Source organism: Gracilinanus agilis, chromosome 2, assembly GCF_016433145.1.
Source record: "Gracilinanus agilis isolate LMUSP501 chromosome 2, AgileGrace, whole genome shotgun sequence".
NCBI lineage: Eukaryota > Metazoa > Chordata > Mammalia > Didelphimorphia > Didelphidae > Gracilinanus > Gracilinanus agilis.
Genome location: NC_058131.1, coordinates 706,573,474 through 706,645,562, shown reverse-complemented (window position 1 = coordinate 706,645,562; position 72,089 = coordinate 706,573,474).

The window sequence follows — 72,089 nt, the reverse complement described above, 5'->3', positions numbered from 1 at the left end:
TGCAGAGTGAAATAAACAGAACCGAAATAACACTGTACACAGTAACAGCAACGTCGTGTAATGATCAAGGGTGAAAGACTTAGCTACTCTCAGAGATACAATGATCTGGGACAATTCTAAAAGACTTAACAAAGAATGTTCTCCACCTCCAGAGAAAAAGCTAATGGAGTCAGAATGCAGAGCAGAGCAGACTACTGTTCACAATAGTTTGTTCTTTGTTTATTTGGGGGTTTAAATTTTAGATGAATGTCCTCTTATTACAATAACCAATATGGAAGTATGTTTTGCATATTAATACATGAATAATTCAGATCAAATTGCTGCCATCTCCAAGAGGAGAGAGGGAAGAGAGGGAGGGAGACATTTTGGATCTTATAATTTCAGAAAATATATATTGAAAATGATTATTACATGTAATTTGGAAAAGAAAATATCTTTAAATAAAAAGGGAAAAAAAAAGAAGACCCAACTAGATGAGAAATTCCAATCTAGGGCATAATAGAAGAAAAATCTACTTCCAAAAAAAGTGCTAGACTTGGAGTCAGAAAGCCATGTTTGAATTCCTGTCTCACTCATTAGCTGCATGGTCTTGGCTAATAATAACAACTAGTCTTTATACAACACTTTTGCAAAGTATTTTACAAATGTCACATCATTTGAACCTAACAACTTCTATTAGTTTCAAAGTTCCTTGAAGGTAATGTCTGATTTTTGTCTCTTTTTGTCTCCCCAGTCCTTAGTACAATGGCTGGCCCATTGTAGGTACTTAATAAATGTTTTTTAACTGACTGTGAAGTAGGTTCTATTATTGACTCCCTTTTACAGAAGGAAACTGAGGCAAGGTAAAATGACTTATCTAGGGGCACATAGTTACTCTGAAGTAGGATTTGAGCTGAGGTTTTCCTGATTCCAAACTCTACATGCCATCCATTGTACTCTCTAGTTACCTGCCAAGTCTCTTTACCCTTCTAGGTCTTGGTTTCTTCATTTGTAAAATGAAGGAGTTACAGTAGATACCTATAAGATCTCTTTCATCTCTAACCTTTTTATGGCTTCTGCTCCTTAAGGAGAGATTATGTAAAGAGTTCCTAATTCAGAGTTAGAAAGACCTGAATTCAAATCCTGCCTCTGACACTCACTAGTGATGTGTGGACCTGGGCAGACCATTTTATCTCTGTAAGACTCAGTTTTCTCATCTGTAAAATGAGTATGATGATATCTATTATTAGATATATATTACCTTACATGCTTGTAGTGAGAACAAATGTAATCATGTGTGTGAAGCTTTTGGATAAACTAAAGTATTATGTAAGTAGTGGTTATTATTATTCAAAATTATGCTGTATCCTACAGGGATTTCTTCATTAGGTACTTGGTCTTATCAGACTCATCTCCTCAGTTCCATTTTTTAAAGGATCCTTTATAATCCTTGCATAACATGTGAAAACGGTCAGGTACATAATCCAAACAAGTTAGTTCCATTCTTTTTTTTTTTTTTAATCCTTACCTTTGGTCTTAGAATTAATACTAGGATTAGTTCCAAAGTAGAAGAATGTTAAGGGCTAGGCAATGTGGGTTAAGTGACTTGCCCGGGGTCATATAGCTAGGAAGTATCTGAGGCCAAATTTGAACCCAGGATCTCCTGTCTCCTGGTCTGGATCTCAATCCACCAAACCACCTAGTTGCTCCCAGATTAGTTCCATTCTTGTTGTATCAGTCATGCCTGACTTTTTGTGACTCCATTGGGGTTTTCTTTGCAGAGATACTGGAGTGTTTCACCATTTCCTTCTCCAATTTATTTTACAGATAAAGAAACAGAGGCAAACAGGGTTAAGTGACTTTCCCAGGCTTTCATAGCTAGTAAGTAACTTAGGCCAGATTTGAACTCAGGAAGAGGAATCTCCCTTGACTCCAGGTCTGGAATTCTATTCAGTATACCACCTAGCTGCTACTGGTTCCATTCTTTGCAATAACAAAAAGATTTTAATAGTTTCATGGGCAGATCTTACCATTTCTCCTCTGTTTATTGTCTATTTCCCAGTATCGTGTATCAATAATACTCTCACGATAAACTGGCTTAGTTGGATCTCATGTAGAGAATCCGGCAAACTCATTTTCTTCTCAATTGATCTTTGCTTTTATGTGTAATAATACTGCTCATAATCCTCCACTGTATTCTCTCCATGATACAGAACAAATAATTAGATTCTAAAACACTGTTTTCCGTGTGTCTCTGCTCAACAAGTATAGCAAGTGTTTGCTGAATGAGGTGGTTTCTGATCTCTTGTGACTTTTTGGGGCTACTCTTTTACAGTGGTTCCATGTCTGTAGGAAAAGTAACAATCTGTGTCAATGTAGTTTCCTAATCTGATTTGAGAATACTAATCACTTGTTCATTAAGTCAGACTGAAGTGATTGTAGCTGCCTAAAATTTCTTCTTCTCATCTTTTTCTTTTCCTTTAGTTTGGTCTTCTTTTGGTTGATGGTCTACTATACATAGTCTTAGAAATAGTGATCCACTGATAACAATTTATTTGCTCCTGTTAAGAATACTCAGTTTGATTTTTGTTACATAATTGGCATTTGCCATATCCAGAACCTTTAACTCTTTTCTTAAAGAAAGCATTCAATATACTCTGTTTCTCCTTCCCAGCATTAGCTGCTATGCTGATATCACCAAATACATAAAAAATAAATGAGTGTGTATCTCTATCTTTCAATCCATCTATCTATCTATCTATCATCTATCTATCTATCATCTATCTATCTATCTATCTATCTATCTATCTATCTATCTATCTATCTATCTATCTATCTATCTATCTATCTATCTATCTATCTTATTTATCTATCTATCTTATCTATCCATCTATCTATCCTCCATCTATCTATCTATCTGTCTATCTATCTATCCATCCATCTCTCTCTCTGTCTCTCTGTCTCTGTCTTTCTCTTCATCCATCCATCTGTATGGATCTTTTCAAGCTCTTCATAGAATTTCTCTATCTCTTTATCCTCCATAATCAATGTTAGTGGATAAGCCATCACTTTCTCTGGTGTTCTTCTGTTCATCATGACTCAGCGTCTCATGAAATAATGCTTCTTATTAAGTTTGGATAGATAATAAAACCAATTCCACAAGTTCTTCTCTTTGTCTCTCTTAGAACACATTCCTCACCAGAACTATATCTATCCATTTGGGAGGGATGGGGCAGGTAGAGAGTGACATGCTCAGATATGCTCTTTGGGGAGATTAATTTGATGGCTAAGTGGAGGATGTATTGCAACAGGGAAAGATTTCAGCATGGAAACCCAACAAAAGGCAATAATCCAAATAGGTGCTAAGGACTTGTGGCAGGGTAGAGACTCCTTAGGGGTATGCTAATAAATATTTTACCTGAGTGTTTTTGATGTCCAAGTTCTAAGCTTTCTATAGAGCCTCCTTCAACCACCTTCATGGCTATTGGAATAAATTGTTCTCGTTTGCCCATTCAGCTGGGGGACATTTTCACATGCTTTCTGTAGACACCCCTCTAACTTACTATAGGGTTAATATGTATTAGTTCCCCCCTTATGCTGAGATAGTTTTACTGGAATGTGCCTGTTGGACATGTTACAGCTTCTTAGAACCACTTTGGAGCACCCAGATTAGGGGGGAAGTGAAAGGAAGTCAGAAATAAAAAATGCCAAGGTCATCTGCTGCATCCCAGGTCAGCTCCAGATGCCCTGACTTGTGACTTGCCACAGTACTTTGATGACTCTGGAAGAGAGAGTGAGGCTGATGACTTTGTGCAACTCTGTCTCACTTAAATCCAATATCAAAACATCACTCTGTGATGTTGTTGATCCTCTTAAAAAACAAAGAACAAACAACAAAGTAAATGTTTAACAACTGGCTTTCTGAAAAACAAAAAACATATGCATTGACACAGTTTTCAGTCAAATCTGCATTATTAATGTTTTCTCCATCTTCTTCAGTTTGGATTATTAGCAAAGCAAGAAATCAAGCCCTGATTTGTAGTTAGCTGATTTCTGAAGTTTAAATGTATACACTGAAAATTTACCACTTGGCTCTCCCAGCTCCAAGATGGTACACCCCTGAGCTTTGTGAGTAGAGAGATGTATATAAGATTGAACATTTTCCCCCAGACTGTATCTCAATATAACTTTCATTTATTTATTTGTTTGTTTGTTTGTTTGTTTATTTGTTAAACCCTTAACTTCTGTCTTGGAGTCAATACTGTGCATTGGCTCCAAGGCTGTTGAGATTTATTTATCATTTTTGATAAGGACTGCTTAGTTGATAAGAAAGTAAGGACATGGGAGACGATCTTGACTGTTAACTCATAGCTGCTTCTCCGAAGTGCCATTGAGTCACAAGTTTATTATATATGAAAATTCAAACTTCCTTTCACCCAAAAGCGCAGAGAGAGTTTTACAGCTTGTAGACATTGTAATTAGTTTAGACAACACACAGAAACCTCGGAAACTTCAAGGTCAGATAAGTCTGAGAATACTTTTCTCAGGGCAAAATGCCCCTGCTAAACTAAAGTTTCAGCCTTGGGTTGCCAAGCAGCTGCATTTCTGACCAAAGGGGAAGAATGTTAACCTCTTGACTACCGGTTTGCTAAGAGCTTAAAGCTTTTCAATAAGAAAAGGCGTGGATCAGAAAAGGAGTCAAAAGAGGAGTCTCAGATTTTTATCTATTTGAGATTGTTTCTCTTATTGGCTTCCCACACAAGGCAGAAGAGTGGTAAGGGCTAGGTAATGGGGATCAAGTGACTTGCCCAGGGTCACACAGCTGGGAAGTGTCTGAGGCTGGATTTGAACCTAGGACCTCCTGTCTGTAGGCCTGGCTCTCAATCCACTGAGCCACCCAACTGCCCCCTCAATATAACTTTTAATAGTAAATTGTCTGACATTTTGCATTGATGTCCTCTCCCTCCCTTTCCTTTCCCCTCGTCCAGATGGCAGATAATGTGATAGAGGTTATTGATGTGCTGTCATGCAATACATATTTCCATGTTTGAGTGAGAAATTTTGCGAAGACAGAAATGACTAGACTTAGTGGTGAGTGTGCGGGAAGAGTTGAGGATGATGAATTTGGGAGCCTGGATGACTGGGAGGATACTGATGCCTTTGATAGTAATAGGGAGGTCAGGAAGGGGCAATGAAGTTGGGAAAAAGATAAGTTCTATTATGGGCTTGTTGAACTTGAGATGTCTGTGGGACATTTTGGCAGCCAATGGCTTAGTGGATAGGGTTCTAGGCCTGGAGTTAGGAAGTCCTGAGTTCAAATCCAGTCTCAGGCACTTGTGGGTTGAATTACCTTGGTTAAATCATTTTGCCCTACTTGCCTCAGTTTCCTCATTTATAAAGTGAGAAGGAAATGGCAAACAGCTCTAGTATCTTTGCCAAGGCTTTTATGAGTTGGACATAACTGGAAAGATTCAACAACAATAATGGGACATTCAGTTTGAAATGTTTAGTAGCCATTGGAGATGTGAGACTAGAGATCAGGAGCGAGGAGGAGAGAGAGTTTAGGGTTAGATAAAGACATCTCTGAATTATTCAAACATGTGTGAGCTTATTGGATCATCCACTGAGATAATATATAGAGAGAAAAGAAGAGGACACACGCCAGTGCCTTAGGGGACACTCACAGCCATCCCCCAACTAATAAATGGTCAAAATATTTGAAAAGGCAATTTTTGGATAAAGAATTCAAAACTATATATAGGCATATAAAAATGCTCCAAATCATTACTGATTTAAGAAATGCAAATCAAAACAACTCTGAGATATCACTTCACACTTCTTTGATTGGCTAAATGACAAAAGGGCAAAATGATAAATGTTGGAGATGTGGAAAAATGGAGACACTAATACACTGTTGGTGGAACTGTGAACTTATCCAACCATTTTGTAGAACAATCTGGAACTAAGCCCAGAGAGTTCTAAAACTGCATATACCCTTAGACCTTGAAATATCACTGTTGGATCCATTTCCCAAGGAGATCAGTGAAAAAGGAAAAGAACCTATAAATACTTAGCAGCTCTCTTTGTGGTGGCAAAGAAGTAGAAATTGAGGGGGGGGGGGATACAACAATTGGGGAATGGCTGAAGAGGTTGAGGCTTGTGATTCTGATTGAATGCTTCTGTGCCATAAAATATAATAAGCAGGTTAATTTAAAAAAACATGAAAAGACCTCCATGAAATTATGAAAAGCAAAATGAGTAGAACCAAGAGAATATCACATACAACAACAAAAATATTGTTTGAAGAGCAATTTGGGAATGTTTACCTTCAGAGAAAGAAGTGATAAATAGAAACACAAGAGATATAGTTTATATATACTTCTTTTTTTTTTAAATCAAATTATGCCTTCCCTGGTGTGGGAAGGGGAGGGAGGGAGGGAGATGCCTGGGAATTTTGGCATATGACAAACAATCTCTCTTTTTTTTTAAGGGACACATAGTTAGGAGACATAATACGGATGATGGCAATGGAAGAAGGGAAACTGAGAAGGAATATTCAGACAAGTAGGAGGAGAACCAGAAGGCATCATGGTCAGAAAAACCTGGAGAGGAAAGAGTGTCCAGGAGAAGGAGACCAATGGTACCAAAGACTAGAGAAGATGGAGATTGAGAAATGGCCATTAAATTTGGCAGTTAAGAAATCATTAGTAACTTTGGTGATTTAACTAGAACACTGTATTCAGAGTCAGGAAGACCTGGGTCCAAATCCTATTCCCTCTGGAATGGTCACTTCACTTGTCCTCCTCAGTTTACAGTTATGAAATGGTGATACTAATAGCACTCATCTCACAGAGTTTCGGTGAGAATCAAATGAAGTATCATTCGTAAAATGCTTTCACAATAGTACATGCTTAATAGATGTTTATTCTTAATCAGTGTTTGTTCCCTTCTTCTTGTTTCCCTTGTGAGGACTTATTTACTCAGCCGGGAATTTGTTGCAGTGTGCATGGGTAGAGGAGATTTCCACATTGAGACTTTCTTCCCCATGCAGACCAAACTATAGATCTCCATGCATCGTCATCATCATCATCATCATAACAACAAAAACAATAACAAAAACAACAACAATAGTTCACATTGGAAAAGTGCACTTTCCTTCTAATCCAGGGAGTAAATGCTATTAGAGAATATAATTACTTTCAGAAGCTCATAGGTTTAGGACTGGAAGGGACCTCAAAGGTCGCCCAGCCTAGCCCCCTCATTTTATACACGAGGAATTGACGTCTGTAAAGGTTATGAAACTTGCCTAAATAAGAGGAAAGTTTGAAGCAGGGCTCTTTCCTCTGCATCATTCTCTTTTCCAAAGAGGTTAAATCCTCGACCACAAGGAGGGATCTCCAGCCACGTACCAGTGCCCTTTCATCGGAGCCCAAGTCAAGAACGGGATCAAAGGAGCAAGTCTCTGCTCTAAGTTCTCCCACCCCAACTCAACTCCATTTCTGCCCTTTGCAGATACTGTCGGATTGGAGTGTTTGTGCTCTACGAGGATAAGGAATATTTTTTTTTTGAATCATACAGAATATTTGTTGAAAGAATAAATTATCCCTTAAAGGTTACCTTTAATGAAATACAGCAAGTTCTTTAATTTGGAATGGTCAGAGAATGTGCTGTTCTCTTTTTAAATACTCTGGCTCATCCCTTTAATATAGTATAATCTTAATCATTTCTCAGAAAATAGATTAATGTAAATTTCTTTGGGAGGATGCTGACCTGTGATGTCATAGACAAGGGAACTCCTGGTGTGGAAATTCCCTTCATGGACGCCGATTAACCATTCATCATCTTGGACTGAGACTCGTCCATAAGGTCATACAAGTTTGGTCTTGAAGAAGCAAGTCTTGAACTCAAATCTGCCTTTCCCCAAGGCCAGTTCCCCAATCCACCAGGCCAGGAAGACTCTCATAAAAAGTTTTATAATTCTCTAAAATGATTTTGAATGCAAATGAATGTTTTCACAATACTTAACAATCTTTGATGTCTCCAAGTTGCCAGCAGTACCAGTGGTAAAGCTAAAAGAAAAATGGTGCTAATGGTTTTAATGGTGACTTCTAGCTAAGAGGATCAAAGTTAATGAGCTTTTATGGAGATCATCCTGTCCAAAGCTTCTATTTCACAGATGAAAAAACTGAGGATCAAAGGGATTGAGCAAAGTGCCAAAGGTCACACCGGGAGTAAACAGCTGAACAGGGAGTTGAACTCAGGTCTTCTAGCTTCCAGAACTTCTAGGTGGTACAGTCAATAGAGTGTCAGATCTGGAGTCAGGAAGACTCATTTTCCTGAGTTCAAATCCAACCCTAGACACTAGTTGTGTGACCCTGGGAAAGTCACTTCCCCCAGTTTTTCTGTTTCTCATCTTTAAAATGAGCTGGAAAAGGAAATGGCAAAACTCTTTAGTATCTCTGCCAAAAAAAACCAAAACAAACAAACAAAAACAACCAAAACTCAAATGGGGTCACGAAGAAGAGTCAGATACAAACAATAATAATCTCTAATTCCTACTGGCTCTTTGGGGATTTGGAATGGTAAATATCTTTACTTTCTCTTGGCCTTTTCATTTCCCACATTCCTCTGAAGCAGGTAGACCAAACCATGCAAATTATCCCAGAGTTAAGCTAGGGAAAGCATTGGATATTTCTGTGGGGGAGGCGGAGAGTTGGTTGTTTTCTAGGAAAAACACCTGAAACAAGAGTGGGGCCAGGAGATAAGATTTGAGACCGTTAAAGAAGCCTTGTTTCCTGTCGTTGCCTGGAGAGATCAAGTAGAGTTGTCCTCAGTCAAACATTTGGGGGTTAGAGCTGCGAGACCCTAAGTTCTAGGACAGTGCTTGGTCTGAGACGCCATATTTCTGTCATTGACCATATCGTCATGGCATTTTTTTTTTAGCCCTCACCTTCCATCTTAGAATCAATACTACGTATTGGTTCCAAGGCAGAAAAGCATTAAGGGTTGGGCAATGGGGGTTAAGTGACTTGCCCAAGGTCACAGCAGCATCACAAGATTTAGAGTTTCACATCAGAATGATCCTCAAGACCGTGAAATCTCAGCTGCTGCCCACCATTTAAAAATGACCATTTTAAGAACGAGATGGTAAACACAGGAATCCGTTTCTGTTTCCTCCTCAAAGTCACTCCCAAGATTTTGGTTCGCTCCAAAAGCTAAACAAAGCAGTTCCCCTGCAGGGCTGATGAGACCCTTGGAACAGAAATCCCTTGAGCTGGTCACTAAAGAGAAAGGTCCAAATGAAAAAGCCATTGACTTGGTGACCCTAGAGGGGAGGGCTCAGAACTTGGACGCATCCTTCTGAGCACTTTACAGCCTGGACTCTCACTTATCAGCCACATTTGCTCCTTCCCATCTGGCTGGTGAGTTTGGAGGGGGTGGCAGCAGTGATGGAGGTGAAATGTGGGTGGCTCCATAACCCCTGGGAGAGTGCCCATCACTCAGAACATCTGACGCCTCTGCTGAAGCAGGCTTTGTGCAGTGTTCCCTGTCTCTGGGGCCCCCTGGGGCCCCTGGCTCTACGTGTATCCTTGGGGCACCTCTGGGAGCCTGCAAAAATATTTAGGTTGAATGAGTCTGTCTGGCAGGCTTCATATGGAGGAAAGGCAGAAGATCAGGGGAGACAAATTCCCCAAGAAAATGGTGACTCACTCGGAGCGGATTTAAGTGGCATCTGGTTTCATTCATCTTTGTTTCTTCTCCTGGATCCTATTCAAAGGCACTTCCTTCCAGCTGCAGCCCTTAATGGGACAATGGGAAGGCAAGACTCCACACACACACAGAAAGTGGGTTTGAGGAGGGACTTGAAGGAGGAAATCCAGCTCGGCAGGGGAGGCTGGGAAATTGCACCCAGATGGGAGGGAAGAGAGAATGTACAACACCCATCCAGGCTGGGGAATCAGTCTAGAAGATACTCAGGGAGAAGTGGAAGGAATGTTTAAGACGGCCCGAGGAATTGGGACTGGTGCCCATGAGTCCTTGGCAGCTAGGTTACCTGGGCGAATCACTTGGAGCCCTCAATTTTCTTATCTGTAAAATGGGGTGGAGTCTGTGATATATTCCAGGGCTATTACCGGGAAAGTGTTTAGTAAATCTTAAATCACAATATAAGTATGAGGTTATGATTTAAAAAAATACTTTCCATTTATTATCACTATAATTGATTATATAGGGCAGAAGCAGGCATCTTCTTTGAACTTTAGCTCTTCCCTGCTGCCTAGTACATGGTGGTGCTATACACAGAAGGCTCTTTTTTTCCCCTTAAATGCTTACCTTCCATCTTAGAATCAATACTGGTTCCAAGGCAGAAGAGTGGTAAAGGCTAGGTAATGAGGGTTAAGTGACTTGCCCAGGGTCATATAGCTAGGAAGTATCAGAGATCAGATTTAAATCTAGGACCTCTTATCTCTAGACTTGGCTCTCTATCCACTGGGCTACCCAGCTGTCCCCACAGTAGGCTTTTAATAAGAACCAGTCTCATTTCTTTTCCTCATCTAATTCATGCTCTACACAGCTGCCAAGGGAAGGTCTGCTCATGTCACTCCCCTGATCAATAAACTCCAATGGCTCCCTAGCACCCTAGGATCAAATGTAAACTCTTCTATTTAACAGTGAAAATTCCTCCCAAGAGAATAACAAACTAGCCTTTTTATATATTACTTTTCTTTACTCCCTCTAGGGTCCAGCTGAACTGGCCTTCTTTCTATTCCTTCCATGTAGGTCTCCATCCCCCACATCTGTGCTTTTGTACTGGTTATGGTCCCTGTTTCAAATTTAATCCTTTCTCACCAGTGCCTCTTACAATCCATACTTTCCTTCAAAGTTCTACTTAGATACTATATTCTACAGAAGGCCTTTCATGACTCCCACTTATTAGTGCTCTCCTAGCCAAATGTCTTGCATTGGTTTGGAAGATATTTTTATATACTTACGTTTATGTATACGATTTCCCCATAAACAATGTCAACTGCTTGATGTCTAGAACTAATTTTTTTTTTGGGATCTCTAGGACCTGTTGTAGTACCTGGCACATGTAGGAGCTTAATACACGTTTCTCAATTACTTGAATGATATCTAATGCTGGGGATCAGCCTAGACAATTACCTAATCCCACTAAAAGTAAGTGATGAGATGCTACAACTAGGGAGAAATATATCCAGCTTATTCACTAGGTGTGAACAAGACCAGGACATGTCTGATGAATCAATCTATCATTGGTTTTTAGAGTAAAAGTGGGGAAAGTCCTTGATTAATCTGATATTTTGAGAGCCAATGGATGAACCAAAATGACAATGCCTAGGAAGCACCCTTGGATTGTTTGAGAATATTTGTTTAAAGGCTGTGTATTATCTATAAAGTATGAGATCATTTTGGCCTCAAGAGACTTGAGTGGGTGGCAAATCCTTTCAATCTAAGCTCCTGAAAAGGAATTTCTGATGGTGAAGTGGGGAGAACATCCTAATCTTGGGCTCAGCCTTGGTCTCCTTCTCTCCTTCCTATGCCATGGCTGGAGAAAGAGCTCATGAATTTTAGTGAACTCGAGGATTTTGACTTTGTCATTGTCATCCTTGAAGCATCACCAGCAGAGTAGCAGCTGCTGGCACTCTATACATCGAGAATGATAGCTTCAACATAACACAAGGAGCCAGAAAAGTCACTCTACCACATGCAAGGAGAGCATCTTGAGAACTGCAGCAAAAAAAAAACCAAAAACAAAAACAAAAAAACCTTAGCCCTTTGCCTTATTTTTCAGCCCACTTTCCATAGACTATGTATATATTGTTGATAGTGTGTCACAGTCTTGGGGGACAGGGTTTTACACTGTTTTTACTATAACACTAAAGTAAATTCTTCTTATGAAAAGTTAATTAAGTTTGGCTGACTAATTGATACCAACTGATAATCTGGGGAAACACACCAATGGGGGCTCATGAACTATAGAATCAGAAAACCACTTTGCTGTTCTACAAGGCTACCCCATAGAGATTTCACGTATTAATAGCTGGTGGTAGCTTAACAGTCACCCTGGAGATCTGGGTTCCAATCCTGGTTCTCACATAGTAAGACTTGGAGGAGTTCCTTAATTTCTCTGATTCTTTATTTCCTGATCTATAAAATGTACTCCCTTTGACATAGAGTGTTCAGAGTAGAGCACTTTCTAAAACTATAAAGTAGTATATGAATAGCAGGTAGTATTGTATCTATTTTTCATCAGTCAGTCCTTTTGGTTAAGGGTCTAGATGTGCTCCAAAGCTTCTGCCCTTCTCATTTAGAAAGCAAACAAAAACATATTCAGCGGATCTGAGACTTTATCAACATGAGTAATAATAATAATAATAATAAACATTCACATAACACTTTATAGTTGGAACAGTGCTTTACATATATTATCTCATTTGAGTACTCAGGCCAGGAGGCACATCTCCATCCATCCTTGCCCTTGTCCCTCCTCTCGTATCCTTTCACAGGTCTTCCACTGGAGCTCTGCTTAGCATATAGGGGAGTATTTTAGTTAATGGAGCCTACTGACTGTCCTCTAGTCTAGTCATCCACTGTTCTCATCTCTCATTACCAGTCCATGTTTTGTCTTAATCACATCTCTGGTGACATTCTTTTTTCCCCTGCACATCCCAGCACAGTTCTTTACTGTGAGTTGTGAGTTAGTCTATTCACACTCCCACTGAACTCTCTATTGCCCTTTGGGTAAACTTCAAGTTGAACCCTTATATTTTGCATTTTATTTAAAAATTTAATGAAATTTGAATTTTTAGTGAATAGAAATCAATTTTATCTCACTTCCACCTCTCTTTCCCCCTTGGAAAAAGAAAAGAAAAACAAAACCCTTGTATCAAATATGTATAGTCAAGCAGGACAGATTCTGGCATTGGCCTTGTCCAAAAAAATATCTCATTGTGTACTCTGAGTCCATTGGCTCTCTGTCTGGAGGTCTAGTCTTCTCAGCCATCCTCTGCAGTCTTGTTCCATTTCAATCCTTCAGAGACCTAGTAGTCTGTGACTCACAGCTAGACAACATCATGGGAAGAATTTGGTGGAGGGGGGCAGGGAGAGGTCAGTGAGGACCTGTGATTTCTCTCCTCCGTGGAAACTCCCTCTTCTGACACATCTCAGAAACTTGTCTGGGACATAGTTTTGTGGACTATGGGAAGCTCAGTCAGTCTGTAAGCATTTATCAAATACTTCTTATGTTCCAGGAACTCTAGTAAGCTCTAGGAATTTTAATAAAGGCAAAAAACAGTCCCTTCCCTCAGGAAGCTTACATTCTAATGCAAATAATTGTTGTTATTGTTGTTGTTTCTTCTACCTTTTCGAAGAGTTCTAATAACATTGCAGGGTGATGTCTCGACTTGTGCATGGATTGAATTTGAGGGAGGTAATGCTGCTCTCTCTCTCTAGTCATCCAAGTCCAGTGGCAAGACAAAAGTCAAGATGACTGGGGATGGCCTGGGATGTAGTAGATGACCTTGGTGTCTTCAATGTCTGATGAAGGTCTAAGCACTCCACATCTGCTTCAGCCTCCTTTATGACTTTGGAACACATGGATCTCCTCTTTCGAGATCTCTTTATCATCTCTGATAATCTGATAAAGATGGCTTAGTTGATAAGGAAATAATGGGACATGGGAGTTGTCTTTTAGTTCACGCTTCCAGCTCTCTCTTGAAGCATGGAGTTTATTATATATATTTCAAGACTCATTTCACACAAAAGAACCCCCCCCAAAACTTTGCAGATGCGCAGAAGTTACAAATTATGTCATATCAAAACACAAAAGGTCTCATTGGCTTCAGAATAGAACAAGGCCAAGGCTGAATTCTGACTGGGTTCTTATCAGAAAGGGGTTGAATTGCCCCTGCTAAGGTTTTGGTGTTGGCTGTACCAGGCAGCTGCATTCCTGGCCAAAGGGGAAGAGTGTTAACCTTTTAAATTCAGGTTTGTTAGGAACTTAAAGCTTTTCAATAAGGCCACAATACTTTTCAACAAGAAACCACAAGGATCAGAAAAGGGGTCAAAAGGGGAGTCTCGGATTTTTTTCTATTCTCTTATTGGCTTCCCACACTCCTCTATCTATTTCACTAGATACCTCCCAAACTCATCAATAAGTGTGTGGCTCAGTGGCACAACCTAGGTTAGCCCATCTGCCAAGATGCTTCACTGGAGTGTGGTCACTGTGCATGCTGCAGCTTCATGGAGTCACGAGTACTGTTGGAAACCAAGGGTAGATGAGCAGCCCTGAAAAGGGTTCCTCAAGCCCTACGCTAGAGGTGCTGGTCCTGCTTGAACACCCACACTCCCCTCTGCAAATAATTCTGTATGTACAAGAGGACATGAGATACAATCTCCAAAGTCAAGTATGAGCAGCTAGGGAGATTGGGAAGGTGGGATTCCATGTTAGCCTTTTTTTTAAAAAAAACCCTTACCTTTCATCTTAGAAGGTAGAAGAGTGGTTAAGGGCTAGGCAATGAGGGTTAAGTGACTTGCCCAGGGTCACACAGCTAGGAAGTGCTTAAGGCCAGATTTGAACCCAGGACCTCCAATCTCTAGGTCTGCTCTCAATCCATTGAGCCACCCAGCTGCTCCTGATTCCATGTTGGTCTTAAAGGAAGCAAGGAGATCCTTCAGGTAATGAGGAATAAAGAGAGCATTCTAGGCTGGGGTGGTTCTGCCAAAGAAAATGCTCAGAGGTGGGAGACGACCAGCAAAGTCAATGTGACTAGTCTGTAAAGCATGTGGAGAAGAGCAAATTGTTAGAAGGCTGAGGAGGGAAGGACAGGTTATGTGTCCTTATCAGACAGGTTGTTTATATCTGAAAGAAAACTTGAGTCTGGGCCTTCATTATCCACTGTATCAGACTGTGTGGCAGGAGAAGAATATTCATGCTAAAAAGCTAGGTCTTCATATGTGGGGAATCTTGGGGGCCTTAAGAAAACCATTCCATTTTCCAGAGCCCTCCAGCCTCTTCTTCTCTTGTTCAATGCTGGGTCTACATTATTATCTATTTGCAATATTTATCCAAGAGAAATAGAAGAATCACCTGGCTTTAAATATCTATAAATGTTTTTTAAAAGAAGAAAGAAAGAAGTGAAGAAAGAAAGAAAAGAAAAAGTCTTACCCACCATAATAAACCAAAACAAAACAAAACCAAGCAAACATAAGCAGTATAAAAACCAAGCCTGCAGTAAATTGTTTTCTTAGGGTCACAGTGAGTTCCCACCTGCAAGGTTCCCCAATCGCAGCAAATGCCAGCAGGGCAGCTCACTGCCCACCATCCTTTGTCACACTCTTTATGGTTATAATTTCCTGGCTAATTGATGGTCACCTCACCTCCGTGGCAAAGTATAGAAATTATACTTAAAGCACAGCACCAGCCAACCTCTGCCCTTGTTTGTTTGGGCTCATAATTGCCTTCTCTGTTCCTTTTCCCACTCAAGTGGAGTTTTCATAATTACCCAAACAACTGAAACGAGCGTCCCACCAAGCCTTTGAAATGGCTCAAAGGCCCCTGATGCAGCTAGTTATCTGCACAGTGCCGGAAGAAGACTGGGACCAATCGGCCCAGCTTTGGAAGCTCGGAGGAAGTTGGCTTCTCAGAGTGGTTTGACTTGTCACTGTGTCCTCAGCAATTTCTGAACTTCCAGCTTGCTAATAACCACTAATCAAGCAGGAGCCTGAAGAGCTGTTGAGAAATGTATGGGAGAGTCGCAGGGAGACCTCGAAGGATGGTAAATAAAGATTTGAGAGTTCCAAGTTCCTCTGGGGAGATTGCAGGATGCAAGAAGAATACCACCTTCTCCTCACCGTGCACAGATGGGTATCTTTTATACACACACACTTGTATTCCATCTCGTTAAGAGTCACGAGGGGACAGAATCTTCCCTCCATCACTGTTACAAAATGATCCACTTTAGGGAGACGAGTACTGCCACTCCTTAGTTGTGTGTTCCCATGGAGAGTCATTCAAGAGCGTTGGGGCAAATGCTTGGGAGCCAGTTCTTTGAAAGGGAATAACTCCAGGCTTTAAGGAAGAGAACCTGGCTCTGGCGTTTAATAGCTGTGTGACCTTGGGCAAATCATGGGCTTTTCCTTTTCACACCCATGAGATTGCATGGATGGAATGGCCTCTAAGGTCCCTTCTGTCTCTAAATCTGATTGCATAATGTATTAATTAGAATTTTGTATCTTTGGACTTTATCTCCCAGCATCCCCTTTCCCTTCTTCCTCACATTTGCGTTGTTAAGTTGTTTGTATATATATTCTGTAACTCCTCCCTCTTGCTCTCTTTTTTCACGTATGCATGGCTGGGAAGGCAGGCTTTACTCTAGCTTTTATTTCAAGTTGTTACTAGTAAATCTTATTAAATATAATACTTGGAGATATTGTATATTAATTTTAATTCTTACAATAAGACATATAGGAGGAGGGTGAAACACTGAGAAACCTGGATGCCAGGGGACATAATACTTGGTCAGAAAACCAAAAACTTGAAATATTTCAATGCGTGTTTGGGAACTCTCTGCTCTGTTTCTTGTTTCTTTCCTTTAAAATGAGAAAGTGAGACCGAGACAGACAGACACAGAAAGAAGGGTGCAGAGGAGAGCAGAGGTAGCCAGAAGAGAAGCAGGACTCCTCTTGCCTAGAGGAAGTGACACAGATTTTAATAAGGCCATTGAGAAGCTGGAAAGTGTCCAGAAGAGGGCAATCAGGTTGGTTAAGGGCTTGAAAATCATGTCATGTGAGAAGGAACTGAAGGTTCTAGGAATGCCGAGGCTGATTAAAAACTTGACGCAATTCCTCCCCATGTCCACCCCTGATATGCCTATGAGAGAAGGTACGTAAAGGGATCAGAGAATGATTCCTGAGGAGGTGCTGTTTGAATTGACCTTTAAGTCTGGACCAATGAGTTATCTGTGTAGGGAACTTTCCTCATGGAAGTTCCTTCCAGAGAAGCAGATTGCCAACTCTGAAAGACTCAAGAGTATGTTGCCTGGGGCACTGAGGTTAAATGACTTGCCCATGATCACACAGCAAGTCTACACTTCTGACATGAAAGAACAGTGAGGTTTTCAATAAGAGGACCCTAATATTTTTCCAGTGCTGCTTCCTCTTCCTCCTTCCTCCTTCTTTCCCATCTCAGCTCAGCTCTCATCTTCTCCACCTCCCATCTTGACCCACTGCTGTCCATGGTTCTAGCAGGAACCTTCAGAAGCATTCAGGTTTACTTTCTTTCTAGGGGTTCTAGTCCTCATTACTCTGTTGACCTTCTTCAGGAATAAAAGCATCACTTTAGTTTGAATTTTGATTGTAAACATGACTCCCTCCTGATTCTTAAATCTCAGGATCTCAGCAGCATCAACAAGATCTCTGTTCCAGAGGAGACATGATTTGCTAGAAAGATACTAGAAATTTGCAGGTGTTAAATGAGTCACCGGGGAGTCCTCATCTTTCCACAAGTGCCATATCAATAACAAAAGAATGAAAATTACCGATAAGTTCATGCTCAATAATAGTCAGCCCTTGCTTTCAGAGCTCTGTGGGAAAAGTTTGATCCTCATTTCCAGCCCTGGAAGTGGCTTGTGCCTCAGCTATGGACCACTCCAGGGCTCCCTGATTAGACAGGCTTTTATACTCCTGGTATAAGAAATATTCAGAGAGAGAGAGGAGTTGTGTCTAGCTGACTCCAAAATATTTCCAGTTCAACAAGCATTTATTAGGTATTTCCTGTGTGCCAGGCACTATACAGGAAATGGAGATTGGAATACCTGCTTTCAGGAAAGTTATAGTTTACTGGGGGAAACAACATATAAATAAATGTGAAATATAGACAAAATGAGCCCCAAATTATTTCAGCAGAATGATAGGAGAGGTCAGAAAGGCTATCTTTTAGAAAGTAGTCATTTAGTTGTGCTTGGAGGTAACTTGAGGTTTTATGAGGTAGAGATGAGGAGGCAGTGTTCCAGGCAATGGAGGAGGATCTATGTAGAGGCTTGGAGGTGGGAAATGGAGGCTCTTGTTTATGGGATTAGGATAGACCTGTGTGTTTGAAATGGAAAGTGCAGGAGAAAGAACAATGAGGAATCTGTTTGGAAAGCCAGATTGGAGCTAGGTTGTGGTTGGCCGCTTTAATACCGGAAGGAGGAATGTATCTTCTTCTAGAGACAATAGGGAATCACTGAAGCCCTTTGAGTAGGGGAGTTCTGTGAGCAGAACTGGGCTCTTGAGAAATACCAGCTTGGCAACCATTTGGAGGCAGTTAGATGCAGAAATGGATAGAGCACTGAGCCTGAAATCTGGAAATCCTGAGTTCAAATCTAGTATCAGACACTTCCTAGATACATGACCCTGGAAAAGTCATTTAATTGCAATTTGCCTCAGTTTCCTCATCTGCAAAATGGGGATAATGCTAACACCTATCTCTAAAGATTGTTGTGAGGATCAAATGAGTAATATTTGTAAAATGTACTTAGTACAGTATGAGGTGGCGCAGTGGATAGAGTGCCAGACTTGGAGTCAGGAAAATTCATCTTCATGAGTTCAAATCCAGCCTCAGACATTTTCTAGCTGTATGACCTTGGGCAAGTCATTTAAACCTTCAGTTTCCTCATCTGTCAAATGAGCCGGAGAAGGAAATAGCAAACCGCTCTAGGATCTTTGCCAAGAAAGTCCCAAATGGGATCATGAAAGGTTGGACATGAGACAATAATATCTATAGACAGTGCCTTGTGTAGCAAGTGCATAATAAATGTATTGAATGGCTGAGATGTCTCCCCCTTTGCCTCATGGGGAAGAGCTACAGTTGTCACCATTGCTCATATCTTCTGGCATTATCTGCTTTTTTTCCTGTCTCAAAGTTTCTTGGTGATCTCTGTGCCTGGAATGTTTGTTCCTGGGAATCACCAGGTCATCTATCTGATATATTTCTTGAGTTTCTGGGAAGGAGCCAAGAGAAGTACTGTGAACCCTCAGAAAGGGACCTGGTCCTTGAATGTCAGCAGAAACTCTGACACTAGGCTTATGGGGAATTATATTCATTCTACAAGCAACTAGGAAGCTCCTCAAGGGCAAGAACTATGTTTCACACATCAACAGCTAACAGAATGTCTTTTATATAATAATGTCCATTTTTCTTTTCTTTCTAAAAAATATTAGTTTATCTATCTATTTATTTTGTTACATTTTCACTTCTGAGCTATTCACATAATAATATTAAAAGGAACAGTGCAGCTTAGGGCTTAGACTCAAAACTTGGAGTCAGGAAGACCTAGGTTCAAATCCTGCCACTGACCTGAATTCCTTGTATGATCCTAGACAAGCGATCACATTTCTCTGCCCCTCAATTACTCTATTTGTCAAATGATCATAATAATATCAATGATATTCACCTCGTGGAGCTGGGAAGTTTAAATAAAACTATGTTTGTACTTTTACTTTGTAAACTTTGAAATGCAATTTCAAAAATTCATTAAATAATGACAATGACAATGATAATAACAGGATCCTAGCCTCCTCCATTCATTGCCTCATAATTATGTGGAGAAGACCCCGGGTTCAGATTATCGTAGTTTTAGAGTTGGAAAGCATCACTGAGGTAACTGAGTCCAGCCTCCTTATTGTCTAACTGGAAATTTCCCAGTTGAAGGAAGTGAGGTCTGAAGAGATTTGCTAACTTGTCCAAGGTCTCAGCTTGGTTCTGAAAGACCAGGCAGCAGAACATGAAGCAGAGTTTGCAGGGTGGTCCTTCTGAGCTGGATGGGCTTCCTGACGAGGGCTGGAGAGATGTCTGTCATCTGATGTCCAGCCTATTCGCGGCAGAGAAAGGTCATCACCAGTCTGGGCTGCCATGTTTTAGGAAGAACATTGACAAACTGGAGCATCTTGAAATACATTCAATATTATTCCACTTGAAGATCAGTTAAGAGAAATTGGTACCACACTTGATCTTAACCAAAAGGCTAGGAAGTGATGAGAGGATTGGGATGATGTTTAACCTGGAGGAATAATGATGATGGTGATGATGATGACTATAACTAGCCATCATATAGAACTTATGAAGGGTTTTACATCATTTAACTCATTTCAGCTCACCATAATTCTGTGAGGTAGGTTCTATTATTGTCTCCATTTTATAGATTAAGAAATTGAGGCAGAGAATGCTTTCTTCTAAACCCTGTGAAAAAAAATGATTCCAAGTATTGTAATCCCCATCTCACAGATGAGGAAATGAAACTTAGAGACACTGTGACTTTTCTGCAATTACAAAGCCTCTAAGCAGCAGGAGTTTTATCATTTTAACAGTTATCCCACTCTCCTCTATAATTACACTCCCACTTGGTTTCAGTGAGTATATAAATACGGCTTAAGCCTTCATCCAGTGTCTATCCTACCAAAAGAAAATATAGGAGGAGCCATGAATCAGAGAGCAAGGTATTTAAGTAATGCACAGGGGAACAATCTATAGAGAAGGAAAAGTCACGTAGTAGTAGGGGGTTATTCTCTGCCCCCAGACACCAAAAGGGGCGTGACAAGGAAGAGCCTGATCAATTTAACAATGGAAAAGATGAGGACTCTGTTGTCATCCTGAGATGACTGATGGCATTCTGATGTTTCCTTGATGCAGTGTGGGGAGCACTCTTGACTTTGGACACTTTCAGGTCAAGCCATGGTCTTTTGAGGATGACTGATGGAATCATGGTCAGGGGATTTGAACCACACTTTGAGCTTGAAGAATGGAGAACTGGAGATAGCTAAATAGAGAATCAGAGTTACTGAGCTGAGCAGGGACCTGTGTTTCTGGAGAGGGGAAAGCCTGTTTATTTATATAACTTTACCCAGAGAAGTCTCTAAAACTAGGGGTTGTGCTGGGGCAGGCTCTGACCACTGTCATCTCTCATGCCAAATAGTTTAACTCTTCAGAAAAGGGAGCTTCCTCTCTCCAAGGTACTCAAGTCCTCTCAGTTCTGTCAGGATCTCTCATGTAAGAAAACCTATCTCTTCTCTTCTGTAGCCTTGAGGCCAAGGCTCAAGCTCAAGTCTACATTCACTATGACTCAATCAAACATTTCTAAGAAGGTATCAATGGGTCAATAGCACCAGATTAAAGTACTCCAGATATTCCTTCAAGAAGACATTTTCAATATCATCTTAGTGTATAGTAAACATCATTACCTTCCGTAGGGAGACTTTACCTTTTAATGTCAAACGAACTGATCGGTCTTGTTTCTTGTCATCTCTATCTCCATACCTTCCCTTCCTCTCTACTCAAAGAGCAACTACCTTATGCCAGACCCTTTTCACTTTGACTTTTATAAAAGGCTCCAACTAAGTTTTTTCCTTTAACTCTCTCCTCACACCAAACGACATTCCATAGGTCTGATAATATCAGCTCCTGACTCAACAAACTTCAGTATCTCCCAATGGCCTCTTCTAAGATTTATAACCTGGGGTCTGGGAAATTGTTTTTTTAACTTTATTTTGTCCCCAAAGTCCTAGCACAGCTTTAAACTATTACATGATCCATTAAAGCTTAAAATTGAGTTAAGAGTTTGAGGACACCTTGTATTTTGATAATTATATTTTGATGTAATTGGTTTTTTTGGTAATTTAAGATATTTTATTTTATATATTTAAAAGAATACACCAAGAAAGGGTGCACAAGATTTACCAATGTGTCAAAGGGCTCCATTACACACAACCAGTTAAGAACTGTTTAGATCAGAACGCCCAAACATACTTTACGCTACAGTCATACTGGTTTACTCACTGTTGCACATACACTCACTCACACACAAACATAGACACATGCACACAGATACACACTGCCCTATTTCCCATCTCTGTGTTTTTTGTGTTTGTTTTCCCCAGTCCCAGAACATACTTCCTCCTTAACTCTACCTCTTGGACTCTCTGGCTTCCTTCAACATTGAGCTCAATGCCACCTTCTTCATGAAACCTTTCTTGACCTTTCCAGCTCCTAGTGTCTTTCCCTTCAAAGTTACCCTGTATCTGCTCTATTTTACCTATTTCCTACACACCTATTGTCTCTGCATTTGAATGTAAACTTCTTAAAGGCAGACGCTTCTTAACTTTTGCCATTACATTTCCACTGCTTAGCACTGGAATATAGTGGATGTTTATTTAAAAAATGTTTGATTAATTGACTAATATCCTTTATGCACAAAAGAATGTCTTCTCCCCTTGACTTACATGCTGGTAGTGAGGAAGACAAATCCCCAGAACACTCATGCCCTGAGATGAAGGATTTTAGGAATCCTCTTGACTTGCATCATTTTGGTGCTGTTGAGTCATTTAAGCAATCATTCACAGAGCTGAGTATACAACCAGAGTATTCTTGTGAAGTCTTGCCATCTAGCTCTTTCCAAATGTCATTTCCCTGCTCAGAAACTCCACTGGCTTTCTATTATATCTAGGATAAGAAGATGATAAGATATTTGGTTATTAAACCCCTTCCTAATCTGATTCCAGTCTACCTGCCCAAACCTAGGGCACTGGGCTCCCCTACCTGCATTGTTTCAGCCAAACTGGTCTGCTTGCTGTTCTCCACACATAAAATTACATTTCCTTTCTCTTTGGACAGGTCTTGTCTCTCATGCCTAGAACTCACTCTTTCTTCACTTCCATATTTTTTAAGGTGTTTTATTTTCACAATTACATGAAATATCAATTTTTCAACCTATATTTTCTGAAGTTATAAGATCCAAATCATCTTCCTCCCTCCCTTCTCTCCCCTTTCTCAGAAATGGTAAGCCATTTGATCTGGATTGTACATGTATTATTATACAAAACATATTTCCCTAATGGTCAATGTTATAAGAGAATACTCATATAAAACAAACAAAAAAAACCTCAAATCAAAACATAAATAAACTAATGTAAAAATATTCTGCTTTGATTTAGATCTGAATCCAACAGTTCTTTCTCTGGAACTTCAGAATTGTCCCAGATCATTGTATTGCTGAAAGCAGTTAAGTCTATCACAGCTGATCATCGTACAATATTACTATTACTGTGCACACTATTCTCCTGGTTCTGCTTATTTTGCTCTGCATCAGTTCCTGCAGATCTTTCCAGCTTTTCCTGAAATGATCCTTCTTATCATTTCTTATAGCACAAGAGTATTCCATTGCCATCATATACCAGGATTTGTTCAGTCATGCCCAAATGGATGGACATCATCTCCATTTCCAATTCTTTACCATCACAAAAAGAACAGCTGTAAATAATTTCTGTACAAGTAGGTCCTTCCTCCCTTTTTATGATCTCTTTGGGATACAGACCTAGTAGTTCACCTCCTTATCTTAGAATCTTTAGCTTTGTTCAAATCTCATCTTGAATGCCGTCCTCCATGAGGCTTATAAAATGAAATAAAAGTTGTAATGTATTTTGCAAACCTTAAATTATTATATAATGGCCAGCTATTACTATTATTATTTACCTCTTCCTCCCCACAAACCCTGCTGGTTGCTAGTGTGCCCTCTCCTCAACAATCTGTATCTTACTTTAATTATATTTTGTATGTATTTATGTGCACACATGTTGTTTCTCCTGATAGAGTAGATGCTTCTTGAGGGCTGTGAATGTTTTGCTTTTGTGTTCACACATGTAAGTCCTTCATTAATTCTTGTTTGTGAATGAATGATTGCGTGACGGTTTCGAGTGGCCCTCCAAAATCCTCTGATGAGAGTGACCCTATCTAAGAGGCTGAATATAATCTTGTCAGGATGAGGGCCTGATTTGAAAGTTTCTTAGATTCTCTCAAAATTCGAGACAGGATTTTGTTGAGACTGAGAGAGAGACTTGATTTATGAAAATTGCTAGGCAAGGAATATATCCATTCATTTTTTACACTGAAATTGCCTCTTTTAATGGGGAGGACCCCAAATTTGAATGTTTTGTCAAGATTGAAATGATCTGCTCGTCATTAATGTTGCCAACATTTATTTAATAAAATCAAATCAGAATAGCATTTAATTTAGACTTAATAGGATAGTTAATGAATGTTAACTAACTATCAATTGATTACTAAAAGGGAGGGAACTGAGGTGTGACAAATATGTTGAAAGATAAATCTTGTTGCTGTGTCATTAACTCAAAATTACATAAGCAATAAATGTCTAATTAGATTCTTAGTAGTAATGAGTTGTAAGCATTTATTGAGATTCGGCAAGATGGATGTTATAGACAAAAGGATCACAGCTTATTAACTCTTCCATTTCTGTACTCTACTGGTCTTTGTAGATGAATAAATCCTTCCCTTCTCCAAGCATTTATTAAGTAGGGTACCTACTCTGAAAGAGGCAGCAGAGTACAGAGGGTATCAGGTTGACCTCAGAATCAAGGAGACCTGTTTTCAAATCTGGACTTTGATGCACACTGGCTGTACGAACCTGAGAGTCACATTTATGTTAGTGGTTTAAGTAATAGAGAATGGAGTCTTATCCACAATGGGAAAATATTTTATAAGAAAGGAAATGGAAGTTTTCAACAGAATTTGAGGTGGGATGCTGTGTAGAGCTGGCCTACACATCAACAGGGGCTTGAAAAGCCTGGCAACGTTGGCGAATAAGAAAGGAAACTGAGAACAATCCGGTACCAACAAGTCAGCCCAGAACTGTTCCACTAGCCTTTGAGCTGTGTTTTATTTTTATAATTTTTTCTTGAAGACCAATTTTTTCTACAAGGTTGGCATGAAATAATACATATTACGATTTAAGTCTAAACAGCTTAGATTTCAAGATGACACAGGAGTTGGCATGAATAATACATTTTTTCATGTAGATTACTTTTTAGTCTAAACAGCATTCAGAGGTTACCAAGACCTAATTTTATCCAAATATTATTTCAGTGACAATCTTTTATTATTCAACATATTTCAAAAGGTAGGGTAAAGTGTGAACTTCTAAAACTATAGGGTTATTTTCAATGAAGTAATAAAGTATTTTAAGTAATATATTAAGTGATAAAGTATTTTAAATTGCCATCCTCTGTTCTCCAAATTTTTCAGAAATCAGGAGAGATTAGAAGCAGTTTCTATCATTTTGAATGCTGCTTTTGCTGAGGGTATGAAATATTGCTGGTTAATTATAAAGAGATTAGAGAATTTCTTTAAGGGGGTTTCTATATCTAAACTACAAAACTTGGGGCTTTCCTAGAGATATTGATTACAATAATTCCAGTAATAAAAAGTGTTGGTCAGAAGGGAGTCACACAGGGAGGTCTGATTGGGGTTTCCATCCTTCCTATGGCCTGTTTTTCAGATCACAAGATCCATGCATGACTCTGTCATTATGCATGGATTCAATGGACCCTTGTCCCCTCTGTGGCCCTCAGCAGGATACAATAAGTGCTAGATTTATATTCTGAGGACCTAGGTTCAAACAACAACTTTGCCATCGTAGGAGCTTGAGTGAGTCATTTCCCCCCTTTCTGGACCTTAGTTTCCTCATGTGTAAATTGAGATGATGTGACTGATGACCTCTGAGGTCTCTTGATTTATAATGGTGGGGACCTATGTATGACCTGTGACTGCAAATGATCAATTTGTTCCTTGCTGCTGACCAGCGTGGATGGTTATTAGAAAGTTGGTAAATCAAGGAGAAGGCTGTGGACATCCCTGGCTTTAAGGTTTGCAGAGTGTTTTTTGTCTAGCCATCATGTGAGATAAGCTGTATAAGCATTTGTGTTACATGCTTATTGTCTGGGAGCACTGAGAGAGGGACTTTTCCAGAGGCACACAGCCAGGATATGGCAGAAAGAGACTAGAAGCCAAGTTTTCCTGACTCTGAGACTGGCTCATTCTTCACATTACCTCTCTTAACTAAGTATGGTCTTACTGTCCCCATTCTACAGATGAGGATGCTGAATCTTCAAGAGCTCATGCTCCTTACCCAGAGTCACATAGCTGGTGTTAGAGCTCATTATGTTGATTGGAGTGCCTAAGCCAAAACCTTTTCAAAAAATATGGTCTTTACCATATTGTTATTGTATAACTTATTCTCCTGGATCTTTTCCTGCCACTGAACTATGTCATGCACGTCGTCCCAAGTTTCTCTAAAACTCTCCTCCTTGTTATTTTTTATAGCATAGTAGTTTTCGAACCCATTTATGTATTATGATTTGTTCAGCCATTCACCACTTGATGGATACTCTCTCAGTTTCCAATTCTTTGCTACTGCAAAAAGAGCCACTGCAAATAGCCCACATTTTTTGTATACATGGGTCCTTTCCTCCCCCCTTTTTTTCTCTTTGAGTGCATAAACCTAGTAGTGGTATTCCTGGATCATAAGGTATACAGACCTTAATAACCTTTCAATCATTGTTCCAAGTTATTTCCCAACCAGGACTCGGGGTGATGCCTTTTTTAGATCTTTGTGGAGGAGATTCAGGGAAGAACTCATCAAAACTTTTTCTTGCTTCTCTGAAATCTTGACTTTGCCCTACCAATGGTTTCTTGTTAGATTCAATAAGCTGTTCTCAGTCCTCTTCCTTGAAATCTCTACTCCATTTGATACTATTGATCATTCTCTCCTGTATACTGTCACCTCTCTGAGTGTTGGCCCAAAGTAGGTGCTTAATAAATGTTTATTAACTGGACTTATTCATGACATTACTCTTTCCCCTTTCCTACTTCTCTAACTGCTCCTCCTTAGTCTTTTCTCTTTTGTTGAATCATCATTCATATCATGGCCACCAAGGGGGAGTATACTCCAAATTAAAGACAGTTAAGTGATTTGCACAAAGTCCCACAGCTGGTAAGAATCTGAATCCAGATCCAAGTTCAGGTCTTCCTGACTCCAGTCCCAGCACTCTACTCCCTAAGCCATCTAACTATACTTCATAATTACTTGATGGTAGATTGATTGACTGACTGACTGACTGGATCTTTTTCTCATTTCCATGTTCTTTTTCTTGACCTCAACAGTCCTTGTGATTCAGTCTATCATTTCTATGTGATGATTCCTAGATCTAAGTATCCACCCACATTTCCTGAGATCCAGTCCTATATCACTGATTATTTCCTGAATATCTCCATGGGCATCTCAAACACTGCATGTATAAGCTATAATTCTTTCTCTGTTCCCCACCTCTCCACAAACACCAACCCAGACCCTCTTGCCATCCTTCCCTTTTCTGATGAGGGCACCACCATCCTTCTTGTCCTGGGTCACAATCTAGAATCATCCTCAACTCCTTATTCTCTCTTACCTGCTGTATTCAATCAGTTGCTAAGACCTATCAGTTCTACCTCTACATCCCTTTCTTCACACTCCTATGACTACCATTCTATTTCAAATTCTCATCACTTTCCTGAGTATTGCAAAAAAAATGTTCAAATTGATTTCCCTCTTTATTCTCTCTCTATTCAATATTTACTTCAAGCATCTAATAAATTAATATTCTTTTTTTGGTCTTTGAATAAATAGTAAGTATCAGTTCCAAGACAAAAGAGCAGTAAGGACTAGTCAATTGGAGTTAAATGACTTGCCCAGGGTCACATAACTAGGAAGAGTTTGTGGCCAAAATTTTTTTAAACCCTTACCTTCTGTCTTGGAGTCAATACTGTGTATTGGCTCCAAGGCAGAAGAGTGGTAAGGGTAGGCAATGGGGGTCAAGTGACTTGCCCAAGGTCACACAGCTGGGAAGTGGCTGAGGCCAGATTTGAACCCAGGGCCTCCTGTCTCTAGGCCTGACTCTCATTCCACTGAGCTACCCAACTGCCCCCTCTGTGGCCAAATTTGAACCCGGACCTCCCATCTCTAGCCCTGGATCTCTATCCACTGAGCCACTGAGGTGACCCACAAATTAATATCCTGAAAGCACAGTTCTGATCCTGTCACTTCCCTCCAAAAATTTCAATGGTTCTCTATTTTCTCTAGGATCAAATAAAAACTCCTCCTTGTCTAAAGTTCCCCAAAATCTTGATCTAGCCTGCCTTTATAGGCTGATGATGCATTATTCCCTTTCATGTAATCTGACTGGAAGGTCTGGATTGCAATCAGGATACAAATTAGCCTGCTTGCTGTCCCTCATATATAGTATACCACCTCCTCCCTCCACCTTTTGGCATAAGCTACCCACCATGTGCCCCTTTTTTTATTTAACCTCTACCCTGAGAATCCCCGTCTTTCTTCAAATCTCACCTAGAGAGCTCCTTTTACAAAGATCTTTCCTGGTAACCATAGTCGTTGGCCCCCTCTACTTTTGCTTTGCCTTCATTTTATATATTTTTCATTTAATTATCTGTGTCCATGTTGCTTCCTCTCTCCCCCAATAGAAGGTAAGCCATCTGAGGGCAGGATCTGTTTCATTTTATAGCACCTTATGCCATGCCTAGCACATAGTAGGTGCTTAATAAAACCTTATGGATCAATTGTTTGATACATAGTTTAGCTTTGGACAAGCTAGCTGTAACTCAGTCCTTGAAATATGTGTGTCTTTATGTGTATCCAGATATGCATTTGAGTCTTAACTTTTAGTTACCATTATGAGGAAATGAGCATTTTTATATTACTTTTTAAAACCACCAAAGTATGCTTTTAAAGATATTAACACAGATAGAACCATCTAAAGGAATTTAAAGAGTGCAAAGAAAAAAATTATATATATATATACAAAATATATGTGTGTATGTGTAGTATACAATACACACACACACACACACACACACACACACACACACAGGCTTCTAGTAAATATTTACAACTATTTCCCATAACATCTGAAGGTAAGGCAAGGCATCAGTCTCTTTTTTCCATTGTCAAATAATGGGTTGGATTAAATGTACTCCAAGGTTCTTTGTTGTTCTGATTCTCTGTGGCTTGTGTTCTATCTTCCCTTCCAGCCTTGATATTCCAGGATCTGGACTCTAAAGCCCCTTATAGCTGTCACTCTAGGTTCTAGATTTTAGCATCCCTTCTCCTCCGTGCTATGTTCTATGGTCCTTCTGAGTTCTGACATTCTCTGTTCTAAAGCCCCTTCCGTCGCTGGGATTCTTAGATCCCAGACACCTTTAAAGTTTATGGGACAGACATGATTTGGGATTCCCTTGCAGGTTGTCTTCAAATCCAGCAGATGGCACAAGAAAAATGTCTTACCCTCTCTGAAGCAATTTTGGATTTGTCCAGAGAGGTAAGAGTTCAGGGAGGCTGAGACACGGAGCCTAATCATGATAAAAGTGCCCGCTCTGTCCTGAGTTCTGTCTCACATTAAAAGATGACAACTTCTGCCACTTTAGAGAAGGGAGCGTGACACTGCCCTTTTCTGGACCCAGACTCCATTTGTTCAGGGATCAAGGAGCAGAAATAATCTTTTGAGATCCTGAACAGTGAATCCATCTCATAGCATCCTCAGGAACTCAGTCAAAGCTATCTGTTTCAAAATTTAAGTTACAGAAGAGTTGCTGACTTGTGTTGATGGAGGGAGTTTTTAGCCTTGGAGCTCTCTACAGAGATGAAATCACAAATTTGGACCCCAAAACAGTTCTTCTATGGCATGATTAGGGAAGATTCATTTTTCAAATGTAGAATTCCTACTTTGATCCCTGCAATGCCTTTACCAAGAATGGTATATTTGTTATTTCCTCAGTGAACCATATTTATTTAATTTTTAAAAAGAGGGCTGGGAGTGATCTATTGGGAACAGTAATTTTTCTGGTTTCACAATCTACACTATTTATGAGGGAGCTTCACTTTTGAAACCTATTAGAGTCTGGTCCAGGCCAGCTTGCCTCTTCCCCTCCCAGGAGGTGATTACCATCCCTCCCAAATAGCAATCCAAGGCCAATGTCGGATGTGGTCAAAGGAGAAGTTGCAGCCCTATTCTCTAAACTAGCCCCCTTAATTGCTTCCACCACTTCCTTTCTGAGGCTGTGGGCTCCCGAGTTCAACTAGATCCTGTGGTTAATGAAAGCCTGGCCCCTTCTCTATGAAGCCAATTGGGACCCAAGAGTCTCCCCTGACTGGACTCCAGCATGACCACTTGGGAGCTTCCTGGATCCAAGTTCAAGTTTATTCATTTACTATTCAATTAAGAATTATCTGTGACATATTGTGCTTTCTTTGGTGACCCAAGTCAAAGGACTTTAGATTTGGGTCTAAGGGGGACTCTACAAATCATCAAGTCTAAATCCTTCATTTTATAGATGAGGAAACTGACACAAAGAACCTAGATGACTTGCGCAAGTTTAAAGGTACTAATTATCAAAGGAATGATTTGAATTCAGATCCTTTGACGCTGGGTAAATGTCAGAAGAAGGAAAGTTTGTCTTTTTTGATCCACCTTCCAAGAATGATGACACTTGAGAACTGAAATTGAGTTTAATTCAACAAGTATTTATGTATGTATTTATTAAAAACTCACATCTTCTTGATCAATGATACATGTAAAACCCAGTTGAATTGCTTGTCAGCTATGGGAGGGAGGGAAAGAACGTGAATCTTGTAACCATGGAAAAATATTCTAAATTAACTAAATAAAAACCTCCTACCTTCTGTCTTAGAATCAATACTAAATATTGGTTCCAAAGCATTCTGATGAGTCTGAATAGGTGGGTCCCCATATCTGGAGCACAATTAATCCTGGTTTCTTCCAATTAGAAATCTGTGATTTTCACACCTAACTCTTAGAATCAGTCAATAAATCTACCAGCATTTATTAAGCACCAACTATAAGCCAGGTACATAAGCCCTGGGGATACCATTACAAAAAAAAGAAAAAAAATCCTATTCTCAAAGAACTTCTATCATAATGGAGGAACCCCTTACTTCCTTCAAAGCATAGTTCATTTGGTACTTACTAGATAAGGCCTTTCTTTATCCATCCACCCGCCATGCTAGTGATGCCTCCATCTTGAAATTTTCTTGCCTAGTCATATATGCTTATATTTGATATCTGTTTGTTGGATTGAATCAAGTTGAATTTTAAGAGTTTTCCCTATTCTTTTCACCCCTGTATATTGCCTTATGACTTTTTTGAGTTGTAGTGACTAAAAAAAGTCATCCTTTCATGGCCCATTTGGAGGTGAGTTTCTCCAAACGTAGCCAGACTGATTCTCAGGGAACAAACGGCATCTCAATGGACCACCTAATAGAAAGGAACATTACACAAATTTATTAGATTTGTTTTGGAGATGTTGGACAGAGGGAGGGTCACTAGATAAATCAATAACAAGAATCAATAAATCTCCCTTATCATATATAAAATCCTCAATCAAATACCAAATGCAAAAATTGCTTGACATTCAAAACTCTTCATAACCTAGCTCCTCCTCCCCTTCCAGTCATCTTATACTTTACTCCCCAATACATACTCTTTGATTCAGTGACAGTGGCCTCCTAGTGGTTCCATAAACAAGATGTTCCATCTCCCAGCTCCAGGCATTCTTTCTCACTGTCCCACTATCCCTCCTCATCTCTGCTTTCCTTGGCTTTCTTTAAATCTCAATTAAATTTTCATCTTTTTACAGGAAGTCTTTGCCAACCCCTCTTAATTCTGGTGCCTTCCCTCTGTTAATTATTCCCTATCTATCTTGTATTTAGTTTGTACATATTCTCCCTTAAATCCAGGGCAGGGTCCTCTCTTTGTATTCCCAGTATTTATCAGTGTCTAACACATTGAAGAACCTTAAGAAACAGTTAATAACTGGATTGGTTGGCTACACTGGGTACCTGGGAGGGAGACACAGGAGGAAGAGAAGGAATATTTCTCTTTGGAAAACACTTTCTAATCCTTTCCAGCTCTGAGTCTGATTTGAATCAAGGCAAAGGAGATGATGGGTCTTTTTAATAGAAGAATGATGTATAATGGCATATATGAAGAAACCAATAAAGAGACCAGGCTGACTAGAACTCTGTTCATATAGAGCAGTGATTTCCAAAGTGGGCGCTGCCACCCCCTTGTGGGTGCTGTAGCAATCCAGGAGTAGGGGTGATGGCCACAGGTGCATTTATCTTTCCTGTTAATTGCTATTAAAATTAAAAAAAATAATTTCCAGGGGGCTAAGTAATATTTTTTCTGGAAAGGGGGTGGTAGGCCAAAAAAGTTTGGGAACCACTGATATAGAGGAACCAAGGGAGATGGAGTTGGAGTCAAGTTGCAAAGATAAACTAGTGAAATAGTTTAGACATTTCCTTCTCTATAGTATCAAAATCTCTCTCCTCTTCTCATCTCACCATAGGTTCATAAATTGTAGTTCATCAGATAATAGATTTTAAATTGGTAGGGATTTTAGAGGCCATTGAATCTAATCTCATCATTTTATGGATGAGAAAAATGAGGCTGACAATGCTCAACCAACTTGTCTAGGGTCATGGAGATAATAAACACCTGAGGTGGGGTTTGAACTCCTGTCTTCCTTAGTCCAAATTAGATGCTCTACCTGCTACTCCATCCTGCCTTTCTGGGTTGTTCAGTGAGCCCTTCACTGTCTTATTTTCCTTTTTGCCTAGCATTTATTCTTTTCTTTTCTTCAACTATTTATTAAGCATATATCACATTTTAGTCACTATGTTAAGTCCTGGGCAGGGAGAACCTTTATTTGTCCAGTGAGCTTGCTCTCCTTTCAATAGTGTTTGAGGTACCAAGTGAACTCATCTTCACTAAGTTTCTACTCAAACTCCTTCCCAGGACTTGAGGAGACCCTGGATTCTTGAAGGCTATGACAGCCAATGGAGCTTGGAAATAAGTTGGCATAGCAGAATAATTAAAGAACTGATGACTTTTTGTCAAGAGACTGGAATGGTCTAGTCCTGACTTTGCTCCTACTTGTGGATCTTGTGATTCAGTGGGGCTGTGCTGGACCTGGAGTCAGAGGACCTGAGTTCATGTCCTATTTCTCTACCTGTGTAACCTAATCAAGTCACTTCTTTCTCCCTGGGCCTCATCTTCCTCATCTATAATATGGGGGTATTGGACCAGACCTCCTCTAAGGTTCTAAAATTCCAGCTCTAAAATTCATGTCTTCACCTTTAGTTTGAGCTGCTTCAGCTCCATGTTGAAGGAGTTTTACTCTAATGATCTCTGAGACCATTTCTGGCTCTGAAATCTTAATTTTTCAAGTGACAGTAATAGAGCTTCCTGAGAGGGATGTACAGAAGCTACAATTGTACATTACCCAGAGGCATATATATTACAACCAACGAGGTTGTCTGAGGGTAATGATAAAAACAACACAAAATACGGTAGCGTTTCTGGGATTTACAAGGGAGCTTTAGAAATCTTTTTCCCCATGTATACATTAATTGCCAACTTCTTTTTGCGTTATTTCCCAGATTTCTTTACAGCCAAATCTGAAAACCATAAATTAATCATCTGCATTAGGCAATAAACCAGCAGGTTCTGCTGAGCCTGGGCCAAGGAGTTCACTTCTCCTAAAGGAGGAAGATTTGAAAGCAGCTGCAGTGAGCTAGTACACTGCAGTATGTTGATGGATGAAGCCTGGAAGCCTAACTTTTTCTTTATTCATCCTTCGGGGAAAGTTCAGCCAGTCCTGGGAGAGCCATTTGGAAAGAGGATTGTAAGCGTGTCAGGTGTCTGTGGGAGTCTCTTCTCTTCCTTAGCCAAAATTCAGATCAGAAACCAACAGGAAAGACCAATTTGGGAGCCACTGAGATACAGCCAGCCCAATCCTCTCTAACTTTGGCCACTTAATTACAAAGGTACAAGTATTTACCATGAATTAATTACCATTGTATAGGGAGGTGATGTTCAGAAAGTTCCCTTTCCACTGAGGAAAGCTCTCCTGTCTTGAAGGATTGTGATAACAGGAGTCTGTCTTTGCATTCTTCTCTTTCTCCTTACCCCTCTAATATCCATTGATAGATACCATGTGGAGGAAATTGTATGGTTTAAAATTCAATACAATTAGAATAAAATCTTACTATACATTCAGCACCAACTGTAAAAGTTATCTCCTCCCTCCCTCCTTTCCTCCCTCCCTCCCTCCCTCCCTCCCTTCCTTCCTTCTTTCTTCCTTCTGTCTGTCTTTCCTTTCTTCCTTCTTTCTATTTCTTCTTTCCTTCATTTCTTTCTCTCCCTCCTTCTTTCCCTCTTTTCTCCCTCTCTCTTTCTTTCCTCCCTTCTTTCTCTCCTTGCCTTCCCTCCTCTTTCTTTGTTATCTACTTTCTATTCTTTCTTTCTTTCTTTCTTTCTTTCTTTCTTTCTTTCTTTCTTTCTTTCTTTCTTTCTTTCCTTTCTATCTCTTCCTTTATTCCTTCTTTCATTCATTCATTAATTAATTAATTCTTCCTTTCTTTCTCTCTCATGGCAGATGGAATACTAAAGAAGAGAGTTCTCCTTCTTTGAGTTACTCGATGTATTGGCAAAGTGGCCAAAGGGTGAAAAGAGAAAGGGGGATATAAGAATAAGATGGAATGAAATAAGTGAATAAGATCTATTTTCCCTAGCGAAGCCCTGCTTCCAACTGGTTCTAACTTGCCCATCACAATGACCAACTGGCATTTCCGCTCTCAGGTAGGACCATTCTAAGTCAGAAAGCTTGCCTTGCCTTGCCTTGCCAATTATATTCTACTGTGTTTGTGGTCTGGCCAATGAATCAAACTGATTCATTCTTGAGTATAACTGGCAAGGTTTCATGGTGCACGTTGAGAGCATGAATGACCACTTTGTTCTCTGAATGACTTGGGTTTAGTGACTTCTGATGTCAATGCATTTTGCCCAGGGTAAAACTCGATGGATGAATTATCCACTGCTAGATGGAATGAATGGGACCATGTTTGCACGCAGAAAGTGAGCTCTGGTTATCAGACCTGACAAAGAACAATAGTTAACTCAGTGTGTGCCCTCTAGGCTCAGTCATTCCATTTAGATCTTCATAGAGAGCATGGTGCCACTTGCCTCACACTACATGGCAAGAGAGAGTTTCTGAGCCAACGGACTCTTTGGCTTTGGAGGATATAGCCAATATGTACTGATTAAGGTGGGGCTATTAAAAACCTCTTTTCTCCAGCTAAAACCTACTTTCTGTAGCAAAAAAATGAAAGTAAAAAGCTAATGGGGAGAACATTATACCCAGCCACAGAATTAATGCTAGAAGAATAAACTGTGCATGTGGCCTCCCAAACCAGAAAGGTGAAATGGGAAAGACTTAATTCATATGTACAGGTTGGTCTCCCGGATGATATCTTCTGTGATGTGGGGGTGGGCAGGGAGGGGCTAGAACATTTGTAGGTGGAATTTATTTTGTAGATATGAAGAAAATGTACAGGAAATTTGTGGTCTCATTTGTGTCCTCTCTTCTTTTTCTTTGTATATATTCGGGTTTGTAAAATTGGGAATAAAAAATGAATGGAGTGCTAAGTCTCTGTTTTGTGGTAGAATCTTAACACCAAATCTGAGAGCTGGATTTTGGTGATGGTGAAAAGATGGGAAACAATTCTGGAATGGAATTTGAGATGAGAAATACGGTGTACTATATGTCATATTGATCTAAGCTCTCTTGGAAGGAGGGTGAATCAGACCAAGTCCTGTCTGGGAGCATATAAGGTGGATACAAGGCAGAATCTACTAACAATGGAAAGATTGCTGGATTTGGGGTTGGAGAACTTGGCTTCAAATGTTAACTCTACTTCCTTGATTTGAGGCTAGATGTTTTACCACTGCAGGCCTCAGTTTACTCATCCGTACAATGAGGGCGTTTGAACTAGATAACCTCTAAAGTCCCTTTCAGTTCTGTATCGATAATCGTATGATTCTATGATCGTGGAAAGAATGTCCCAGACTAGCTGAAATGCTGTTGGCTTAATAAGAACCATTTGTAATCGGGAGAGACATTTAATGCAATTTGGTGGGCGCTGACAAATGAACCTCCAAGTTGACTTGCACATAATAGTGGCTCATTAATCTTGCCTTTGAATTTCTCCACTGTATTCTCATTATAACCATTATGAAGTTGCTGGTGACATGATGAAATGATTGGCATCTCCTCTCATTTTGTTTGTCTTGAAACTTTCTAAAATTCCCTCAGTTGACTTTGCATGATATGACAAATATGTCAAGGCTGAAACTGAGTTTTAACTTGATTACAATTTGGCTTTTTCAATGTCTGATGGAGGCTACTTCTGCCAATCCAGCATCCACCATCCATTTCAAAAGTTGACTAATGGGAATCAAACTGAGATGGGCAGTTGAGCCTTGACCCTCCCTGCTATTATCTAATCCAATTCCATTGAACCAGCATCACTAAGTACCTGGAATACAAAGACAAAAACCCCCTAAAAACCAATTCCTTTCATTAGACAGCTTCTATCCTTCTGGAAGGTGTACAAATGGAAGGTCGTTTTTTGAGACTAGATTTGGGATTTTGTTGATGCAGGGAATACCTGATGAAGGAAACACCCTCTATAAACACGGATTGGCAACTACTCTGCAACCTTATCATCTCAAATGGTTTCTTGGGGCACTGGAAGTTGGAATAACTTTGCCCAGGGTGAGACACTTAGTACATGTCAGAGTGGGACCTGAACTCAGGTCTTCCTGACTCTGAGGCTAGCCTTCTGTGCACTCTGCCAATGGACATGATGATTTGAGGAAGGCAGAAGTACTAAGAGGTATGAGGATTAGGAAAGGCTTTCTGTAAGAGGCAGCTTATAAACTCAGCCTTGAAGAAACCTAAAGATGTGGCCAAGAAGTAAGTGGAGAATACAATCTAGGCAGAGGGGATTTTGTGAAAAGACAGAGAACGGGGTGGAATTCTCAATTCAGGGATTATCATAGAGGCGAGTTCAACTGGAATTGTTCTCTGTTCAATGGTTTGCAGAATCTTCCTGACTGATTTCAGGGTTGAAGTTTATGCTCTTTCCTTCACTTCCCGCATGTGAATTCCAAGGCCAGCAGAATGCTTGGCTTAGAGAGCATAGTAGGCTCTTGAGAACACTTGTCTCTGCTTGCTGTCCATTCTCAGCCAAGCAGTAGCCTGAAGATCAATTGAAAGATTCCCAATTGACTCTGAATCTGGCCGGCAGTGTTGCTTCCTGTCAATGAGCACAATCAATAATGAGTCACTAGTGATTTTTTTTTGAGAATCCTTGAAAGATGCTGCATCTAAGCTGGGGTTGCAGAGGGGATCCTTCATCCTTTTCTTCTGATCTCTCTTCTTTTCACCCAACAGGTTTTGTTTTTTTCATTTTAATGCTGAACTTTGAGCATATCATCTGCTGCCTAAGATTTCACCTCTCATCATTCTTCTTTTCTTCCCCAACTATAGCTGTCTATGCCATCTGTGTGAAGGGTTGTAAGGCTGTTTTTAAATATGATGAAATTGGGAGGGGGACAGTGCACAATGTTAGTTCTATACAGAATGAAAGGATCAGCCCTTCCACGTACACTGTGGGAGTCGTCTCTTTTCTTTTCTTTCTTTTTCTCTTTCTCTTCATTTCTTTTTTTTAATTTTGGAAAGAAGCCACGATCTTGACCTAGGATAAGAGATGAGGAAATCTATTTCTGCCATTTCAGTGACTAGTCAGAGGACTTCAAGGTACAGAATCTTTCCTACACTGTCAGGTGCAAAGGACTTGGCATTTATTTTACTTTGTTTCTTGGTTACAAGAAAAAGTCTCCTGGAGTTGGGGATAGCATAAGGAGGAAGATATATCCAGAAACAATTGTGATGTTTTTTTAAAAGGCATCATTAACATGTATTGAAGAGTCAGTAGATTTTAGAGTTGGAAGGGACTTCAATAGTCACCTCTTTAGAGCCATCCATCACCAAGAGAAGTAGCAACTGGCAAATGGTCTTCCAGGCTTTGCTTTAAGGTCTTTGGGTGTGTGTGTGTGTGTGTGTGTGTGTGTGTGTGTGTGTGTGTGTGTGTGTGTGTGTGTGTATACACTGACTTTAGAGGTAGACCATTCCACTTTGGGTCTGTCCTGAGTGCTAGAAAATATTTTCTGATATCATACATTGGCCTGTTTTTGTAGCTTCTACCTCTTGGGGCCAAATGGAACAAGTCTCAGCCCTCTACCACATGACAACCCTTAAGATACTTGAAGAAAACTACCATGCTCTTCCTGAGTCATCTCTTCTCCAGGGTAGACTTGCCAAACTCCTTCAAAATCTCTTATGAAATAGACTCAAGTCCTTCACAATCCTGGTTGCCCTTCTCTGGACTCTGACCAGCTACTCATTATCTCTGTTAAACTGTGGCACCCAGAACTGAACACAATTCTTTAGGTGGAACCTGACTCAAAATACTGAGGGCCTCTCAATCAGTCAATCAATGGTCAACAGTCAGGAACATGACCAATGAGGTTGGGAGGAGAAATGATAAGAGAAAGACATCTCTGATTGAATAGTAGCCATAAAAAATTAAAAGACCTCCATCATTCCTGTCCACTATCTGTGTGTATCTACCCCTACTCCCATCAATGTTGTTGCATTTTCTTCATATGTACATTTTATCTACATACATGTATGTGTGTTTTCTCTACACCCACCACAAAATATAGTCTTTTTTTAACCCTTCACTTCTGTGTATTGGCTCCTTGGTGGAAGAATGCTAAGGGTGGGCAATGGGGATCAAGTGACTTGCCCAGGGTCACACAGAAAATATAGTTTTCTTGAGGGCAGCGACTGTTTTTTGTCTTAATATCCTCAGCACTTAGCACATGATAAGTGTTTAATAAATGCTTGCTGATGATTGCTTGTAAATCTTCAAGGGAAAGACATGGGCAAGAACCTCATGCTACAAGAAGCCATGTTGGACTTGTCATCTATACTAGAAGTATGAAGACCACATGGCTGATAGTTCAGTTCATGAAAAGACTATCCAAGTAGTGAAATAGAAAAGACTGTAATCCTAGAATAGAAATGGACAGGAAAGGTAATTTCCTTTTTCTTCATTTTCCAAGTGAATAAATGGAGGCATAGGCTTGTTAACTTACTGAAAGGTGTACAGGAAGCTGGTGGGAAAGTTGAGATTAGAACCTAGCTCTTCTAACTCATCATAAGATCATTGACTTAGAAATGAAAGGGTCTAGAGAGATCATCGTATCCCATTCATTCATTTTATGAGGAAAAAGTATGAGGAAAGCGAGGCAAGAAAAATGAAGTATCTTGCCCATAATCTGACAAGAAAGTGTCTGAGATGAGATTTGAACCCAGATCTTCCTGACTCCAATTCCCATGGCCCAACAACTGCACTATATTTCCTTATTCTTTGTTAGCAATTCCACTCACTCCACTCCACTGGTACCCAAATGCATGTTGTCTTAGAAGAAATTTGGAAGAAACAGGTAAAATGCATTTAAGTTGGGGGCAACAGATAATATTCTTCATGACTATTTTCAGTTGAAGGTTAAGATTTAGGAAGAAAAAGGAATATATTGGAGGTGAATGGCTGACTACAAAGATGGCGTCCAAGAGTATGTTTTCCAGATCATGGTTCAGTATGAAGTTCTATGCTATGGAACACCAATTTATGACTTCTAATGAAGACTTGGAAATATACAACAATCAAGAGACTTGGTCTGAGCAAAAAGATTTTGGATTAGAAATGAAGGATCTGAGATTTTGTCATTGTGGAAAAACTCCTGGTATGAGACCCCCTTCCTCCAACCCAAATTTCTTTTTTTTTTTAAACCCTTACTTTCCATCTTGGAGTCAATACTATGTATTGGCTCCAAGGCAGAAGAGCAGTAAGGGCTAAGCAATAGGGGGTCAAGTGACTTGCCCAGGGTCACACAGCTAGAAAGTGTCTCAGGCCAGATTTGAACCTAGGACCTCCTATCTCTAGGCCTGGCTCTCAATCCACTGAGCCACCCAGCTGCCCCCAAATTTCAATGCATCTATGGCTTAGTAGATAAGTTCTAGGGAACCACCCGAGACACATAAAGGTTAAGTGACTTGCCCATAGCCACACCACTAGGAAACATCAGAAGAAAGAATAAAGAAATAAAGAAAGGATAACAGTGGAAATGCTTTGTAAATCAGAGATTAACATAACTCAGAAGGGCAGAAATAATATTTCTCATCTCAGATATCTAGACGCACCAATATAAAGAATCAGTCAGTCAATAAAGAGTCATTAAGTGCCTTCTCTGCAACCAGGCACTGTGCTAAGCTCTGGGGATAAAAAGAAAGGCAAAAGACAATTCCTGCCCTCCAGGAGCTCAATCTAATGGGGGAGACAAAATGAAGACAATTCTGTATGAATGAGATAATAAAATGAAGGGAAGGCTTATTTAAAAGAGTGATTTTGACTTGACTTCACATAAGAGAATATATAACTGTGAGAATCCATGATCCTAGGGGTAGAAGCATGATAGAGTCTCTAAATAAGGACAAAAGGCAGGAGAAAATAAAGGAATATCTTTGGAAAGGTAAGGCACAAACTACCAAGCCAGAGAGAGTAATTAGATGATAAGCTGTGATAGTGATACCACAAAATGGGTCCAGATTAAAGAGGAAGTAAATGGAGGATTGCAGCTTTCCAAACCTCTGCTGGACAGCCTGTCCATTAATTAAGTAGCATCTGATAAGTTCTTGCCTTGACACTTCAAATAAACAAGAGGAATTGATCCTGTGGATCAACTCTGAATGAAGGAAGAGGGATTGGTTGGCAAAAGAGGGAACCCAGAGAGAAAGTCATTATGTTTAGTTTCTGTCAATCAAAAAAGGGAATCCTTGGAATATTCTAAAATGTATCCTAGACTTTAGGGAAGCAGCTATCAGCTGTTTTGGAGTGAGTTCTCATAACCTAAAAGGGAAGACGCTCAAGAGAAATGGGAGATTCCCTACTACTCCATCTACACCTTTGAGAATTATGCAACTTTGGAGAAGATCCAAGCATAAATGGATCACAAGATCATAGATCTTGGCTGGAAAGGATCTTAAAGACATACAATCACTTATTGTACAGACAAGAAAACTAAGATCAGGAGAGGCTAAGTGACTTGCTTTGGGTCATACAGTTAGGGAGTGTCTTAGGTAGGATTAGAACTCAAGTCCTATGACTCCAGGCACTCTTTCCATTATGCCACACATAGATGAGTTATCTGAAAATCAACCATCTATCAGGACCTGATTGCTTTGCCAGTTGCCTGTTTCCCGTTTCCACATTCTCTTCACCATGTATTGGACTTTAGCTTGTGTCTTCTGACCAGAGTTTTCTGGTTATATCCTCAGGTTCTTTCTTCAGTTCCCTCCCACATTCCAACCTCCCTGACACCTTTGGAATTTTGGCTTGGCTTTCCTGATTGTAGTGTTCTCAGTTCCCCCTCAGGCATCTCCACTTGGCTTCTTCTCAGTAGTTCAACCAAATTGGACATATTGCAGTCCCAGTTTGCTTCTCTGATGTCTACTGCTTCTGTTTTGCTGGTGCCGTTCTCCCGATCATGTCCTAGTTTCCCCAGAGATCTCACTACCAATCTTTTGGGGTCCCCCAATTCCCCCAAGGGCTGACCCTTAAGAATAAAATTCTTCGGATGAAATTATGAACAATCATACTGAGGAAGAAAAGGGAGAGATAGCTAAAGAGACCAATGTGGCCACAAAAGGAACTCCTTTCTGAACTCAGTACCTGCGATGCACAAACATGTTCATGTAACCAAGGAAGACACAACAGATCGTAAATGAGTAAGACTTTAGGCTAAAGTCTTGAATGATATAGAACTTCCCAGAAATGCTAAAAACAACAATTCTTTCTTTTTTAAGAAACTGTGGTGAGAACAAGAAAAGAAAAAGAGAAATAATAGATCCACTATTTGGTGTTAGGTCATATAATACTAATGGATGGCAGAGAAAAGGTAGGACTGCTGAACTCAAAGCATATAGTTCATGTCTCAGGGTACTGAATGAATTGACTTGCAAATGTGATTCCTGACCTTTGATGGGGGACATTTGAGATACAGCGAATGGAAAGTGACAGATATTTCATGTAACTCAGTATGGGTGAATGCTATCTTGATTTTTCAAGTCAAGAATAAGATGGATTGTCCACACTATGGGCAGGTAAACATATATTGAATCCATTGTCTGAGGGCTTTTAGAAAAGGAATCATTAATTACTGAATGCCAACAGACTGCTAAGAACAAAGCATACCAGATTATCCATATTTCTTTTTCTTTCTTTAAACCTGTTAGAAATAAGGACTGAGTTTTATTAATTAATCTTTCTAAATGATGTCTTAATATCATAAAACAACTTTATTACATCGTATACTATTTGGGATTGTTTCTTTCAAAGGGGTCATTGACAAAGTTTTGGGACAAAAATGGAAAAGCAAACCCTCTAGTACCTTAATACAAAGTTCGCCTAAGTGAAATTTTTGTCCCTCATTTTTAGAGCATGAGAGTGGGAGAAAAACGTATTTCCTTTTAATAGTCAATTAATTCTTTGCTCAGGATGCACAAATTAAACATCTGTGTGTCAGGCATTGTGATAAGCCACGATAGACAAAATGAGACAGCCCCTGACCTCAGTAATCTTACATTCAAATAGGGAAGACAACATGTACATTTATAAACATATAGAAAATAAAATGCAAATTTAATACAAAAAATGTGGAGAGGGAAGGCGCTATCATTGCAGGAGTGCAGTATCAGGAAAGGCTTCAAGAGAAGGCAGCATTTAGGCTGAATTTTGAAGGAAACTAGGTATGCTAAGAAGTAGAGATGAGAATTAGGACACACACAGAGGCATCATTTTGGAATGTCTAGGCCAATTATGACATATGAATGTAATGTGATATAATTGCATTATAAGATATTATTTCTCTTCCTCCTCCTCCTCCCCCTTCTCTTTCTTCTTCTTCTTCTTCTTCTTCTTCTTCTTCTTCTTCTTCTTCTTCTTCTTCTTCTTCTTCTTCTTCTTCTTCTTCTTCTTCTTCTTCTTCTTCTTCTTCTTCTTCTTCTTCTTCTTCTTCTTCTTCTTCTTCTTCTTCTTCTTCTTCTTCTTCTTCTTCTTCTTCTTCTTCTTCTTCTTCTTCTTCTTCTTCTTCTTCTTCTTCTTCTTCTTCTTCTTCTTCTTCTTCTTCTTCTTCTTCTTCTTCTTCTTCTTCTTCTTCTTCTTCTTCTTCTTCTTCTTCTTCTTCTTCTTCTTCTTCTTCTTCTTCTTCTTCTTCTTCTTCTTCTTCTTCTTCTTCTTCTTCTTCTTCTTCTTCTTCTTCTTCTTCTTCTTCTTCTTCTTCTTCTTCTTCTTCTTCTTCTTCTTCTTCTTCTTCTTCTTCTTCTTCTTCTTCTTCTTCTTCTTCTTCTTCTTCTTCTTCTTCTTCTTCTTCTTCTTCTTCTTCTTCTTCTTCTTCTTCTTCTNTCCTTCTCTTTCTCCTTCTCCTTCTCCTTCCCCTTCCCCTTCTCCTTCTCCTTCCCCTTCCCCTCCTCCTCCTCCTCCTCCTCTTCCTCCTCCTCCTTCTCCTTCTTCTTTTCATTCTCATTCTTCTTCTCCTTCTCCTTCTTTTCATTTGAGTTCTTTTCCACATGTAAAATCTATAACAAATGCTTACCATTTCAGGAAGAGGGAAGGGAAGGAAAGGAGTGGGGAGGGGTCAGAAGAAGGGAGAGAATTTGGAGTTCAAAACTTTAAAAAATGAATGTTAAAAATTGTTCTTACATGTAATAGGGGAAATATAAAATATTATTAAAAATAAACTTTCTCCCTACCCATAGTTGAGAAATTTTTTTTCTTTATTTCTCTCATTTTGGGGTGCCACAACCTTTCATATCTAAGTGATATGTCCATTTGGAGTTTATTGCATTGTGTGAAGGATCTTGGTTAAAACTGATTTCTACTAGGCTATTTTCTACTTTTCCTAGTAGCTAATAGCAAACCCCTACCCTAGTAGTTGCAGTCTTCGGGTTTACTGAACTCTAGGCTTCGCTTCTTATTTGCTTTAGTAATTGTCCACCTCATCTGTTTGACTAATCAGCTTCTATTTTTTAGCCAGCATCAAGAAGTTTTGGGGATTATAGCTTTCTGTATAGTTTGAAATCCACCATGTCTAGGACTCCTTCTTTCCCAGATAGTTTTCATTAATTCCTTAAGATTCTTGACCTTTTGTTTCTCTGCATGGATTTTTAAATTTTAAATAGCTACTTTTGGTAGTTGAATGAAAATTTATTTTCTGCAAGTTCACTAATAGCATCTTGGGGACAATAGCAGTGGTAGGCAATATAAGAGGGACGAGGAGTACCTTATCCTGCTCCAACATGATTTAGGTTCTTTTCTGATAGGATCCAATATTATAAAGACTTTTCACTCCACTTATCTTGGAGATTTTGAGTACTTAGTATGTCAGCATCCTTAAGTCTTTTTGAATATAGTCCTGGGAGACAGGCACTACAGGTATTATTATCACCATTTAACAAATGAGGAAACTGAGGTTAAGAGACCTGAGGCCAAGTCAGCAAGCATTTATTAGGTTTCTACTATATACCAAGTACTGTACTAAGTGCTAGGAATTGTTTGTCCTTAATTTTTTTTTTTAGTATTTTTTTTAAACCCTTGTACTTCAGTGTATTGTCTCATAGGTGGAAGATTGGTAAGGGTGGGCAATGGGGGTCAAGTGACTTGCCCAGGGTCACACAGCTGGGAAGTGGCTGAGGCCGGGTTTGAACCTAGGACCTCCTGTCTTTAGGCCTGACTCTCACTCCACTGAGCTACCCAGCTGCCCCGTGTCCTTAATTTTTAAAGAGTAGTCCAATGACACCATGGAGTGATGTTTTGACTCGTGTGTAAATTGGATTTCAGTGAGGCAGAGTTACCCAAAGTCATCAGCCTCACTCTCCCTTCCAGAGGCATTGAAGTCTAGTGGCAAGATAAAAGTCAAGGCGACTGGCAATGGCCCAGGATGCAGTGGGTGGCCTTGGCATTTATTTTTTATTTTTTAAACCCTTAACTTCTGTGTATTGGCTCCTAGGTGGAAGAGTGGTGAGGGTGGGCAGTGGGGGTCAGGTGACTTGCCCAGGGTCACACAGGGCCTTGGCATTTTTGATGTCCAACCAGATTCTAAGCACTCCATAGCAATTGCTTCCATCGTCTTCATGGCTCTTGGAACAAATTATTCTCATGTGCCCCTTCTGCCAAGGAAGTCTTTGCGTACTTGGGATAGACATTCTCTCAACTCCCTGGTGGTGGGTTAACCATTGGCTACCCTTAACCTGGTTTAGCCCATCTGCCGAGACGGTTCAGCAGGGTATGGATGCTGAGCATGCTACAGCTTCTTGGAGCCACAGGTGAGAGCTGGGGGCCAGGGAGCCACCAAAGGGGGATGAACAGCCCTGAAAAGGGCTCAGCAAAGCTTCGCACCAGAGGTATTAGTCTTCCTTGAACACGTTGTACACCCCCTAAACTTAACTCTGGTGCTGGGAATACAAAGAAAGGACTGAAGAGTCCCTTGAAGAACTTGCTGGGTGTCTCATGAGCAAGAGAACATAAGCAAGATAGAGGCAAGCTAAACTGGCGATGACCACTAGAAGGAAGGCTCTAGCAGGAAGATGATCAGGAAAGGCTTTCATAGCAAGAGTTTGAGATGGGACTTGATGGGAGCCAAGCAATATTGCTAAGTAGGGAGATGATTTGCCCAGAAAGAGAGGGCTAGTAAATAAATCAGAGGTGGAATTTGAATCCGGTTCATCCAGACTCAGAGCCCTTGGCCATTCTCTCCCCCTCAGAGGTATGTGGCACAGGAGAGAGGAAGACCTATTTGGAATGTTGCCAGCTTTGATCCCCCTGACCCATTAGATCATCAGTTCCTTGAGGTCAGGCTCTATCTTTTGTCTCTTTTTTGCATCCCCAGGCACATAAGAGGAGTTTCATAATATTTACTGATTGATTTGGAATGAGAGAACCTGAGTCTGTCAGAGTTCTCATAAAGGATTGGCTGGATAACGTATGTTGTAGTATTTTGCTACCACTATTAGGAAATAACTGAATCTTAAGAGGCAGTGTGGTTCAGTGGCTGGAGAGCCAGCCTCAGAGTCGAGCCCCAGGAATCCGGCTTCCATTCCTGCCTGGGGCACATACCAGCTGGATGACTCTTCTTCAGATCACTTTACTTCTCTTGGTCCTGGGCTGTGCTCCAAATCTAAAAGTTCTCATTCACTTGCTGTTCTGTCTCCATGGAAGGACTTTCCTCCTCAGGGGAACTCCTTCCACAGATGAAATCACAGACCTAGACTCAAACACCCCCACAGCAGACTAATATTAATGACTATTGCCCCTGAGTCAGTCCTAGTTGGCATAATAAATATCTTGCCACTTGATTTTTCTTTGGCCCAAATCACTTTTGGTCTTTTGGGGGTAACATATCACAAGGGAAGTAGAGACTATAAAACAAAATTTTGACCCTTCCTTGGGATTTTGGCCCTTCGCCCACCACTTCCTGGGGTTGTAAGAATATGAAACTGGTCTAGAAAAGTGAGTGATTAATATTTTCATTCAGAGTGAGCACTTATCAGCCATGTAGGCCAATCCCTTTATTTTATAGAAAGGTAAACTGAGGCCCAGGGAAATGAAGTAATTGACTCAGGATCTCACAAGAGACAGAGTTGGAATTTGGACTCAAGATCCTCTGGTTCCAAATCACTTGAACTCATCTTCTCCAATCCAGAAGGAGCCTTGGAGGGCATCTAGCCCAACTTCATTTTACAGACAAGGAAATTGAGGTCCATCCAGGTGAAATGTCTTGCTGAAAGTCAGACAGGAAAAAAGAACTGAGGCAGAATTGGAACCCAACTCCAAATCTGGCCTCAGGCAGAATTCCAGCCAAGTCTTCCTATGCTTCTCAGAACTAAAATGAACCAGCTAGACTCACCTTGAAAGGAACCTTACAGGTCATCCCATCTGATTTTTATTGAACAGATGAATAAACTGATGGAGATGGAGAGGGACCTCTCCAATGTCATTGCCAGTGCTGGGACATGAACTCAGATCCCTGGGTTCTTTCTACTCTGTCTTATTACTTTAAAAAAATCCTTACCTCCATCTTTGAATCAATACTGTGTATTCATTCCAAAGCAGAAGAGCAGTGAGGGCTTAACAATGCGGGTTAAGTAACTTGCCCAGGGTCATATAGCCAGGAAATGTCTGAAGCTAGATTTAAACCCAGGACACCTCGTCTCTAGGTTTGGCTCTCAATCCACTCAGCCATCCAGCTGCTCTCCTCCTACCCCACTATATTAGTTATAAATGGGTTGCTCACCTTAAGCAAGGCTTCTAAGATCCTAGATTTAGAAGTGGCCTCAGAACCCTTCCACGACCCATAGAGACCAAGGAACTTGTCTAAAGTTGCAGTCAGTCAATGGAACAGATTTGAACCCAACTCCTCTGACTCTAGAACTAGTATTCCTTCTACTGTACCATACAACTTCCTTAAAACAATCAAGTCAGGACTGAAGGTCTTTCCAACCCCAGTCCTTTGTCCTTCCTGCTAGACTGGCCCATTATCTCTTTTATGACTTCTCTTCAGTATTTCAGCTCCATTGCTTGATAACTCTCCTCTCATTTGTTCCACTCTGGAAAATTTCAGCCAGGAACATCTGTTTTGAAGTGCTCTGCTCCTTGTTGGATGACAGTGTTTAAATTAAAAAAAAATTCTTGAGTCTACTTGCTTCCTCTTCCCAGATGTTTCACACTACCCCCCTCCCTTTCTCATTTCAATAATTGTGCAAACGCTGGAGGGATCAGCAGCATATTTCTCCCTTTGGATCGAACCTCTGGGCTCACTCCAAAAATTCCACTCAGGATTCTATCGTTGGAATCCTGGTGGACATTAGAGTGTCCAACAAAGACTCTGAGGATGGCCTGGGAGGAAGAAGAGATCATAATTGCCTTTAAAAAGAGGGCATTATTCTTGAGGCTTAGTGTTGATCCAAAAAGGCCACTGGGGAAAGAGGGACCCTGTAGATTCCTTGAATATTTTGGTCACCATTTTCTAAGTATAACCAGGAAGATGCTAGTTCTCATCACCACCCACCCTTATCCCACTTTTACAAGTCTTGTTCTTAGGGAGTCACAAGAACTTAGAGATTTTATGATGGAAGCATTTGTGGTGACTATTCAGCAATGAGGACCATTGTGAGAGTCCAATAAGTATCCAAGTCAATTAGACCTCATCCAAGTATCATCCAGAACAGAGTCTACCTAGTAGGTAGACATCTTGCCATATACCCTCTATTTGCCTTCCTGGACCCTCCCAGAAATAGAATCCTTCCTCAAATCCTTCTCATTTGGACATGCAAAAACCATATGCTCCCATGTGTAATACATTCCACTTTGGGATTCTACCTCAAAGCTGAGCTGTTCTCAATGGCCGTAGTGGTCCATTACCTAGCAGAGAGCCTGGTACACAGTAGAAACTTGATATGTTATTGTTCATTCATTAATTTACGCATGATTGGTGCCCGATGGATATACAAATAGAATGCTAGGAGACATCAGCAATGTCGAACATCTTTTCCAATGAAGGGGCTATTTCTGGAGGGGGAACAGCATGAGAGAATTCATAGAATCTGGAAAGTGGGAGTATGCTTGTAGAATAGTGAGTAGACAAAGGTTTGAGTATATGAAGTTAAATTAGTCTTCAGAGGTAGCTTGAGTATCTTTTATCCTGGATTCAAGCACTGGGCACCTTCTTTACTCTAGCCATGAGGGCATAGTCAAGATGTTTCATTTCTCCAAGTCTCAGGTTCCTTCTCTGTAAAATAAGAAGGTTGGACAGCATACATTCCCTCATTCATCTGATAAGCCTTTGATTTCTTCCTATATCCCAGTCACTAAGCTAGAGTCAGGGGAGAGAAAACCCAAACCAAAACAGTCCCTGCCCTCAAGGAGTTTACATTCTACTGGGGAAAAACAACATGAACACAGATATGTGGATGCAAACTACTGGCTGAACTAGATGATATTTAAGTAAATACTAAGTCATACTAGGGGAAGAGAATACTAAAACAGGGTGGGTCAGAAGAGACCTTTTATAATTTGTTGTGATTCATTTGTTTCAGTTGGGTCCAACTTTTCATGACACCATTTGTGATTTTCTTGGCAAAGATAATGGAGTCATTTGCCATTTCCTTCTCCAGATCATTTGACAGATACAGAAACTGAGGCCCAAAGGGTTAAATTACTTGTTCAGGATCACACAGCTACTGTCTGAGGCCAGAAGATGATAAATGATGATGATGAAGGCTCATCATGAAGATGAGTCTTCTTGACTGCAGGCCCAGCACTCTATCCACTGCTCCATCTAGCAACTTTCAGAGTTGGTGGCACCTAGATCAAGCCTTGAATGAAGTTAGGGATTATAAGAGGCAGAGATGAGGAGGGAGAGTGTTCCAAGCATGAGGGGCAGCTTGTAGCAAACATGGAGGTGAGAGATGGAATGTCTTTTACAGAGACCAGAAAAGTAGACCATTTTGCAGAGTGCCTAAAAAAAGTAATATGTAATAATCTAGAAGTAGGCTAGAATTAGATTATGAAGAGCTTTAAAAGACAGAGAAATGTGTGTTTGATCCCAGAGAAAAATAGTTTTAAATTAATTTTAACTTATGTTTACAAAGCCCTTTATTGAAAGTAATTTTTATTTCACTGTGGTCTGAAAAGGATACATTTAATACATCTACATTTCTGCATTTGTTTGTGAGCTTTTTATGCCCTATTACATGGTCAATTTTTGTCAAGATGCCACGTGCAGCCCAGAAAAAGGGACACTCCTTTCTATTCCCATTTAATTTTCTCCAGAGATCTATTATATCAAACTTTTTAAAAATTCTATTCATATCTTTAATTTCCTTCCTAATCATTTGATGATAGATTTATCTAATTCTGAGTAGCAAAAGTTGAAGTCCTTACGTATTATAGTTTTATGTCTCCTTCTGTAACTCATTTAAATTTTCCTTTGAGAATTTCGATGTTCTGCCACTTGGTACACATATGTTTAGTATTGAAATGACTTCATTGTCTATGGCACCTTTTAGCAAAATGTAATTTCTCTAATTATTTCTTTCATTGGGTCCATCTTAGCTTTTATTTTGTCTGAAATCATGAGTTCAAATGTGTTCAGACACTCACTAACTGTGACCACGGGCAAGTCACTTAGCTTTGTTTGCCTCAGTTTCCCCAATTGTAAATGGAGAAAAATATTATAGCACCTACCTCCCAGGAATGTTAGGAACAAGAGAGAGAATATTTATTAAGTTTAGCTCAGTGCCTGGCACATAATCAGTGCTTAATAAATGTTTATTCCACTGGAAGGCTGGTAGTACCCATGACAGAAGTAGTGTAATTGGCATAAGAATTTGGGTTTAGGAAAAAGAATGCATTTTAGTTCTGTTTTGGACATGTTAAGTTGGAGATGTCTATTTATGGGACAGTTGGTAATGCCAACTAGACTATGGTGATATGGAATTGGAGCTCAGGAGAGAGATTATGGCTGGATCAAAGATCTGGGAGTCAAATTTGTAGAGAGATGACGTTGAATCTGTGGGAGCTGATATAACCCCCCCCCCCAAGAAGAATGAATAAATGGTTACAGGACAAAATGAGGAGGATGAGTCAACAAAGATGACTGAGAAGGATTGATCAGACAGGGAGGAGGAGGATCTAGAGAGAGTAGGGTCACAATAATCCAGAGAGAAAAGACTACCAGGAAGAGGGGATGGTCAGTGGTGCCTAATGCTATTAAAAGAGCACATATCAAAGGACTGTACTCTAGACCTCTTCTTGATAATGTTAAGTCCTTGACTGACTCAGAGGATGTATGGCAAGTTTTACTCAGCATTTCCAGTGATCACTAAGAATGAGGCCACCTATTGTTTAGAAACAATGGACACGATTTTTCTATTCTCATTTACTAAGCAGTCCCTGCCTTTGAGGAGTTTGTATTCTACTGAATCGGGAGAAGTAAATATGAGATTTATTCAAAGTGCTTTCTAGAGAGAAAGAGTCATATCCTAAGCAAGTTAAAGGAGAAGTAAAGGAGATAGCTCCCATAATCATGTTTAAGATAGAGTCCTTGACCAAACAAGGGATGGAGATTATAACAAAAGATAAAATGGACAATTCTTGATCATACAAGTTGAAAAACTTACACAACAAACTGATTCAGGCAGGACTAGAGAGAAAATAGTTAACTGGGAGGAATCTCTGCAGCAAATTTCTTTGATAAAGAGAGGTTATATAGAGATTTGAAGCTATAAAAGAAATGATTTGAAGCTAAACAGGGAATTAATACAAATATTTAATGTATAAAATTCAATCCCCAGTAGACAAATGTTTAAAGGATGTGAACAGGCAATTCTCAAAAGAAGAAAAGCAAGCTATCAATTACATACCAAAAAAAAAAAATCAAATCACTAATGATAATAGAAATGCAAATTAAATTAAATTAGTTCTGAAGTTCCACCTCACACCCACCACATTGGCTAGGATAATAAAAAAGGAAAAGGACAATTGCTGGAAGGGCTGTGGGAGGATAGGCACATTAATGCACTCTTGGCAGAACTAGGAATTTGTTCAGTCATTCTGGAAAGCAATTTGAAACTATGCCTCAAAAGTTATTAATTGTGCATATAGCCTTTGACCCAACAATTATACTACTAGTCACATACTGTAAAAATGGAAAAGGGGAAAAGAGTCATGTGTGCCAAACTATTTATAGCAACACACTCTTTGTTACAGCAAAGAACTAAAAATAATCATGGTTTGGGTAATGGCCGAATGCAATATAATTTCATAGTAAGAAATGGGAGAAGGGATAGAGTCACGGAAACCTGAGAAGACTTGTGCAGATCGATACAGAGTGAAGTAAGCAGAACCAGGCAAGGAATTTATACAGTGACAGGGATTTAGTCAAGGAAAATGACTTTGAAAGACTTCAGAACTGTGATCAATGTGATGGCCATTGGTGACTCTAGAAGGCTGGTGGATAGAATGGATTCACTATGCACACATGTGACTAATGTATGTTTTTTTCTTGACTCCATTTTTTCTTTGACTTGAGTTTGCTTGACTCGCTCATCGATGTGGGTGAGTTTCCATTTCTTTCTTTTGAAGGGAAGAGTGGTACAAGCAGAATAGGGCAGTGGTAATTGGTTTCAAATAAGGAAAGAGTTCATGAAATCTTAAAAATTCACAGAGGAGACCAGAAAGAAATTCCCAAGAGGATACAGGAAGATAAATCAGTGATGGTTCTATCAGATATAATTCAAGCAATGCTTAAAGAACAGGTTGCACGGAACAAGGCTCAACTTTTCTGATACGATTCTCTCTTCTGGTCTTCTATGCCTATGGATAGGTTTGTATTTGTTGCTGTTGTCAAGTTCATAATGTAATAAGAAAAGTAAACAATTCTCCAGAGGGAGAGAGACTTCCCGATGGTGAGGTCTGGCAAAGACCTCTGTAGGAGGAGGCAGCTTGGGCCAGTTTTGGAAGGAAGCTACATAGTCTTTGAGGAAGAGGTAAGAAGGTATGTGTTTCAGGCAGCCCCAGCAAGGGAAGGAGATAGAAGAGCAATCAGCTCCCAGGCCAGCTTGACAGGAATGGAGAAGACACAAAGAAGAGTGAGGTGCCTAAGGTTGGGGAGAGCCCGATTGTGGAAGATCTTTAAATGACAGAATGAGCATTCTGGGGTTTTGATTCTACAGGGGGTAGGGAGGCACTGCTGGACTGCCCAGACTGGTGCCAGCTGATTATAAGGAAACTGAGGTTAGGATTGTTTATTTGACTTTACAGGGAATAAGTGCAATGTTGTTGCATAGGGAATAAGTTGCAGAATAAGTGCGGATGACAAGAAAAGTTTCTGTCTGTGTGAAGGCAAGGATGTCTCAGTTCTATGGACACAGACCAGCATCACAGAGAGAGAAAGGGACAGAGAAGATGGAGAGGCAGAGATAGAGAGATAGAGACAGAGACCAAAAAAGACAGAGAAAGAGGGTGATGGGGAGAGGCAGAGATGGAGGAGAGACAGATAGAGATGCAGAGATAAAGAGAGAGGGAGAAGGAGGGAGTAAGAGGGCAGGAGTGAGAAAAGAGAGAGACAGAAAGAGGGTAGAGAAAGGGGGGAGTTGGGGAGTAGGGGGAGAGCCAGAGACAGGCAGAGGAGAGACAGATAAAGATACAGAGATAAACAGAGAGAGAAGGGGGCAGTAAGAGGGCAGGAGTGAGAAAAGAGAGAGACATAAAGAGATGAGAGATGAGAGAGAGAGAGAGAGAGAGAGAGATAGATACAGAGGTAAACAGAGAGAGAAGGGGGGAGTAAGAGGGCAGGAGTGAGAAAAGAGAGAGACAGAAAAGAGATGAGAGAGAGGAGAGCCTTCTGTATTCACAAAGACCAAACCGTACTTTAATTTTTGTGGAATTATGTGGGGAGGCAGGCCCAGTCACAAGAAAGACAAGTCATCTTCTCGTATAAGCTTTCTATAGAGGTTCCCAAAATGGGTGGGGAGGCAAGAGCTGGAAACCTTCATGTTGTGTCTGCTGTGGTTCAGAGATCTGTGAGAGTTTGCACGAAGATGAGAGATAGGGGAGATCCTGGAGGGAGACGTCAGGAAGATGAGGCTCCTCTCCAGCCCAGAAGCAAGAATGGTGGAGAGAAATCAAAATGCTGCCCTTAAAAATCTTCAGTTTGGCTAGTTAGTGTAGCAAAAAAGACCCTGGATTCAAATCTAGATCTCTTTAACTCAGAAGCCTGACCCTGATATGTGTTGTTGCTCTTTGATGGTGAGCAAACCCCTTAAGCTGTCTGAATTATAGCTTCCTCATCTGTCAAATGGGAATGATAAGGGGGCAGCTGGGTAGGTCAGTGGATTGAGTCAGGCCTAGAGATGGGAGGTCCTAGGTTCAAATCCAGCCTCAGACACTTCCCAGCTGTGTGACCCTGGACAAGTCACTTGACCCCCATTGCCCACCCTTACCACTCTTCCACCTAGGAGCCAATACATAGAAGTTAAGGGTTTAAAAAAATGGGAATAAGTCTTGCTATCCTGACCTTGTAGGACTGCTTTAGGAAATTAAATCCAATACTTCTAGGATCCATGTTTGTCAGTGTGTGGACTTCTCCCTCCACCAACATAAAGATTACCCACTCCCTCCCGCCCCACCCAGTACGGTGCAGTTTCAGTTAAGAGTTATTGTTTAGGGGCATGTAGGTGGCATAGTGGATAGAGTGCCAGGCCTAGAGACAGGAGGTCCTGGTCCTGGGTTCAAATTTGGTTCCAGATACTTCCTAGCTGTGCAATTCTGGGCAAGTCACTTAAACACCATTGCCTAGCCCTCATAGAGTTGTTAATAAGATAGAAAATAAGGAATTTATAAATAAATTTAAAAATAAAAGAGTTAGTTTCTGGGGGCAGCTAGGAGGCTCCATGGATTGAGAGCTAGCTCTGGAGACAGTAGGTCCTGGGTTCAAATCTGGACTCAGATACTTCCTAGCTGTCTGACTCAGGGCAAGTCACTTAACCCCCATTGCCCACCCTTACCACTCTTCTGCCTTGGAATGGATGCTTAGTATTGATTCTAAGATAAAATGTAAGAGTTTAAGGGGGAAAAAAGAGCTAATGTCACTGAAAAATTATTCTCCCTGGGGCAACCTGGAGACGAAACTCACCCAGCTTACCTAGGCTGGCCCCTCTGTATAGTCCACACACAGCCCTTTCCAACTTGGTTGGACCTGCCAGTGCAAGTGCTCTGCCTCTGACTCAAACATGCAACATACCAGCCAAGAAAGCTCCTGCTCATCGATGCCCACGGGTGGCTCGCCTTTGAGGACGTAGAGACCTCCATAGGACAAAGAGGCATCAGAGGAGGCCTTTTGTGGAAGTTGTAAGGAAAGTTGTTTGTGATCTTAAAGTCAATTAATCAGCCAATCAATGAGCATTGATTAAGGGCCAGGCATTGGGCAAGGCTCTGTCCAATAGAAAACCTTCATTGCATAGGTAGATCTCATCCACGTAGAACAATGTCTCCACTGATGCAGATTGCAACTCACCCATGTCCTGGGATTGTCCTCCCCTTTTCCACTGACATTTCTATAGTATTTTCTGTTTTGCAAAACATTTTACAAATGGCATCTCATTGGATAACCAGCGAGCAGTAAATGCATGCTGGTTAATCCGTCTTCACGATAGCCTTGTTGCCTTCTTCTGGACAGCTCACAGCTGACCAGCGTCAAATGTGATGATTAGAACTGAATAGGTACCACGTGGGGTTTCGTCTGGGCAGAATTCAGCAGAAGAGTCTCACCTTCTTGGTCCTGGGGTTCTGCCTACCTTAACCCAGCCTAAGATTCCATTTGTTGTCCTGGCTCTTAGATTGAACTTGGGGTCCACTCACACCCTCAGGGCTCTTTCCGTTGTGCTGCTGTCTGTAGAAGCCCAGCTGTGTCCAAATCCAGCGCTTTCCTGATACACAGCAGACTGGAGAAATGGGAGCCACGTCTACTACTTGTCATGCGAACGTCAGCACTGCCACAGCTAACAGTGACAGTAATAATAGCAAACTTCTATATAAGATTCAAGATGCGCACGTATTATTTCATTTGGACTTCACAAAAACCCTGAGAGGTTGCAGTTATTATTGGGTCCATTTTACAGGGAAGAAAGATGAGACTGAGAAAAATTAGATTATTTGCTCATTTGCTTACATAACTAGAAAGTGTTTGATGCAAAATTTGAATTCAAGTCTTCCTGCTTCCAAGCCCAGGACTCAACTCCAACATCAAGTGGAATTCATCAGAGCATTTTGTCATCTTGTCTTTTCTCAATGCATTTTAATAGCCCAACTTTCATCATGAGAGAGATGGGGTTTGAGGAATATTTTTACATTAAAAAGGGATTCCCAAACATCAAAAGCTGTACCTGAAGAGCCCTACCCCTCCCTCCCTCTGAGACGAGCTCTCAGGAACACTGTGCAAAGATCCTATGGACAAGGTATTTGTATTTGTTCCTCCCGTTAGACTGTGGGCTCTCTGAGGACAGAGACTGGCTTAAAAAAAATGATCTCCAGTACAATAGAAGACACATAGCAAGTACTTAATAAATGCTTCATGATGGTAATATAGATGGGGGCGGGGAGTGAAGTCCTTAAGGACCGTTACTCTTTTTCTNCAAACTAACTCTTAATATGGCACATGGCTTCATTTTTCTAATGGCTGTTAATAAATCTTTTAAAACTCTAATATTTTTAAATCTATCCTTTTATACCGATTTTATTTCTTAGACATGTGCTGTTCTTTGCTTCTAAGTTCTAATCTTGTTACCAGAGTAACAATCCTGACCTACATTAAAAAACCTTTGGAAAATTATCTTAATCAGAGACTAGGAGAAAAATGACCAAAAGGGCAGGAATTAAAGGCAGTGACCCCTTTAAACCCATTATCAGAGACCATGGAGCTGTCCTCAGGGCATCCATCCTAGGTATGATCAAGTCAGAGATAAGAACTGGTTGTTCCAGAAAGGAGCATGGGAAAAGACTAAATCAGTTCTCAGCACGTTGAGATGCAATCTTGATAGTCAGGGAAGATCTTGATTAGTCATTTCCTGGGAGTTATAAAACCTGAACCTCTTTCTTTGGCTCTGGGCAATGCATGTTTGAACTTCATAGAGTCTGGGTTATGGTGCCAAATGTTTCTAGAGATAGGAAGACTGAGTCAGGTACCATATGCTATGGGTAGGCCATGGAGATGGTGTTAATTGAGGGCTGTTCCCAAATTCACTGGTATTGAAAGAAAAAGTAGAAGATCCTTCTGTCCTGATTGGTGGATGCCTCCCTTACCAGCTAGAGCCAAGCCTAGCCCCAAATGAACTTTACTTCACTCCCCAGACATCTCCTCATCAGCTCCCATGCTCACAGCCTCTGTCCCCTCTCTGTCACCACTCCTAGAATATATAGGTTGATCTATAGTGACCGATGGATATAGTGACCCTGGTCTCTTAACTACCCCTCAAATGAGGTTCCATTTTATGACTCGATGTATTTTTAAGAAAATATGCCCTTACCTTCCATCTTAGAATTGATACTGTGTATCCCACAGTTCCAAGGCAGAAGAGTGGTGAGGGCTAGGCAATGGGGGGTCAAGTGACTTGCTCAAGCCACATAGCTAGGAAGTATCTGAGGTCATATTTGAACCCAAGACTTCTCATCTTGAGGCCTGGCTCTCAATCCACTGAGCCTCCCAGCTGCCTCTAATTCCATGCATTTTCACCAACTGTCCCCCATGCCTGAAATTGTCTTCTTCCCTCATCTCTGTCTTCTGGATTCTCTGACTTCCTTTGAAGCCCGGCTGAGACCCAAAATCCTACAAGAAGTGGTTCCTGAGCCCCTCTAATGCTAGTGCCATCCCTCTGTGATTATCTTCAGTTTCTCTCATTCATATATATATACAGTCAACCTTCAACTTTCAAAGGGCTAACATTCGTAGAAAGTGATGTGAAAGTAAACTAAGTGAATGATGATACATTGAACCTAAAGGTTAGATTTCTATGACCATCAGAAACTGTAATCTTTGCTAGAGATTGCTGGGATAACACTTTTTAGCATAGAATGATTTATAACAAGACATTAACTCTGATAATATGTACCTTCTTAACTCAGTAACCATAAATAACCCATAAAACACAGTATACAAAATAAAACTGATAACATGCAAAACATTTTCCCTCTCTCGTAATTCCCTAGAATTCTGTGATCTTTGATGCTAAAATCTCAATGAAAAAAAACCATTAAGGAGGCAGCTAGCTGGCTCAGTAGATAGATAGCCAGGACTAGAGATGGGAGGACCTGGGTTTCAAAGGTAGCCTCAGATAATTTCAGTGAAATTATAAGTTTAAATGATAAATTATAATTATAAATTAATATAAATTTGACCCTGGGCAAGTCACTTAACCCCATTTGCCTACCCATTGTTACTCTACTGCTTTGGAATTGATTCTTTAGTATTAATTCTAAGACAGAAGATAATTTTTTATTAATAATTTTCTAAAAAAACATCAATTTTCAGACAAGATTCACTTTTCATAACACAAGAAATCTGCAGTACCATTGCTACTACACAACAAATAAAAAATTTAAAACAAAAACATTTTTAATCTTAATCTTACCTTTCACTATGTCTGGAGGCAGTGTGAGGACCTTGGATTATATATTATCCTGCTGTGAACCTTTCTATTTTGGCAGCCCTCTGAAAACCAAAGGGTGGGTTGCTGGGACTTTAGTTGATGCTTTGGGAGACTCAGAGACTGGTGAGATCTAAACATCATCTTAGAGCCCAAAGGATTTACACCATATTTTGGGAGCATGATTGCAACATAAAGCTTAAGTATTAAAGTCAATCAATGAAAGTATACAATGAATGCACAGGAGCTCTTTACAATGGCGTGAAACCAATGAATTAACACCCAGTAGGATACCAGAAACTCTATAAAAAGTGTACACACCTTCCACCTGTGTGTGATTTTTTTTCCTCCTCAGATAGTCACAGATGAGTGAGGGGCGTCCCCAACAAGAAAGTGAAAATAAAACTAATAATAAAATCGCTGAATGTCAAGGATTGGCTGTAGTTATTTGCATGTTGTCTCCCTCTTTAGATTGTGAGTTATTTAAGGACAGGGACTCTTTTTATCTTTCTTTGGGTTTCTTTGAACAATGCCTGGTACACAGTAGGCACTTAATAATTGCTTGTTGATTAGTTGACTATCTCTGCTCACCAATCCTCTAACTTTTATTTATTTTTTTAGACCCTTAACTTCTGTGTATTGTCTCATAGGTGGAAGAGTGGTAAGGGTGGGCAATGGGGGTCAAGTGACTTGCCCAGGGTCACACAGCTGGGAAGTGTCTGAGGTCGGATTCGAACCTAGGACCTCCTATCTCTAGGGCTGTCTCTCCATCCACTGAGCTACCCAGCTGCCCCCAATCTTCTAACTTTTAAAGTGAAATATCCCTCCTTGGTCACCACTTACCCATATGTGGAGTTTTCTTAATTTGAACATAAGCTTGAGAACTGGGTACTGAGAAGTCTTCAGAAAATCCACCTTCTGACCAGTCTTTTTTGGTTTGGGGATTATTCAGCTGAATCTCTGAATCTAATCCAAGTAACTCCTCAAGATTCTCTTGACTCATCCCCTCATAGACTACCCCCATAGAGTTATTCTTTGTATTAATAAATTTGGGCAACAGAGACACAATCGACCATTCATCAGGAATCCTGTATGGAGGATATTTGCTCAGGTATAATTTCAATTAAACTCAAGGAGCATTTAAAGACTTTCTATGTGCTTGGCTTGGGAGATACAAAGAGAAATATGAAACAGTGCCTGTTCTCAATATACTGGCATTCTCTCAGGGGAAGTGATGTGGACATAGAAAAACAATTTTAGCAAGAAAACTGGGGCCCAGCGCAGTAAAGATCCCATAGCTAGGAAGCAACAGAATGGAGATTTGAACCCAGATCTTCTGATTCTACAATAACTGCTTAGTTCATTTTACCATAGTAGCAAATACCACTGAGGGTTCCTTCCAGATCAGGAATAATGAGGGAAAGAGCACAACTTGAGGCATTAAAAAACAACAAGAACAAACCACATGAAAATGAAATATCACAACTGAGAAATTCATGTGAATTTTTTTCTTTTTTTCCACATAAATTCTTGGAGATAGGTAGATTATATTTTCATTTATTATGCGCACAGAAAGAAAGGATTTTTCAAATTAGCCCTTCTACACAAAACAGATATATTGCATAAATTTATGGTGGTGGGGAAGTATTTTTTTTTAAATAAACCATTCCAATTTTGCCTGAGTGACTAATTGGCTCCTCAAAAAATTTTTTTAGTTTTTTATCAAAAGTTTCACAGATGCAAATCGAATAGCCCAACATCAATTAGGGTGGGTCACATGGTTTGAAGGTTCCTCTGTCTATCACCTATTACCTTTACTCCATCTCTAATAAACATGGGGGTGAATGAGCCAAATGGAAGACATCCAACAAGGAGGTGGCATTGGCTGCTTTTGGAAAGGACTTCCCTGAAGAATTTTTTGGATCTGCAAGCAGACCTTGAAAAACCTTAGCTAGTGCCCTGCCAAAAAATTGTCTTTATTCCTGAGTCTTTCCAGAGCACCACTTTTATGAGGCGATTGTTCAAACACTTTTTAGTGGCTTCCCCATCACCTAGAGGAGAAAACCAAATCCTGAACCTGGAATTCGAGGCCTCCCACAATTTACCTTTCTGGTCACTTCTCCTTTTTCTCATCTAGCTTAGCCCTCAACTCTAACTATACTAATATCTTAAATGTACTTAATTGCATTATATTTTCTATTACTGTTTACTATTTCTGTTACTCCAGGCTGACATGCCTTCTCCATGTTCCTCTATAATATTTAACAATAGGTGGCAATTACATAACACCGTGAAGGCTTGTGAAACCCTTTTCATATATTATTTCATTTTAATCTATCTGAATTTGCCTCATACTTTAAGGTTCATTTCTTCTGAGAAGTTTTCACTGACCACTCTAGGGTAGAGGGCATTCACTCTCTTTTGGACACTCATACTTTCCACTTGGCAGCCCACATATACTACTTTGTCTTGGTAGCTATTTTTAAAATAAAATTTTGTTGATATCTTTTGTATCGACAAGACCTAAATTTCCTTTTTCAGACCTCTCTTCCCCTTCTCCACAAGCTCCCCCATATAGCAAAGAATTCTTTTATGAAGAAAAAAAGAAAAGCAGAAAGAGGAAAAGATCAGCAAAATTATACAATTCATCAACAAAATACTATATATAACACATACTACATTTCACATTGATCCACTATCCCCTAGCCTTCACCTCTAAATTGAGTAGAAGGAAATCTCTTTTCATATATCTTCTTTGGGGTTGAATTTCTTCTTTGTAATGTTGCAACTTTCATCTTCATTTATTTTGTGGAGGTTGTATTTTTTCCTCATTTACATCATTATAGGCATTCTGCATATTCTTTTCTTATCTCTGCTTACTTTACTTTGCATCAGTTCATGTAACTCTTTCCATAATTTTCTATATTTGTCATATTTTCTATTTCTTGAACAGTGATATTCCATTATATTTGTGCATCATCATTTATTTGGTCATTTCTCCAAAGGATGGGCTTCCACTTTGTTTCTAGTTTTATGCTATCATAAAAGATGCCATTATATGTTAGTGTGTGATGTATGTATGTATGTATGTATGTATGTATGTATATAGAGAGACTTTCTTTTTTATAATGCTTTAAGTTATACCTAGCAATATAATCTCTGGGTTGAAGTGTAGAGGCATTTTAGCTACTTTATTTACACAATTCCAAATTGCTTTCCAAATGGTTGTGCTAATTTTCACAATTCTGGCAATAATCCATTAGTGAGCTTATCTTCCCATAATCCTTCCAACATGACTCATTATTCCCATCTGTGGTCATCTTTGTCAGATGACTTTTTTGCCTTTTATCCTTACCTTGCCATGGTAGTAGGCACATTGTAATATGTAAATGAAAGCCGTGAGATGGCTCAGTGGATAGGATGTGGGGTCTGGAGTCAGGAAGATCTGAGTTTAAATCCAGCCTCAGATCCTTATTAGTTTTGTGACCCTGGGCTAGTCACTTACCCTCTGTTTGCTTTAATACACTAGAGAATGATAATGGTAAACTCTTCTGGTATCCTTCTTGCCAAGAAAACTCCATGGATACTACTAGCATGCTGTGGTCCATGGAGTCACAAAGAGTCAGACATAACTGAATGACTGAACAACACGTGTATATGTTTAGGGTTAGGGTTAGAAATGAATTTAGGGTTATATACACATATATAACATTAACATATATACATGAACATACATATATAGCATATACACATGTAATATGTATATATACATATATATACACAAAAAGACAAATACAGACACACACAATAGTTTCCTTTTTATATCTTGGATACCAAACCCTCATCTAATAAATTTGACATAAAGATTTTTTCCCCTATTCAACTGCTTCCCTTCTTATTAGAGGAATAAATTTTGTTTTGTGCAGATCTTCAATTTCTTGCAATAAAATTTACCTATTTTATCATATGTAATTACCTTTATCCCTTCTTTGATAAAGAATATGCCTCCCTACACTTAGCTATGAAAGGCATATAATCTGTTTCTCTTCTAATTTTTTATGGTATCTTTAATATCCAAGTTACATTTAGAATGTGTTATGGAATATGGTGTAAGATGTTGGTCTGAGCCTGATTTCCGCCAGACTGCTTTCTAGTTTTGCAACAATTCATCTCAAGTAGGGAGTTCCTAAATAAAATAGTTGCTTTTTAATGTGTGCATGCCTTCTCTCCCATGCTCTTTTAAAAATAACATTTTTATTAGGAATTTAACAATCACTAACAAATGTTCCAATGTAAAAAGAACAAAAAATAAGATAGTATCTGAAGCTATTAACTTTTGTTATATGTATTGTTACTTGAAGGGTATATTCAATTTAACAGGTAGTAACAAAATTGCCTCTTTTGTGGCCCCTTCTGGACTCTCCCTTGGTTTTGAAGTCAGAGGTGGCTAATTATATATGTTCACATTTCCCTGTAATAACGAGCAGTGTCTTGAATGTGGGAGAGGCTTAATATTGATTGATTGATGATCATGTCTACACATGGGTCATCTGGATCCTAGTGAACATTCTATTCCAGCCTTATGAGCTATTATTTTGTCAGTTCATCATGAATGTCAATACCTCATTGATTAATGGCTTTCCTATTATAAACTTTAATTTAATTCCTCACTGAAGAATAGAGATGGTGCTGGAGCCAGCATCTATGGGCTCAAATCAATTGTTAAAATTTTAACATGAGTGTTTACACCTCGGAAATTACTATAAATCAGGGCTCTATTTATTATTTGTTGATCGTCTAGACTGAAGGTGTCCAACACAGAGCCTGCAGCCCACAACAGCTTCCAAGCGGGGTTTAAATTGGATTAAAATATATTTGAGAAATATTTAAAAAATAAATACACAATAAAGCATAGAAAATGTTAATTTGTGGTTTTCTAAGTCAATATGTGACCTAAAGATATCCTGTTGTGTGATTTAGTGGCCCTCATTTCTATTGAAGTTTGATACCACAGTTTAGACTTAAGAAAGTGATGTAGAAAATGTGAATAATGCAGATTAAGTTTAAAAGTTTGTTGTGGGTATCTTTTCCTCCTGGGAGAGTTGGTTGTTCAGCATTTACCAGTAGACCTCTGGTTGTCTTTCTTTCGGATTGATGTGGCTCTTTGAGATGTCTCTCTTAGCACCCAGCATGATGCCTTGCTCATAATAAATGCTAAGTAAATATTTCATGGATCAATGAGAGTCTCAGCCTCATGGGTCATGCTTCCATGAAAATATAACTTTTCAATTTAGAAAATGAAATCAAGAGTCTGTCTGTGACTGCTTCAACTCAAAGTATAATGAATAAGCATGTGCTAAATGAGGTAGTCAAAACAAGGTTCCTTCCAGCTTGAAATCTTGGCCCTATTATCCTATATTATTAACATCTGTTGGTTGAGAAAATATAATCCATTAATTGAAAAAAAAAACACATAATGACAAAGAACACAATTGCTTTCAATAACGTTTGTCAACAGCCACCTTTTATCTATCACTACAGTGTCTACACACATTAGGAAACTAGTCACGTGTGAAAGGGATGAGACAGATTATTTACTCGGTGTACAGAACCTCCAGTATGTCTGCTTATTTCTGATAGACTCACACTGCATATATTTTTGGAGCTAAATTCAGATCAAAGAGGCCCTGCTGGGGGTACAGATGGATTTGGGGATCCCCATAAAATCACACCATGCTCCTCTGGTAGTCTGCTACCCACCAGGTTGGGAACCACTGAAATGGTGGCGTGGGTAGGAGATGGTAGCAGTGCTGGGAGAATCTGCTCTCTTCAGGTCATAGCAAGCACAGAACCATCTCTGAGCCCTCTGACCAACTGTTCTCCTCACTACTCCCCAATCACCCATTCCTGAATGCCCCTTGCCTTCTCTCAACAGGCTCTGAATGCTCCGACAGATTATTCCCCTCCTTCCCTTCCCAATCAGTCATTCCCAAATGCTCCATGCTTCTTCTTTGGCTACAGAGCTCCTCTGCATCTTTCAAGACCTAAATGATACCCTGCCTCCTGTCAATAAATCATTCATTTATCTGATGCCCCAAACCCCAGTAATGACAACCTGCTTAGATACCTCTTGTAACACATATGATGTATGTAACTTGTCTTGATTCTCTGAAACTTCAGGATATCCAACATGTCAGCAATGTGAGTTGTATCCCCATCTGAGAGTAGATCAAAGTCCCTCCATTCCTTAAGAGATGGTTTGTGAATTGTTATGAGACAGGGAGGAAAGACAGAAAGAGAGAAATAAAGAGACAGAGACAGAGAGACAGACATAGACATAGACATAGGTACAGACAGACACAAATAGAGACCGGCAGAAAGAGAGATTAGACAGTTCCCAAGTTCATTTGTAGCTTTAAATCCTATCATGTGATTCTTTGTTTTAGAGGCAGTGAGGTGGTAATAAGAATGGAGTGCAGTGGATAGAGTCATTTAAACCCTTTCTCCATCAATTTTCTCTGAAAAGGAATTTTTTTTTCAGATGAATCTGTTCCTTGGAGGTATCTCTCACAGCACCTAACATAGTTCTTTGCCCATAATAAATGCTAAATAAATATTTCCTGAATGAAAGAAAGGGTTATTTGAGTGGATAAAATGAAATAGTTGTAATCTCCTTCCCAAACCTTCAAATACTACATAAATCCTGATCTTATCATGAATGTACTTACTTCCTCCCTTCCTTCCCTCCTTACTTTTCAGCTTTTTTCTATAAGTTGTCTCCTTCATTAGACTGTAAGTATCTTGAGGGCAGGGACCATCTTGTGCTTTTTTTTTTCAATCTCAAGTGCTTAACAGTACCTGGTACATAATAGGTGCTTTAAAAAAATGTTTATTAGATGACTCTCAAAACAAAAAGGAAGGCAAAGTTTTTCAACGAAAATAAAATTAACTGAATAATTGGGGAATGGCTTAAATTTGCCCACCACTAGTGATCACTTGTCCCTGCCGAGATCTTTTGAATCATCAGTTTTAGTTACCAATTCCTTGGTTTCATCAAGCTACACAACTATCCTAAACTCATTTAGGGAGAGGATATGTGGTTCAGTGGACACAATAAATCTGGAGTCAGGGTCGTAGAAGGTCCCAGCCATGCAGAGATGGACTCTACCTGTTTGATTTTGAACAAGTTGCTTCATTTTTCAGGGCTTGAGTTTCCTTACTTGGAAAGTGAAGGACTTTGATTCAGTGGTCTCTAAAATCCCTTTTTGCTCCAACTTTATGGTCCTATGATGCTCTAAAGGAAAATAAAGCCTCATGTCTTTCTGAAGTTCTGTTATAGCCAATAGTTTATCACTGAAGTATGACCATGGAGTGAGGTATTGCCATGGCTCAGGTGTTCAGGGAATGGTTCAAAAGAAAAGAGATTTCATTACATTCTACTTTTGACTGTAAATTAATTCTCTGTCAAAGTTTTGGTAAGTAAAAAAGTTTGGTATGAAAGTCTTAAGGATGAAGAGATACTTTTGGATGCCCCCGAGAATAGAGCACCAGACTTAGAATCAAGAAGACCCAAGTTCTTGAATTCCAATCCAATCTCCTAGCTATGTGACTTGGGACTTACTCTTGGTTTCCCTCAGTCTCCTTATCTATAAAATGGGCATAATAATAGTACCTCCTAGAATTATCATGACAATCAAATGAGATCATTGTTTTAAAGTGCTTAGGACAGTATCTGGCACTTTATAATCACTATAGAAAGATTAGCTATTATTATTATCACCTATTCCTTGAGTGCTTCCTGGTTCAGATAGATGGTTTGCTCCATTCTCACTCTTTGAGTACCCCTTGCTGCTACTAACTCTTACATGACCTTGACCCCTGATTCCTAATTTTTCCCTTTAGATCTTTCTGTTTTCCCCAGGCCCAATAATCTCCCCAGTACATACAACTTGCCTGCTCTTTGTGACCCAACACTATTGGTCCATATCTTAAATGGAAGCTCCCCAAGGGGTAGGATCATGTTGCATATTTCTCCAGTTCCACATAGCCTAGTGCCATCTCTTGTACCCAGTAGATATTCAATCTATCTTTGTCATTCCTCCTATCCTTATCAAGTTCAGAGACTCCAAGACTGTCTGTGACCCTGTTTGTAATAAGCCAAGCCCTTTGATGAAAACAGAGATATCAAGAGACTTGCCTACACTTAAGTTTGGTTTCTATAAGGCCTATTTGAACAGAAATGCTTTTGGGAACCCAGCAGCCTTATTTGTTAAAATTACAGAACTGATAACTCTTAAATCTCCTTCTCCAGTGCTTAATTTTTCCTTTTTGTCCCAGTGAATGATTGCTCATTAGGCTACCCAATAGTTATTGCATTGCATGTGGCAAGCTGCCAACCTCATTTTAATCATTGTTAACTTTTTTTTTAGCCAATGACTTGAAAATGTTTCCCTTTCAGGCCCCATGGCCTTCCCATTTTTTTTTTTGTCCAAGTAAACCCTATTAACCCCATTTCAGTCAAGTTGGGTCTGCTCATTTCATGTTCATTATGAATGTTCTTGAAGAGGTAATTGACAGTATTTTTAGATATCTGTATCATTGGCAGAATAATGGGTATTTTTGATGATTCTCCCTACAATCATTAATTTTGCTAATCACAAATTATTACTGCTATATGGACAATAGAGACTGGCCTGAGTTGGACAAAAGTGCCATTGATTAATTCTTCTTCCATCTAATGCCAAAGGAAAGAGAAATCTGATCAACAGTATTGAGTCAGCCACGGAAGTCCATTTCATCGCCATTAACTCTTGGAGGAGAACTCCTTCGAATTCAGAGTTCTTTTTATGCAGGTGATTTCCTTGTCTTCCTAATCTAAAGTGAAACCAGCTCATTGATTTTGCCAAGAGATTTGTTTCACCGAACATTTTCAAGGGCCACATTAAATAACCCATTTTGCAAATCCTATACTTTTCAGACAATTACACAAGGCAATACTTCATCATTACTGATACTCCTAAGAAGCTTAGCCAAAGATAATTTGGGGCAAGGAGAGGTGATATTGGTAAGTAAAGAGGATCACTGAAGCTTATTACTGGATTCAAGTGGCAAATGAGGTGCAATAGCAAAAATAAAAGAATTCTTGGCTAGCAAAAAGCTGGATGAATCAAAGCTGAAGCACCTGCCTATGGCTCCAGCTGGAAAAGTTTTCTTCCTTGCCTTTAGGGCATTGAAATCTAATATGACAGCGAATCTAAGCAGCTATACCAAGAAAGACACATAGATGGAAAAGGGCATGTGTATTTGGAACCTGAGAATTTGGAAAAATTGTATAGGCAAGGAAGCTCATCCTCCATGGGCTAGAATACCTTCTTGCTACTTGTCTCCTCATCGAGCCACCAGTGTCATCTGCTGGCTTGCCAATGTCACTGACTTTCTTTCCTGCACCACACTGATGTGAGCCCCTGTTGAGCTCCTCTTTCTATTTGGATTCTATTTTGTTCTCTACAAAATAAAGGAGTTAGATAAGATATATGTTTAAAACCCTTATCTTCTGTCTTAGAATAAATACTGTATATTGGTTCCAAGACAGAATAGTAGTAGGAGTTAGGCAATGGAGATTAAGCGACTTGCCCAGAGTCACACAGCTAGGAAGTATCAGGTCAAATTTGAGCCCAGGACCTCCTGTCTCTAGACCTGGTTCTCTATCCACTGAATCATCAAGCCATCCTGATCAGATATTTTCAATTGAACAACTTTAGTATTCTTACTCTTAATGATGGTACAGTGGTTAATATTTTATTATCTGATAGTAGCACTTCAGTACCAAGTTACATTTCTGAGCATTTTGCAGTTTTCAAAGGGCTTTTGAAACATCAAGCCCTTTGATTTTCACAAAACTTTTAAAAATAGATAGATCAAGAAACTGCCCACGTTTTACAAATGAGAAGAGTGAGATTCATAGAGGGAAATAATGTCCAATATTACATAGGAGTAAGCAGCAAAGTCATATTGGAATCAGTTCTTCTGATTCCTGACCTAATGATGTGACTACTAGGGGGCAGTGACAAGAACCCAAGGCTGGGGGTTCGAGGACTTCAATTCTAATTCTCACTCTGCTATTAATAGCTGTGAAACCTTGGACTTTCTGATCCTCAGTACATTTATTTAACATACATTTATTTATTAATTGTCTTCCTAATAGAGACTGTGATGCAATGGATCAAGTGTCAGTCTTGAAGCTAAGAAGACTTGTTCAAGTCTTTCCTTTGCATAATTCTGACTGTGTGACCTTGGGCAAGTCACTTAATTTCTCAGTGTTTTAGGGAGCACTCTAAGACTTGTAAGTTTCAGAGAATTGATAAAGTTTTCTCATCTAGGAGTTCCTTGTATGAATGAAAAATCATAGACCTGCTTCATTCTCCCTATCCTACTATGTGCCAAGCACTGTGCTATATGTAGGATTCAAAGTCATCCCTGTCCTCAAAAAAGCCTCTATTTTATTCAGTTTCCTCATCTATCAAATGAGAGGGTTTGGACTCAAAGATTCTTAAAGTCTCTTCCAACTCAATATCTGGAATAAGGGAAGAGAAATATGGAGATGGGTAATGGCAAGACCTAGCTTGGTTATGTAAGCACAGACACAGCATGGAATGGAATTCATCCTCAGCTGCCCAAATCAGGGATGGTGACTAGAGTGCAGCTCACTCTTCTCCTACACAGAGTTCTCTTTGCTTCTGCATCTCTCTCAGTTTGATTACTTTAAATGGTGTTCTTTAATACAATGGACAGCCACTTTTACCAGCAGACCAGGTTCTTCTTCAGTGACTGACGTCAGCAAGCCTGGTGATTGTTTCTCATAATGATTAATCCTCTTCTAGCATAATAGACTGGCAGTGTCTGCCATGGTAGCAGAGGGCTAGGATGAGGAGGGGCAGAAAGCAGAGCACCTGAGGAAGATAGTGCCTTGGTGTACAATCTGTGTCCCTCCCCTCTCCATTTCTCAGCCATGTTCATCTTTTCCATTCGGGAAGCATGGAGGTCATAGCTCGGTAGATATTTTCTTCATGTTACATGGTTGTTTGAAGTTGATGGTCACAAAATTGTAGAATCTCAGAACTGGACAGTAGAGTCATAGATGAAAGGTTTCTGAATGAAGCCTCAGAGCCCATCTTGTCCAATCAATTCATTTAACAGATTAGGAAACTGAGGTCCAGAAAGATTAAAGGACTTAAACTTAGTCAGGTAAATAATGAGAGGAAGAGCCAGAATCTTAGTCCATTTAATCATTCATTCATTCATTCATTCATTCATTCAGTGAATCATTCTCAGAGGATTTATTAAGTGTTATATTTATTATTATTCATTAAAATTTTTAATTTATATATACTATTATAACAAAATTATATTTATTATTAAGTGCCAGGCACTGTGTTGGGCTTTGAGAATACAAAGACCAAATAAAATAATCCAATGGTATCTGTCCTCAGGGAGCATACATTCTATCAAGATGATCAAATCATGGGTTTTGGTTTTAAAAGATTATTCTATTACAAAAATATGGAAATGGGTTTTGAATGATAACACATGTATAACCCAGTGGAATTGCTGTCAACTCCAGAAGGGAAGAGGGGAAGGAGACAACATGAATCATGTTACCAAAGAAAAATATTTTTAAAAAAGTAAAATGAGAATTATATATATTTGTAAAAGCTTATCAAATCAAACACATACCAAACCAAAGCTCTAGATGCTATAATGATCAGTCTAGAGCCAGAATGAGCAGATATCAAATCTGCCCTCACACATTTACTGGCTGTATTACTCTATACAAATCACTTAACCTTTGTCTACCTCAGTTTCTTCATTTGTAAAATGGGATAATAACAACACTTACCTCTCAAAGTTGTTGTGAGGATTAAATAAGATATTTGTGACGTGCTTTATATACCTGAAAGCTATATATTCTAACCCTTGTTATTATTTTTTATTATTATTACAACATGGGAAGTTGTGGAGAGAGTGGCTAGACTTAGTAGGGGAGAGGAGAAAAGAGAGAAGAAGAGAAGGAAAAGGCAATATTTATAATATTTAACAGGGACAGACTATTCCCTGGGCATCCATTCTTCTCAAATAAATTTGCCCCAGACACAGTGATGAAGAATGTCAATTGGAGGAAATGGACTTTAGAGGGAATGCCACCATAGTAAGAAACTAATGGTGGCAGATCGGTGGTCTGAGATTGATACAGGGCCCAGTTATGCTACCTGAAACAGGCCATTAGAAGACCAGAAGATATATTAAGATATTCTTCCCACTCCCAGTTGGCACCCTGAGTCTAGGTCCCAGTGTCTCCACTGTACCCAAGCAAGGGAAAATGGAAGAGGATTTATATTGGTATTTTGAGACCGATACTCCCTCCCTACAATATTTCCCTCTTACTTAAGCACTTAATGTATAGCAGGAAGTTCTGCCATGGACTTCTGTAATAAATTGGGCTAACTGTCATTGCTCCTAAAGCTTAGCCTGCTAAGGTGGCCTTTGTCCACTCATGGGACCATGGGAAGGCCATGAAACTGGCCAGGGTCCCATGTTCATAACGGTGCTTCCAGAGAGACCAACCTCATGTCACGTCCAGGATGTGACCAAGACTGAAACACGATCTGTTATCTAAGTAAAACTTTCTTTAAAAAGGAAAAAAAGAAAAGAAAACAAACAAAAATAGCTTTTGAAATCCCAGAGGAGCTGACGACTTTGCCCACTACTCTGAAAGATTCCCGAGGCTCTGACTGTGATCAGGACATGGTCAGCTTCTGTGGTTAATAGCAGCGCATTGGGGTCAGGGTGGAGTAAGGATGAATCTCCATGTAAAACGAAGCTGGGACATCTTCATTTCCTGCAAAACAACTGCCGAAGAACCAGGGTGAACTTTTCAGAGTTTAAACAAACACTTTAAGGATCAGTCTGTCTAGAACAGTCACTGGCCAGATGATTGAGGTTTCTCAAGGGTTATCTATAGCTTGATCAAGAAGGAATGCAGGGGTGAAGTCATTCTATTTATGGCAGACCCCAGGAAATAATTTAAAAATTTCTCTTTATACCTTAATTTCCAGATACATATCCCCTCCACGTAGAGTCATCCCTTATAATAAAGAATTTACTTTATGATGTAAATAATAATATAAATTATTGTATAATATGAATTATAAATGATATAAAGAATAAAGAAAATCCCTTTAAATGAAGCATTTTAACACAAATTTTTTAAAACCTCATCAGTCAGATCTAACAGGATGTGTACTATTCCACACCCATAGTCTTCCGCTTCTAAGAAGGAGGGAGAGAATTGCATGCTCACTTCTCATCTTCAGGCCCGAGCTTGGTTATTATAACTAAGGGGTTCAGGCTTAATTATGGTTGCGTTCATCAGTTCTAAGGAGTCATCTCTTTGCAGACGACTCCTAGATCCATTTCTCTACCCCTGACCTCTCTCCCTGTTGTTCACTTTGATTGCCTCTTGGAAATGCCTAGCCATGGTAGCCAGGCAATACAGTGGATGGAAAATTGGTCCTGGAGTCAGAAAGACAAGTTGAGATACAGCCTCAAGACACTTACTAGCTGTGTGACCTTAAGTCATGTTAGCCTCTGCCTCAGTTTCCTCAACAGTAATAGGAAGATAATAACAGCATTAATCTCAAAGTGTTATTTTGAGGATTAAATGAGATGACATTTGTGAATGTTATAAAATAAACACTGTGCCTAGAACATAGTAGGTGCTATATAAAAGCAAGCTATTATTTTATACTTTGTCACTTCATCCTTTCAGTCATGTCCCATTGGGGGTTTCCTTGGCAGAGATGCTGAAGCTGTTCTCTAACTCATTTTAGAGATGAGGAAACTGAGGCAAACAGTGTCACAGATCTAGTAAGTATCTGAGGCTGGATTTGAACTCAGGAAGATATTCATGATT